This window comes from Lytechinus variegatus, chromosome 18, assembly GCF_018143015.1.
Source record: "Lytechinus variegatus isolate NC3 chromosome 18, Lvar_3.0, whole genome shotgun sequence".
Classification (NCBI taxonomy): domain Eukaryota; kingdom Metazoa; phylum Echinodermata; class Echinoidea; order Temnopleuroida; family Toxopneustidae; genus Lytechinus; species Lytechinus variegatus.
Window position 1 is genome coordinate 11869515 of NC_054757.1, and position 72089 is coordinate 11941603.

Sequence of the window (72089 nt, forward strand, 5' to 3'; positions counted from 1 at the left end):
GAAACCAATAGAAAGATGGAATGGGGTTAAGGATAGTCCGGGGGTTAAGAATAGTATGGGGTTAAAGAAATGCAGTGTGAAAAGCATATGAAAGTGCCAAAGGGGGCTAATTAGCTGCTTGGATTGCGATGAATGGGATCTCGCACAATACTTTCAATAGTGGCGAAGAAACCTCACGCAACACTGTGAAAAGCTCTCACACTTATCAGGCCCAGGTAACACTGATTTGACGTTTTAAAAATCGGAGCTACAAGGTCCCAATTGTCACATGTGTCTGTGATATGTTGTAAAAATGAAGCCCACAATAAATTGCACCCAAAAATCATAAATTAGTTCTTTAAAAAGTGAAAAATAAAGTGACTAGGAACATCATCCCAAGTAGACTACCAAGGCGAGGAGATAAATTAAATTATGATTTCTCATTCCGGATGAATTTGACTGATTTCTTCCTAGATATAAGATAAGATATTTATTCGTCTTTCTGTCTGCACATACATTTATCTTACAAGTGTGATTTCACATTCTACAAATGAAAATCAATTAACCATAAATCATTGTTACAGTAGAGAAAAAAAAAGAAACACAGCAAATAACTAATTACGTATTGAGAGAAAGACAAGGAGAACCCCTGAAAAAGCAAGGCTTGTAAGCCTAGGGTCTCCTTTGTTTCAAGTACATGACTAAATAATATTCAGTGTGTACATGTAATATCCTTAAAAATACAAGAGGAACAAAACAGCTAAGAAAAAAAATAGCAACAACAATAAAACACACACAAAAGAGAAAAACTAAAACTAATCAATGACAAAAAAACACACTAAAAAATAGAATACATTGCTTGAATGTACAATTATGAAGTCTAATAAACTAACAACAGTGTGATATAATTAAGGTATATATGATGGAACAAGAAATAAGTATCGATAACATGGCATGAAAAAAAGAGGAAGATCGTATGTAAAATACTAAAGTAAAAAACAAAACATGACAGAGGTAAAAGATACACAAGAAAAGAATACAATAGGAAAAAAAAAACCACACACATGAGCTGACCCTTTGCAGAAGAATCCAGTTACAGACAAGATACAAGATAAATAAATATTGATATATCATAACATTCTCCAGTCTTATATACATTTTTTTTTATAGGCTCCAAGATTAAAAAATAACATAGTATATAAAAGCATATCTTAACCTAGAGCAACTCACAAATAACAATTAAGAAGATAACCTGGTTGTTTTTTCATCTACATATATATGAGGAATATTGAATACAATCCACATCAAAGGTAAGGATTTTTATAAAAAGAAAAGGACCTTGTAATGCTAACCTGTCTTCAAGTGTCTATAAATGCTGGGCACTTCATTACAATTGGAAAATCAAAAAAAATATGGAATATCATTTTCTTTCTATACTCGCCTATTCTATCAAATACACAAGCAAGAACAGGAAACCTTCAATAACAAGCTTTGCTTTTCAGAAGGTTTCTATTTCATTTCATACATTTAATATAATTGGCTTAACTTTGTTGAAATTTTGAAATGAAATAAATTTGTTATCAATCCATCAATCAAAAAATTATTAAAATTGCAGGATCGAATCAATAGCACTCCTTGCAGAAAATCCAACCCTTTCCAAGGGCCTTCTTGCAGGGAAGGGGGTTACATACATGTACATCAATTACTTTACCCCCCCCCCCTTCATTTTAGATAAGATAAAAAGATACAAGCAAGGTTTAGGAACCAAATATTTCTTTGAATAATGTTTCTACCCCATTTCCATTCCAGTATGGGTTGGGTAGTAAAGAGCTAAAAGGCAAAGGGATGACCATAAAAGGGGATCATCTAACAATTTATGGATGCTCTGTTTAGAGTAGCATAAATACCATTGGCCATGAGCCCACTATTATCTGTCTTCACCAGTAGATAGGGTCATTTATATCTGTTACTGAATGTTTATACATTGGCTTTTGGAGGTAATGCGAAATACTTCACCAAGCCTCACTCATGAGAACATTTGCTTTTTTTTCAATTTTCAGTGCTCCAATTTCATCCTGCCTGCTGACAAATTTATCATTCTTGAGAGTACACAGATGAATAAAGAGCTTGGTTATTACGCTGACCTACTATACAAGGGCTGCCTTTAAAGCTTGTGTATAGTTTTGGTAAATCCACCAAAATGCACCTATCACTATTCGAATTCATTGCTAGCTAATATGAATGGATATGCCCTGTAACAGTTATGATGTGGAGGATATGAAATGAAAATGTGTTTTACAGGATAAATTTTGCGATTTTATATGGAAATTTAACTTGATCGGGTCACCCGATCAAATCAAAATATCTGTGTGTTTTTGTCTTTCAATTAAATCCTATTCCAAATCCTGGAATGGGCTGAAACTTTCAAGACATGTTCTTTATATGTAACTTTTGGATATTCTATCACTAAATTTATAAGATAAGTGCTTGAATGCCCATTTTTTAAATTTAAATCAAGCATCGCCAAGAGAGGGCGCTATATATCCAAGATTTGAATATTTGAAATTTTCTCAGAGAAGTGCAGTTGGAAAAAATATCTAACGGTCTCTACGCTTCAGTAAGACTGTCATATTAGATGATATTCGATTATCAATCACATTATTGACCCTTTACCAAAGCTATACACAGGCTTTAATTGACAGTATTTTTTACACACTAAAAACAAGTTTTATTGGTCTAGTTTCCAGTCCCTTCAGTCCTACCTTATCCCTTCTTATACCCTTTTTAGACAGGCTGAAATTTCCTTAACCCCGTACTATTGGTGGGGCTAAATGGCAATTTAGCCCCACCTATAGTATGGGGTTAAAGGTAAATGCTAGTTTTGGTAACGATATCAAAATGAGTTCGTACAGAATCCAATGAAATGACCACCAAAGTGTCTGTTTGTATAAATAAAACGCATGTGCCAAAGAATTCTGGAAGAAATTGTGTAATTGCTGAGAAATCAGCAAATAAGCACAGGAATCGGGTAGGGTGTCGGGCCCGACGCCCTAAGCAATAATTATACATTGTCCCACGTGGGCTTATCTGTGTTGGGGATCTTCGGTGTGAACATTTTTCAGCATAGATTTCAAAATTTCACAAAGTTCAGTTAATGTAACTGTACCAGATCTAGATCCTCGATGATATACTGACAATTAAGCCTTGTTTTACAGACTTTCTCATGAAATCAGTGTTTACTGCAACTACTGGAATTTCTCTTTAAGCTTAGCCCACTTTCGTTTTACACAGCGTTTTTGCAAAGTGGGCTTACCCCACCTATAGTACGGGATTATTTGGCCCTGCAAAAAAGCAGGGTTACCACCAATTGCGGTGCTAAGAGCAATAGTACGGGGTTAAGATCGCATGTGTAAAACGAAAGTGGGCTAAGCTTAACCCCGTACTATAGGTGGGGCTAAATGGCAATTTGGCCCCACCTATAGTACGGGGTTAAGGAAATTGTAGCGTGTGTAAAAAGTGTACGAGTGAAGTACTTGTACTACGAATGATCGACAAAAACCACTAGTCCGGGGTTAGCGAGTTTCGTGTGTGAAAAGCAAGCATTCCTTATCCGGGGTTAGCAATAACAATTTGGCATGTGTGAAAAGGAAAAAAAATAGTACGGGGTTAAGGATAGTACGGGGTTAGCGATAGTCAGGGGTTAAGAAAATCCTGTGTAAAAAGGGCATATCTCCACTATCCTTGTTCGTTTTTCTACCGATACCCCCCCCCCCCCCCAGAGTCTCATCTCATAAGGGCCATCTCAACCATCCACAGTTTTCAAATTAGCGCACTATTTCTGATCCGGCAATTTAACCTAACCTGAACAATCTCAAGATTATTTGCAATGGAGACGCAATTATCGCCCTAGTTCGTAGGATTAATCTCGAGATTGCAATACCAAGTCAACTTAGGCTTATTTGCACGATAGCGCGCTATTTTACGTATTAACACGCTAATACATAGGTGCAGACGCACTCGGGATTATTTATTCACGGCGTCAGACCATAATGCATCAATGCCTTACTCGAGCAGGAATCGCTCTTCTTGTGATGATGGAGGCAGGGTTTCTTGAATCTCAAGATTAATCGTGAAGAGGGCCGATCGGGCTAAAATCTCAAGATTGAGCAAACTCAGGATGGTGCAACATCGCCTTTTGTGTTCTTTCCCTTCTTTTTTTCTCACTCTTTCTACCTCTCTCTCCCCCCCCCCCTCCTCTCTCTCAATCACACACACCATATGTTTTCAGTATCTAGTGAAAAAAATCTAAATATTTTTGTTTTGTTTCTGACCATTCTACATCTGTTTCCTTGCTTTGGCACAAATTTTGAGGCACAAGAAAAATACAAAAGTGATCTGGATATGGTCCCACAGCAGTAAGAACACGGCTCTGACTGGCTTGTCACCCTTGCATTCTTGTACTGTACACATTGGGTGATATCAGGTGTTATCCCTCAATATCTAACATCGCCTTCCCCTCCTAATTTATCCCAAAACCCAGTGATCAAGAGGGGAGCGGGGAGAAAGAGTTCTTCAAGACTGTTCGGATCAGAGGATATTAAAACGGAAATTCTTCTCCACTCAGAGATCACCATAAATACAAAGTCTCTGTCTCTCCCTTTCTTTTCTCTCTGTCTCTATCTCTCTCACTTACACCCTTCAAATCATTCCATTAATTCAATCCTGTACAATTTTTCTTTTTTACAAAATGGATATCTTTTATTACAGACCAGTAATTTTCTTTCCTTGTGAGGGTTAAGGTACATATTTTTTTACACAATTTCACATATTCTATTTTAAAAAAATATTTTCAACAATTTTCTTCTATGTGAACTTATAATATTGAATTCATGCATCCTTTTCTTTTATCAATCTTAGATTTGGTTGTTGTGTATTTTTGGACAATGCATCAGTGGTTGGATCGCAACAATTTTCCTTCCAAAGGCCAAGTCCACCTGAATTTTATTTTTTGAATGATCTTTTCTGAGTTGTTGGTAGTTATATCAATCACAAATGAAATGCAGCATGGCTGATGATTTCAATTAATGATATCATGATTGGTTTACAACAAATCCATCATCAATATCTATTCAATTAATATTGTCATGAAAACATACATCGACCATATGTGCAAAAATGTTGTACTATGGAATGATACCTTTATGTTCAAAGCACACATCACAACAGAAAATACATATATTATACCATGAATCTTCACAACAAAATATATAAAATTTGACTATTTTAGCTCTGGCAAAAATAAAATTGAAACACCTGGTGGTGGGAAGGGAACATAACAGAAACTGGAAAAGGAGAAAACGATCAAATAAATCATTGTACATGATCATACTGCTTCCTGTAGAGAGTCGCAAGCACTGTACACAGAAATGCATGGGTGGGAATACATAGAAATATTTGGCCAAAAGAATTCAGATTTTCCGGGTCACAGCTTGAACCAATCCTTTGCTGGGAATTTTTTTTCCTTTTTTTTAAATGTAACACGTAACATGAAAAGAACTTGAACGCTCACATAGTTATTGTTTTCATTTCTTCCACAATAGAAGTGTTGTGTTGCTTGAAACTGATATTAAACAAAGAATGCAGTTCAGGGATTGTGATATATTTTGTAAAACTGAATAGATATCTTAATGAAGCCATGAAAAATATTTTGGTAGAAAGTAAAACCCTGTTTTGAAGTACCGTAATAAAAAATATACACACATCACTTTATCTTTTACCGGACTTCAGGGGGAGGAGCTTGATGAATTGAGATACGCCTTAGAATTATCTTGAAAAGAAATGCAAAATGATAAAATGATCAAAGGAACTTCCGAAGAGATGAAAGAAAAGCATTTAGAAGCAAGAACATGTATGTGATGGACAAAATAAAAACATTTTTTTATGTAAACTGTTAACTGTTATTCCACCTGATCCGTAATAATTTATTATTACAATGTAGGCCTAAATACAAGGGAACACCAAGTACATTACTAAAAATATATATCCAAATACAATGTATATCTGTTATGTGAAACATTATGATTAATTTTGTCAATAATGATATTGTTTTCATTCACTATCACTTAAAAGTTGAAAGACAAATGAAGTGCAGACTGGCCGAATCACAAATAAAAACAATGAAGCTATTATTAACAAAACGAAAAATAAGAACATGGAAATTAGTACTTTTTAAGAAAATCATATTAATGATACTATGTCCAACCTGTCTCCATGGTATATTACTACACAGATTGCAACTCTCAAACTGCCGCTCAATAACAGATTCTCCATCACTTCAAAATGAATACGCGATGGGGGGGGGGTTGCAGACGACAGCTGAATGAACATTTGGTAGTACTCAAAAAGCCATCATTTTCTTCAGATTACAGAGAATCTAAACATAGCTAGAGCCTGTTGGCATATTAAAGAGCCGCAGTAGCATAGCTGGAATTCTGCCTGTCACTTCGTTCCAAAACCACCATCCATCATACACTAAAAAACACATCACTCATTCCTGGCAAGAATGTACAGATTCAACCACTAGATGGCAGTATACATATTTTTAAATTGGGAGTCTTCTACCAAGGACCTCCTTACAGGTCCATTCTTGTACTTTCAACCACACCCCTGCCTTAATGGCTTGGTGTTGGAGATCTTTCTGCAACCACCTCAATTTCTAACCTTTTGTAACTCTTTTTCATCCATTAACAAAGTCTTGCATTTGTCATCTTCCTCTATATATGTAATTTAAAAATCACTCCAACACCCCAAAATCAAATTCCAAAATGCAAAATCTATTTAATTCTAATATGGCTGAATTAAAAAAATATATATTTTGAGAGAATTTTAAAACTACATGTATTTCCAAAATATATACCATGTAAAAAACACAGGCTTTATTTTCTTTCCAAATAAGGCAGTAATCAAATTTTACTGATTTACCAACACAACATGATGTTAATTACTTACATGAAGGTATTTAACTTGATTGATGGTGTTGATTATATTGCAAAAATAATAGATCATAACTTGAGTCTGATAATATAAGGGAAAAAACTCGTAAAACTAACCGTATATTTTCCACGCCACAGGGTAAAGCACTTATTTCTTAAATTGTATTGCATGTTTATGTCTTAAAAGATAGATGTGAATTAGAATTACAAAGTTCATGATAGGTATTAGACATAGAAGCATTCATTCTACTAGAGAAAGAAAGAAATAGATCCTTTCAAGAAAGACTTCAATACACAATAGCCGATCTCATTATGAAGACTCATAAATTGAAAATACACTTGCACAATAACAGAATATAAGATATTGCATTCTCATACACGACATATATATGTACATACACATCATAAAACACAATGATCATTTGAAAATGAATCCTTGTAATACAAGAGTATATATATACATACATGTATGTACAAGTATGTGTGGTAACAATACTGAACATAAGTTGAAACAATGAATACACTTTATAAGAAAACAATGAATGAGGTTGACATGGCTTGTCAAAATAAAAATTGCTCATGAATATTATGTACAATGGAGAAAAATACATGTAAGAACAATAAAACTAAGGTTTAGATGTAAATACAAAAGTTGCACACACAGAGATTTTAAAATTAGTTGGAGAGTTCACACAGTACATTTTAGGAAATGAACAGATTTTTAAAAACCAATACATTGCAATGCATTCTCATCGGAAGTTGAACATAGCCAGAGGAGCATTTTAAAAAGGACGTTTTATCCGACAAGTCCCATTTTATTGGACAGTTACCATAGTAAGAGCGCTTCTCAGCCAGTTAAAATCAGGGGGAAGTTGTCAGATCTGACAACATAAACAGACAAAAATGGTCTTATATCCTGGGTATCATAAGGCGTTTTCAAAACGGCTCAAAGTTTGTCCGTTTCAGGTATTCTCTGATCGGGAAATTTGCCCTGATCAACCCCGGTCAGAGAATACAATGTTTTTTTGCCAATGTGATTGCAAGTTACTTGTAATATCCCCCCAAAAAAATACCTGCTAAATAGTAGGTACTTGCCAAAATTATACAATAATTTTCATAGGGATTTTTCCATCGTTGTGGGGATTTTTGAAGTGTGAAAGCAAATTACAGGAACTTTCTCCATCCAGCGATCAGATGAGCATTAGTGCCTTTGCCTCACCTGCTAATCAGACTATTTACTGCGCTTGCTCAGAACTTCGGGAACTTACCCCGAAAGGGTGTGCTTCGGGACGATATGAACGCGGAAAATAATTGTCTGGTACTTTTTAGCCTGAACAAGTTCTCGTAGCTCTACTCTTATATGAGAGCATGTGTAGTTAAAATGATTACTGCCCTCTTTTATTGAAGATTGTAGGGTCTAGTTCTCCTACATCAATCTCATCTGAGTGAATAAGGTATTTACAAGAGAGTATCTCATGAAATAATTAAGTCAGGTCACAAAGAAAGAGAGAAAGAAAAGGAAGGGAGGATGACTGAGGTGGCTTTCACTGTCGATTCCGTTATGGGCCAATCAGATGCAGGGATTTCAATAGCTTATAACAAATAATTGCATCATGATATGTAGTTGATGGATAATCACAAGGCAGCGTTGATTTTTCCTCAAATAGATTTTAGTATTTTCTATTTGCAACGTAGAGATTCCCACTTTCGAAGCTCCATTGGAAATGTTTGATCTATCACAATCCTAAAGTTCATTCTCTAAGCATTTGACTGACATCATCATCTCATACATGTATGTGATTACCGTTATGATGGACAAACACAACATCGCTTTTTGTTTGAAATAAGGGTACTCATTCAAAAAATAATAATATAAAAATAATCATATATCTCAAATAGAAAAGAAAATAGACTGAAAAGCAGAGATATTCCGTCAAACATATCTGATGTATTGTTTCTAAGAGTGTCAAAGCAAGTAAAAAAAAATGCTACTTGGTACTGTAACAGTGGAAATGGAACACTGGAATCAAACTCAATCCTCAAAAACTTCCAATTGATGGAATAACAATGGATGAAAAGCATGCCTTAAAATCACTTCATTGCTGCTTTCTACACCAGGGTCCTGTAACACAAAGTTTAGTGATTGATCATACCCTTAATTGATTTCACATTGTAGGCAATGGAATCAATCGTAGGAAAAAGTTCTGTGATCATTGCTAAATTTTGTGTTACCGGCCCTGGTTTCCCATTGAAGTCCTGAGTTGAAGGCGGCACTGAGGATAAAAATGCCTTGATGAACGCATGGTGATTAAACAGATAACAGATGGATGATACATGCAAACAATTCATTACCTGGATCAATCTCTCACTTGACCAGGGTTAGTATTGCTCCTCGGCTGTTAGCCTCTGCCTCGCGCCAAGCTCCTCCCTTTCATCCCCTGGCCCCGCCCCCAGCTCCCCTGATGGGTGGCTGACTGTCGAGGGTCTAGTCTCTTTCTCCAGGAGTTTTGGGCCGCAGAGCGTGACGAGGATGGCACCAATGGGTGCTGTGATCAGGATGCTCAACACAGCAATGGTCAAGAGCTGAATGAAAATGGGAGGAAGGAAACGATATATTTGAATGAAATGTGGAAAATCTGCAAAAATACATGTACATCTCAATGAAGAACAGGGATGTATGGTAAGATTGTCAGCATTCCTTTTATCAATAGTGAGCAAATATTTTGCAAGACCAATGTAAGATACAAAAGGTATAATCAGATGATAACATTGATATAGTCAAACTGGGAGGGGGTTCTGCTTAATGTTTAATTAACAAAGCTAGCCACGCAAGCAAAAAGCATAGTATATGTATGGATGATGTGATCTGTGCTGTTGCTAGAGTTAAATTGTCTTGTGCTTAGCCTTTTATTTTCAGTATCAGAAATGTGAGGTAGTCGGAGACATTTGAAAGTCACGACTGCATTTATCCCCTCAATAGAACGTAGAATCACCTACGATTACCTATTCATTGTAATTGCTAATAAAATATATGTAGTTGAATTCACCGAAAGATTGGTTATCAAAATGAGTTGAAAGCTACGTAACCCAGGGTGCCATCTGTATGTCAGAACCCCGTTGCATAAAAGATTACTATAATACACAAAGGAATGAAGCCATGATAGTCCATTTAGATAAAATACATGCTTTATCTCAGACATCTTTGTGAAAATGGCTCAATTTTCTGTTACATTCAATTACCTTATCAAAGGATAAAAAAACAATATCATGAATAAAAGAAGAATTTATAAACTATTCAAGAATCCAGGTGCTAGAACTGACACAAAAGCAATGAAAAGCAGTTTGCAGGGTTCCTGTGCAAAAGACAAGTCTGACTAATGGATAGATGCCTATAAAGGGTAAATAATTTCTCACAATCCTCCAGAAGATGACAAGGACACATTTGTTGAACCATCACATTTGGGTGGTCCTTTTCAGGACCAACACATGCCCATGAAAGAGTACATTGTGTACCGTGAAAGCACTACACTTTTCTCCTTCGCCATGGAAACCTTAAAAAATAACATCATTTTCACAATTTGTCTGGCTTACTTGTATTCCTCTGAGTTGGTTTGCTTCATCTGTTTCATCCACTATGCCTTGCTTCATGACTTCATCAAGGGCTAATGGTCCTAATGCAGCCTGAATGGAGAGATGAAAGCAATGAAATACATTTTTTTAGAGCTGAACTGTCTTCTATCTCTAATCAATACTCATATAATGTTAAAGCTGACTGCAGTCCTTACGTGTACATTCAGTCTGTAATCCAATTAATTGGGAAAAGTCTTGTAGATTATTATGTTCTGATTCAGTCATATATGAACAATGCTGAATCATAAATCACCATTGTTGCAACCACTACCAGCACCACAATCATTATCATATTCAGTATCAGTCTCACTGGCGTTTTTAGCTCATAATTATCAGCATCAGTAATATCAGTATCATCACTACCCACCATCAGTATCAATTTTATAATTACAATAATTACAAGCATTATAATAATCACCATCATCATCATCATCACCACCACCACTACCGCCAACATCATCATCATCACCGTCATCATCAGCATCACCGTCATCATCATCATCACCACCTTCCATCATCATCATCACCACCACCACCTTCCACCACCACCATCATCATCACCATCATCATCATCACCGTCATCATCATCATCGTCATCTTCATCATCATCACCATCATCATCATCACCACCTTCCCTCATCATCATCATCCCCATCACCATCATCATCACCGTCATCATCATCACCGTCATCATCCTCATCATCATCATCATCACCATCATCATCACCATCATCATCATCACCACCTTCCATCATCATCATCATCACCATCATCATCATCACCACCACCACTACCGCCAACATCATCATCATCACCGTCATCATCATCATCACCGTCATCATCATCATCACCACCTTCCATCATCATCATCACCACCACCATCTTCCACCACCATCATCATCATCACCGTCATCATCATCATCGTCACCGTCATCACCGTCATCATCATCACCACCTTCCATCATCATCATCACCACCACCATCATCATCACCGTCATCATCATCACCGTCATCATCCTCATCATCATCATCACCATCATCATCATCATCACCACCTTCCATCATCATCATCATCACCATTACTATCAGGAGCAGAAGAAGCGATGTCATTTATGATACAACTAACACTATCTAAATCATTCAAGTCTTTTTACCTGGACAGTAGCCTTTGGGAACCAAGCAAAGATCATGAAGAGCTTCTCTCTTTTGTTGAAGTCAGCTCCAAGAACAGACAGCCAAGTTGCTGCAATACGAATCACTAATCCCAGGATAAGAGTGGCTATTCCAAGACCTGTAGGCGAGCAATCATAATAGCAGTTTGACTTCAACATAAAATTCAGGAAGGCATTTTACAAAGAATGAAGTGTGACTGAAAATTATGTCAAGAAATTAATAAATGAAAGCCATGACAAAAACATTATGGAAAACATTTTTTAAGGGGGGGATGAGAGTTCCAGAGGGTCTTTCAGAATATAAAAGTAAGCCTCATTCTTGAGTGAACATGACAACTCCAAAATCTGTCTTTTCCTTATTCTATGAATCTCAATGTCCTGAAATTCTTCGTCATGGATAAGATCTTTAAATACTATAAAGCAAATTATTCTAACAGATCGCGGGTTGTATTAAAGCTTAGGAAGAGCATTTCAAATTTACAGCAAACCAAAAATTTATTTGGGCAGACTAGTAGGACTTCAGCTGGGCGGTCACATAGGCCTAAATTCACAAAGGTGGTTATAAAACCAACAGTTGAACCCATGATTTATGCAGATTTCTTGTATGAATTATGCTTAATTTACCGCATACTATACTGAAAAGTGTCCAATACTGATGCCCGCTTTTGTCACGATGGGCCAAATTGACACCTGTTGCCATGGTTAAGTACACTTTTTAATTAATGAGTCCACTGTTTTGAAGAATGTACTCATTAATTCAAAACCATGGACCCATTAATAAAATGGCTTACTTAACCTGGCAACAAGCATCAATTTGGCACACTGTGACAAAAGCGTACATCAATATTGGACACCTTTTAGTACATGCGGTGAATTCAGCGCAATTTGTACAGGAAATCTGCAAAAACGATGGGTTAAACCAATGGTTTTCAAAACCACATTTGTGACTTCGGGCAATAATGTCACCAACAGACCCATGTAGACACTCAATAGGAGCCTCTCTTCCGATATGCTCAAATAGAATCAGCTAAAAACAGCAAACTGACGAAATTGAATATCTTAATCAATATCTGAATGTTACCAAAATACACATCAGACAAACAGAAATATTTGGTACTTAAATGCTACCAAAGCCTCGCCTACCTGTATCCATCTTACTCCAGAGTAAACTCCGCTCCTTTAAGACCAAATAGAATTTGTGCAAATGGTCTTCAGGGCCCCGTAACACATACGTTAGCAATAAATTTCCATATGAAATGGCCTATCAAAATCGTCGTTGCATGTGCATTTTACTCAGTGGACTGACCAGGAACCAATCAGAATCGTTCTTTCAAATTTGCGATTAATCGCTGACCTTGTGTTGCGGGGACAAGACTATCGCTAGTTGGCACATCAAACTGTTGTTTGATGTAACATCATACATGTACAATTGTCTAAATTCTAAGCCTTCCAAGGGCTGAATGGGCGATATGAAATAATAATGATATATGTGATTTGTAATGTGCCAAATCCACCCGGCAGAGTGCCCAAGGTGCAATGAAAGAAAAAAAAAGAAAGTACGAAAGAGAAAAGCACAAATATAACAGTAATAGATTCAGGAACAATTAAGAGTAGGAAGCATTGAATATAGACGAGTCTTAAGAAACACCATGAAAATTTGCCTGCGAGCTACATGCATCTCAGGACATATTTGGGAAAATACATTACTTTTTGTGCTGGCAAGCTACCATAATCTTACCCACTGTTTGTCCGTCTAAATACTCAAGGGCAACCTCTGCTCCGATGAGACCAAATAGGATTGGTTCAAACAGCCACCAGACAACACCAATCAGATTTCCAACTGCGACCTATCACATTGAAGAGAAAGGTAGTATTCGAATACAGATGTAGTGATACCATTGGTATATAGATCAGAGTTGGGATCATTCCCACTGGATAGATTTGTGGACGTATCCTCGGCATTGAAACAGAAGGTACAAATGCGTTTCAAAATGCCTTTCTGTTTACTTCTTGTGTTGAACTGTGTTTCTTGTTCAAACAAGGTCTGGATCTAGAACTTTGCATGGTACAACAAATTTTTCAAACCCATATTCAAAGTCCAGTTTGGGTTTATCATCCACCACAGGTACCCTGAAAGGCATTTTGAAACCTCAATTTTATCCCAGGATAGATACAATAAACATGCATGGATGTCACAACACAAAACATTTATGTAGGTACATCACAAAAAAATGATCATTATCAATATTTTTATTCACCTTCTCGTCCTTCCAACCTAGAGCAGCCATGAAAGCAAGGGTGAGACATCCCAGCGCTCCAGCCCCGGGGAAGGATGCTGCGGTGCTACCAAACACGGCAAACAAACCACCACAGAACAGGAACAGAAACCGAAGATTCGTCAGGGTTTTCTGAGAGGGAACAGCAAACAATGAATTGAATGAAGTAAGAAAAGCACAATAAAATCAAAATGCCCGCTGTGAAACAGTCCTATGCATGTCATCATGACTGCTCAATGGCTGATGTCATATCCTCATTTTTATTTTTGCTTCCTTACCTGAAATTTTTATCATTTCATATTTTTTTATCACACATGCGTATAGAAAAAAAACGCTCCAGTATCAAACTAGTTTACAGCAATAACAATCCATTAAAACGTCTGTAAATGTTTTTAACAGGAATCCATGTAGGCCTGAGTCTGAACGGACGGAATACCGGAATCCATCCGATGTGAGAGGTACTGGTTTTGATGTGAGCGGGTTCTGGTTTTGTTTTTTCAGTTCAGGGATTTTGATAAAACAATGTAATACATAACATATAGTGTTACATCTTATTCTTCTGAATATATTAACAGAATTAATGAGTATGTTTTATTCAGGCTTACCAATCATAACCTAGGTTTCTTTGTTACATTTCAGGTGACCACCAAGAAAAAAAGATGAGAAGCTTGGAATGTACCAGAGTAGAACACCAGCAAACAATCCAAAACAAACACCAATAAGAACCTCTGAAGGAACTCACCATGTCTTTGCTTGGAATGAACCAGAGTAGAACACCAGCAAACACTCCAAAACAAACACCAATCACAACATCTGAAGGACTCACCATGTCTTTGCTTGGAATGTACCAGAGTAGAACACCAGCAAACAATCCAAAACAAACACCAATAAGAACCTCTGAAGGAACTCACCATGTCTTTGCTTGGAATGTACCAGAGTAGAACACCAGCAAAAAATCCAAAACAAACATCAATCACAACCTCTGAAGGACTCACCATGTCTTTGCTTGGAATGAACCAGAGTAAAACACCAGCAAACAATCCAAAACAAACACCAATCACAACCTCTGAAGGACTAATGTTGTAAGTTAGAGCAATTACGTGATCGGAGTTCGGTTCGGAAGTTTTGCTCCTAAAATCGGAATCGGTTCGGATCGGAAGATATTCAAAAACAAAAAAATACATTAAAATTTGTATGTGGCCGGCGCCTGGACAAATGCGGCACGCTACACTGATGGCAGAATTTGTTTTGATCTCCGACAAAAGCGGAGGAAGAAGAAGATGAGTTGTTTTGATCTCCGACATAATCGGAAGAAGGAAAATAAGATATCCGACATAATCGGAAGAAGGAAAATAAGATAATGACGTTCCAGCGCGCGACACTACCGCCGATCAACGATAGGCCTCTTCTCTACAACATCGTGGTGATGGCGGAGTCCGTCGTGAACTTTTAGAGGCCGCATTACTTATCGAAAAAGACGCACTATTATCCAAAGTTGTTTACGATGATATTCACCTTTTCTACAACATCGTAGTGATGGCGGAGGTAATCGTAAACTCTTAAAGGTCGCATGACCTCCCGAAAAAGACGCATTATTATCCAGAGTTGTTTACCATGATATTCACCTTCTCTACAACATTGTAGTGATGGCGGAGGTAGGCCCTAATCGTAAACTCTTAAAGGTCGCTTGACCTCCCGAAAAAGACGCATTATTATCCAGAGTTGTTTACCATGATATTCACCTTCTCTACAACATCGTAGTGATAGCGGAGGTAATCGTAAACTCTTAGAGGACGTATAGTCAGATAGTCGTAAATATTACCGCGCATGTCAGCGTGTTCAACTAAATCTTATTTGCCTCCGCTTAAGATCAAAACATATCGTCTTTTCGTTGTTTTTCTTCCTCCATTTTTGTCGGAGATCAAAACAAATTATCACCAATTATCATCGTTTTGTTCTTCCCCGATTATGTCGGAGATCAAAACAAATCATAATCTTCTTCTCCACCTGCCTTTCCGCTAATATCGGAGATAAAAACAAATCATAATTTTCTTCCCCTTTATCTTCTTTTCCTTCCACCGCTTTTGTCTGAGATCAAAACAAATCACCAGCGCATTTTGACGGCAAACATGTCGCCACATGTTTTTTTTTTTTTTGTTATGTTTTGGTTTTTCCGATCCGATTTTTTCCCCAATGGTCAAAAATCGGAGTTCGGAAAAATGTAGGAAAAGGGGGAAAATCGGATCGGATCGGGAATTGGTATGAAAATCGGTTACAGCTTGGAATGTACCAGAGTAGAACACCAGCAAACAATCCAAAACAAACACCAAGACAGAACCTCTGAAGGACTCATGATGTCTTTGCTTGGAATAAACTGAAGTAAAACACCAGCAAACACACCAAAACAAACACCAATCACAACCTCTAATGGACTTAACATGCATTAGAATAGAACACCAGCAAACACTCCAAAACAAACACCAATCACAACTTCTGATGAACTCACCATGTCTTTGCTTGGAATGAACCAGAGTAGAACACCAGCAAATACTCCAAAACAAACACCAATAACAACCTCTAAAGGACCCTGGAAAATCTTCAAAATGAGACTACCTGAAAAAAAAATAGAAAAAGATCGCATTAGTACAAAAACACTTTAAAAATAAAATTTCAGATCATTTATTTGCATTCAGAAAATGTCAGTGAAGAAAACTCTTCATGAAGGATGTACAAATTAGTCATTTTACATTAAGTTGCCCTCAAAAAGCTAGTATACATCATTCCACAATATCTCCCACAAATACACTGCATAGGTAATATTGTTACCCAAATCAGATATCTTGGGCAAACTTTGTAAGGATGTACTTACTTATTACAAAACACCGTTGTGACAGCATCATACATATAATATTGAGCATTGTACAATGCCTACTTAGCTTGTTGTATGCGAGCAAATGGGAGGCTGAATGTTAAACATTCGTACCAATGCACAAAAGACGTACCATTCAAAATGTATCGTTGCACGGCTTTAGGTGATGTCACAATACGATTTAATTCATTGCGCTCAGTAAAATGAAGGTGCAATGCGCGTATAAGCCTGCTGGCTAAATGCTGTCCAAGGTCATGTGCCCTTGTGGGAATTTGCTTTCCGCTTTCAGTATTCTTGCTCCCTTTTCATAGATTACTCTTGTTTTTTTCATATTTTCGCTAAATTCTGATGCGTTATACAACACAAATAGCGAACATTGTTATTCTTGCAATGGTGCAAGATTTCGCATTTGGTGAAAGAAAGAAATGCTTTATTCAACTTGGCTAATGCCCCGTTGAATAGAGTATCTTTCTTTCACCTCATGCGAAATCTCGCACCATCACACTCATGCCTATTCACTATTTGTATAATAATGGTTCAGGAATGGTTAAAAGATGACAAATTTCACAAATTTTACATGCTACTAGAAATCCTTGGATCTGATTGGCTGGGAGCAAAAAAGTCACAGAAAATCACTGACCAAGTTCTTCATGAAATGCTCCCAAGGGGCCTGGTAACACAAAGCTTAGCAATGATCGTAGAACAATTTTTTTTTTACCATTGATCACACTGACTACAAAGTACAAGTAATTATCAAAAGCAAGTGCACGATTAATCGCTAACCTTTGTGTAACAAGCCCCTGGTGAGTATCCATGGCGCGTTGTGGCCCAGTAGATTAGTCTTCTGACTTTGAAACAGAATGTCGTGGGTTCAAATACCAGCCATGGCGTAATTTCCTTTAGCAATGAAATTTATCAATATTGTGCTGCACTCAACCCAGGTGAGGTGAATGGGTATCCGGTGGGAAGAAATTCCTTGAATGCTTGAGCGCCTAGGCAGCCCAGCTAAAGCCGAAGTAATAATAATAGCAGGGCCCGTTGGGAGAACAGTTTTCAGAACTGAAGTGGCTTCCCTGGGTAAATATACCTTTATTATTATTATTATATTATTATCCTTTTACCTGATGAGAAAGATATCCCCATGGCAACTCCGAAAGCACTGATGCACAGGACGTTGTCCAGGCTACAGGAAGCTATGGTGAGGGTCGGGATGCCTTTCCTGGAACCATAGCCTCCCTTCTGCAGGACCAGGAGACATGGAACCACCACAGCAGGAGAAACAGCAGCCAAGACAAACCTGGTAAATGGGTGGAAGTTGGAACACTTAGAAGCAGCAGCGAGGAAGTTGTTTAGCAAAATAACATTCTACTGTCCCCGCAAAGCTGCAGGAATAAAATGCAGTGCTTACTTAAAGAAACCCTCCTACAATTATTATTTATCATTGATCTTGCTATTGTTTTAGGTCACTAATGATATAATCAATATTATCAAATATTATTACTATTGTCATTATCACCAGTTTCAGATGCTTGTTATAAAATATACAAAGATTTCAACTTAAGGCCAAGTAAAAAAAGAAAGTAGTTGATCGTCCGGGTTTCTTGAGAGCGGTAATGAGGGAGGTCCTTACTATTTGCTATCTTACTATTTTTTTTAAAAACAAGGAGGCATTTTCTCGGCCCGTTTTTTTACATCAGTGATGAGGGAGGTCCTTACTATTTACTATTTTTTTTGCTATTTTTATTCAAATGGTTGTCAGGCCATGTCAAGCTCGAAATATGTGATCGATGCATGCTCAATATTAGTAATAAATAAGTAGAAATGTATATATATGCATAATATACATGTATATACATACAATTGATTGGAAATCTATGGAAAATGTATCATGCGATAAAAATCTATTGATGTATTTATACTGATGTATACCGGTAATGTCCCGGTAATGTATTGTTGTAAAACAAAACGTTCATGTCATGTGAATGATTTAAACATTAATTATTCTATATTAATATATATATTGTAACGGTAAAAAATACATGGGGGTGGGGTCATTTTTATTACCATGGAGCCATGTTTAGTTTTCCAGAGCCAATCTCTTTTTTAGCTCTGGGCATGGTTTCGCATCACAGTTTTCCAGCTGCTTGTATATTCATTTACATGTTGTTTAGTACTGTTCAATATTTATTCATTTTTAATTGATATCAAATGTTAAATGATGATTGAATTAATTGTTAATTGTTCACATAATGTTTATTATTTCATGTTTGTAACTGTAGGTGTTGGATCTATTTACTAACTAATTTTTATAATTTTCCATCAAATTGAATAGCTCAAGGAAGAATAAAGTTTATCAAATTTGAACAGAATTGGCACTTCTTGGAATCCCATTAATGATTTTCAATCTTCATAAAGAATAATCCACTTGAAATTATTTTTTGAATATTCAATGCGCGCCTGCTGACGTTAGAAAACTCGCCAGAAAATTCAATTCATTTCACAAATTCACATGTTGCGCCAGCACAGTCAATAATCATCCCGGCACACAAGTCATATGCATTTACCCAACAGAGTCACAACAAGCACAGTCAATCACCGTAACACACATCGAAGTACAGGTGCTATCACTCACCAAAAAACCAGCCGAAATACAAAGTTACGTCATTAAAATTGATTTTTCTGCGCCATATTTCCAAAGCACGCGACGGATTAGTTCAGATTCAGGAAGTGGGGTCCCCGAAAATGCACTAAAAATGAAGAAATCCGTGATCTTCCCCGAGTTTGCAAACTTTATTTTCTCTTCTTCTTCTCGCTAATTTATGATGGTATCTTCAAAATTTCAATAGAAAACCAAATCAGATTTTTTTTCTTTCTTGTACTTACGGCGATATCGGACTTTGCAATTGTTTTTGAAGTTGCGAGAGAGATCCCAAAGCACATGATTTTGTGATTTTATGCTATTCAGCAGCCATAAAAATAGTAAATATCAAGAAAATTGATGCTGCAATGAAAAAGGGAATATTAAAAATGGAACATCACAATTTTTTTTTTTTTTTTCTTTTTTTAGCCAATTTTTGAAAATAGTAAATATCAAAAATTTCCATGCGGCGGTCAAAATAGATGCGCGCGAGGACGATCAACTACTTTCTTTTTTTACTTGGCCTAAGATGATGGGAGTAAAAACAATTGCCAATCTGGGGCCCCGTAACACAAAGGTTAGTGAACAATTGCTGAATGAAATGGCCTATCAAAATCATAGTTGAATGTGCATTTTGCTCAGTTAATTGACTAGGAACCAATCAGAATTGCTCTTTCGAATTAGCAATTAATCCCTATTTGTGTTACAGGTGGGAGTTTCATAAAGCTGTTTGTAAGATACAAATGACTTTACACACGACTGGTGATCTTTTCTTGTGCTATGTGATATCCCTATGTAATTGAGGTATGACCTACGAACAGGTTCCAGCCTTGCTTTAAGTCGTTCGTAACTTTACGATCAGTTTTATGAAACACCCCCAGGACCCTGATGTAGTACACAAGAATCAGTGGGTGTTTCATAAATCTGTTTTTAAGTTAAGAGTGACTTTAAGAATGACTGGTGATTCTTTCTTGTGGTAAATACTAAATGGTATATTCATTGGCAATGGTTTAGTGCGTAAAAAGAATCACGAGTCGTTCTTAAAGTCACTCATAACTTATGAACAGCTTTCAGATTGATTTCACACGGTGACTGATGCAATCAATTTCAAAGATTTGTGTTCCAGGGCACTAGATTAAAATGGTTAAAAGGATTCCAATAGCACATAGCTGACAAAATATCTGGATTGTTGCTGGTCAACATGACCTTGAAACAGGAACCATGAAAGAAAGATCACATTGGCAATCAATTTGGCATTTCCTAGGAGGTACTGGCACATGCAGAGAATGAAATCAAAACACCTAAATTCTGATAGAAAATGGGGAACAAAAAGGTTTCCTCCAAATTTTGTCTCAACATTTTAAGTTCAAGAATATGAAGACTTTAGTTAGTGACAGTTTGGGATGACCTTCCTTTAGTTAGAGTGTAACAGAGATTTCTTGTGTTTTATTCCTTTGATTATATGCCATGATGGGAAAACATAAAGAAAAAAAATACTTGGCTTTAAGAGTTCTAATTCATCCAAACAAGCTCAAATATATGGAAATCCATCATTGTCAAGGTTTTCCTACTGGAAATTTGCATTATATCCTTTGAAGTAAAGAAAAATCTCACAGAATTGTAAAGACAAGATGAATGAATGTATAAGTATACATTATATCTAGAAAACATGAATAAACATGTATTTTGTAAGTTGTCGTTGCTGGCTTTCCAAACTTGAGGTTGATCGGACCATAGTAGGTCCATGATCGGATCAATCCTAACTTTTTGTACGACAGGACCTAAGTTGCTTACCCCAACATGAAAGCCCACTCCCAGGGGAAATCTAGGAAAAAGTGAGAGGCGACAGCTACGATCGTTGCCTCCAAGATAGACGGTACGAAGGAGAGCCTGACGCACACGAAACTAAGCCTTCGAAGAGCCTTTGCGTTGATACCAAGTCCAGCACGCAGGAGGATTACCACAAGGGCGATGCTACGAAGAGCGCTGGCCCATTCGCGGGAGATGTCGTTGGCTATGTCGATCGCTTGGACATTCTTAAGAATGAAACCAGCAGCTAGCATACCTACAGAAATTATGGTGTCAGATGAAAAGTGATATAAGATCAAAGAAACTTTATAAAACAATATTTCTCATTAGCTTTTGTTGATTATGATTGTTTGGTAATTCTTTAGAATAAACCCGCCAGCTAGCATAGCTATGGGAAAATTAAAGGCAATGGACAAGAAGAGCTAAAGTCAAAGAAACTTCATGAACAATTCACACATTACTGATGCGATCATCATCAATATTTCTGTAGTAAGAATAGTTTCAATTTCTTTTTCAAAACTACTTCACTATCTTCTGGTGCTATTCACTGGATTTGAAATGAACCATAATGTGCCATTTTCAATGCATAGCTTGGGCTGGTTTCTCATTATAAAAACAGTTTCAGGTCACAAAGATAAACTAGCATCATAGCTGAAAACTATTAAAACATGGATGTAAATGCATATTTACAGATGATGGATAAAAAGCAGACCTATTTATAATTCAAATCCCCACACCAACATACTCACGGAAATGACAATTTTGGAGGTTAGCTAATAAAAAATCATACATATCGGAGTACAGGTACTGTATTTGAAGGATGATTATGCAAAAACCCAATAAAAATAATATGATTTCTGATTAAAAAACAAAGAAACAAAACTTCCATACTAATGTATGTCTTACTCTTACACTGATGAATCTGGAAAAAAAACAATAGCTCACCAAAGGTTAATATTTTCATTACCATAGCAACGTGAGCTTACCTAAAAGGGCTGGAAGCCTAAGAATTTTGTTCACCAACAGCCCCAGAACAATACTGGTGATAACAAGTACATAGATTCCAAAAAGATTGCCGCCCGGTAACGCTTCAGCCCCTGTTATGGTGAACATTACTGCCCACAGCAGCAACACAAGTATCAGATAAGTCACAGTCCTGCCAACAGTACCATGAGGAGGGCAGAGAAAAGCAAACTTGAATCGTCTCCACCTGGAAGGGTTGTGCGGAAGAGGGTTGTGCTTGGTGGTGCAGGGTCTGAAAGCTATTCTGCAGGAGTATCGGCAGTTGGCGCAACACCCTTTGCTGCCGTCATCAAAGTCTGTGATTGCGCCTTTTGGGTCAGTTGCTATGCCAGGGATAAAGTTCATACTCCCCGCATCATCCATCGAGGCTTGCATCCCGGACCAACCTGGTGGATCATCGTCGCCATCCTGAACAACACGATGGCTGTTCCCGAGGGAGAGCTCCGTCTCCAACGTGTCTTCATCTTCAACAGTGTATGCCCAGGTGTCCAAACGATTGTCCGGCTTCTCAAAGTTTGGATCAATCTGGTCTTGGACCTGGTTGGATGCTTCGGCCTTTGAGAGATTTAGACTGCCTCTTTTACTGAATAGGCCCATTTTGATGGATGTTAGTTACACTCCTCATACAAGCTGGACAGCTGATCCAGAAATCTGGAGATCTGTGCTTTAAATGAGACAAAAGGTTAAAATGTCAAACCTAGTTGCATTAAGCTTTAAATTAAATATGAAATACAGAGAATTACAGATACATACTTTGTGCTTCCTATGGCATTTTGATTGAAAAGATGAAATACAAAGAATTACACAGAATGAAATATATAGGGTATAGAATGCGCACATATATCCACCTTGTTAGGTGCTCGAGCCGCTCCTACATGTACTTTACCCTGGCTAAGCTCCTGATTCTAACGCTCACAACTTCTTGAGGAATTACTTTTTTCCAGTACCCATTTACTTCACCTGGGTTGAGTGCAGCACCTTGCTGAAGGAAAATATGCCACCACTTGGATTTGAACCCATGACCTCTACTTTCCAGGTACAGTATCTTCTGAAGTAATAAACACTGACCACAGGCAACCCCTCCCCTCCCCCCCAGCTGAAGTTCGTCCTATGATTCCATAATATTTGTTTCATAGCAACAGCTCCTGTTGAAACCCTTAAGATAAATACCAGTTGTGGTTACAATCTCAAAATGAGTTCAAACAGAATAAAGTGTTTGTATACAAAGCTCTGGAAGAAAATGTGTAATTCCTGCGAAATGAGCAAATAAGCACGGAATTCCATCAAATATGCTTCTCTGTGTTAGTGATCATCAGCATTATCAATTTTGAGCTAAGATTTCATGATCTTTACAAAGATAAGTTTACATTAGTGTACCAGATCTAGATGTATGATAATAATTTGACAATTAACCCTGATTTAAAAGACTTTCTCAAGAAACAAGTGGAATGCCTCTGGCCGTCTCACCTGCATCACGCGGTTCAATATAGCAGCAGTGCTGACTTTGAATACTACTCTAACTCACACAAGATGTTCAGTGATACATGGTTACTCTTATGTCCACTTTTTATGAACAAGACCAATAAACTTAGAGATATGATGGTTATTCAACAAAAAACCCCAACATAGCCAAAGTTCATTGACCTTACATGACCTTTGACCTTGATCATGTGACCTGAAACTCGCACAGGATGTTCAGTGATACTTGATTACTCTTATGTACAAGTTTCATGAATCAGATCCATAAACTTTCAAAGTTATGATGGTAATTCAACAGATACACCCAATTCGGCCAAAGTTCATTGACCTTTGACCTTGGTCATGTGACCTGAAACGCGCACAGGATGTTCAGTGATATTTGATTACTCATATGTCCAAGTTTAATGAACTAGACTAATAAACTTTCAAAGTTATGATGGTAATTCAACAGATACCCCCGATTCGGCCAAAGTTCATTGACCCTAAATGACCTTTGACCTTAATCATGAGACCTGAAACTTGCACAAAATATTCAGTGATGCTTCATTACTATTATGTCCAAGTTTCATGAATCAGATCCATAAACTTTCAAAGTTATGATGGGAATTCAACAGATATCCCCAATTCGGCCAAAGTTCATTGACCCTAAATGACCTTTGACCTTGGTCATGTGACGTGAAACTCATGCAGGATGTTCAGTGATACTTGATTAACCTTAATATGTCCAAGTTTCATGAACTAGGTCCATATATTTTCTAAGTTATGATGACATTTCAAAAACTTAACCTCAGGTTAAGATTTCGATGTTGATTCCTCCAACATGGTCTAAGTTCATTGACCATAAATGACCTTTGACCTTGGTCATGTGACATGAAACTCTAATAGGATGTTCAGTAATACTTGATTAACCTTATGGCCAAGTTTCATGAACTAGGTCCATATACTTTCTAAGTTATGATGTCATTTCAAAAACTTACCCAAATTCTAGGTACCAGGTACGATCCCCCTGACTGACCTGGAGGGATAGATAGATAGAAGGATCGAGAGCATCCAGAAAAGAGCCTTGAAGATCATAATGGGCTCTCATTATTCAACCTATGAGAGCGCTCTTCTAAACTATGGTATGGCTACCCTGGCTGATCGACGTTATAAACTGTGCAAAGACTTTGTAACTAAACTGGACTATAAATCCTGATTCAGCCACCTCTTTCCAACTGCCCCCGAAAGAGGATCAGCTATGAGGCTCCGAAGGAGGGTGAAGGTACCAGAGATAAGATTTAGGACAAATAGACTTCGGGATAGCCCAGTACCCTACTTGATCAAGCTAATTAATGAATCATGATCACCAATAAGACATTGCCTATTTTGATTTATATATTGTAAATTTGATGTATATATTGTATATTGTATATTTAAGTACCTGTAAAATAATATACATATGACAGTCATTTGATTTGCATTCTGTGATTTGGTCAAGTTATGGAATTAAAAATGAATTTAAATTATGATCAAATAACATCAATAAATAAATCAAATGTCTTAACAATTGAAATTTAAAAAAGAAAATGCAATCTCATTTATATTGTATTATATATCTACCAATGTATTAATTATCTGTATATATATTGTACATAAACATTCAATTAATTTGCATTTTGTAATTTTGTAAATTTTGTAAACTTTGGTCAAGTTTTGAAATTAAAAATGAATTTCCATTATGATAAAGTAGCTTCAATCAATCGAATGCCTTAACAATTAAGATTATATTAATTGCAATCTCATTCTTGTACTATATCTACTTAATAATTATCTCAATCTTAAACAGCTCAATTCACAAACTGATCGATGCATTATTTAGTAGCTAGTCGCAGTTATTGACAAATTTGCAATAGTTTCTCAACTTCTCATTCAAATCATTCCTAGTTAATATTATTTCATTATTGTCGCCATTTCACATTTTGTTCTATACATTCAATTAACTACTTTTCAAAATCAATGTTTATATTATATTTATCAATTAATCTCCTGTTTAAATCAGTTTCAATTCAATTTCTTCTAGTTCACAATTATCCAATTCCAATTATTGATGCATCAAGGATTACAGTTACATTTGCGATTAATGAATTTTAATGAATTTGCATTTTAATCATACTATTAGGTATTTATATTCAACAATACTTGCGTTCATTATTATTCATTTCAATGATATGTATTCAATTTTGATGTATTGATTTATGTTTTTAATTTGTAAACGCATCACAATTCGGCTTGGCCGCCATGATGTATGAGTTTTATCAAATAAACCATTTATCTATCTATCTATCTATCTATCTTAACCTCAGGTTAAGATTTGATGTTGACGCCGCCGCCGTCGGAAAAGCGGCGCCTATAGTCTCACTCTGCTTCACAGGTGAGACAATAATTGTTTGCCGCAACTACTGTCTTTTACCTTTAAGCCAATACATATAAAGCCCAACCCAACATCCTCATAGTTATATGGCACACTAAATATCTTTAGTGTGTACATGTACATGTACAACAAAATATTGAAGTTTCCCCCTAAATAGCACAAAAAATTGTGCCATCAACAATCAGGTGGCAATGCTTACATTCAGCACTTCCTGCATAACTATAGGGACAGAGATTTTTGGTTAAAAAAATGGCCTTTACTATTGAATCAGAAAAAAAATTAATTCTGATGACCCACAGACTCTGTGCACATGAAAAAGTGACCTTTATACTGCATCTACTGGAAAATAAAGTTGTTCCTGCAGTCAAGTTTTCAGGTCTATCTTGTTGTCTTCCTAGCTGGGATAAATTCTAAACTGACACTATTTGTGCTATTTGCAATACCAATGTAATGAAAAGGCCATATTCCATGCATGAACATAATGCCATGCAGACAAGAACTTGTCTAGCTTTGTCTTGAAGCCACTGATTGTTAATGCTGTGACAATGTCAGCCGTTTACATAGAAATCAATAGAAATATTATGCATTGAGTAGCGACTGCACTATTAACACTTTAGAATTCCCTCTAGACCTACATGTACTCGAAGAGATACATGTACAAGCACAAAAAATATTTCAAGAAACAGTAACATGAATAAATCCTCACCTTTCACATAACATTATTTTAGGGTTGAATGAGATTTTATCAATAATTTGGGGAATCTTTGGATATCATTTTGAGCAATCAACGATTTTTGCATATCTGCCATTGTGGATTTGAGGATTATAAGTACTGATCAGTGCTGTTATAATAAAACGATGTTTGATTGTTTAATTATAACAGCACTAACTGGTACACATGAGGCAAAACTATCATTGGAGGAGGCAAAACTATCGTTGGAGAGGGCAAACCCTCATTTCGAACCATGAAAAACCTAAATCATTCCGTGCCAATTATTTAAGTATCTCAACATGTGTTTTTTTTACCTTAATGGGTCCCGAAAGAACTAAACCGCAATTACGCAGTGTGACAATTCCCGCAAACTCGCTCACCAGCGAATGAAGACATGGGGTCCAACTTCATTTCCAACATTTCAGCGATATTGATTTCATTTTTAAAGAATTCATTAAAAAAACGAGAGATTTGTTTTGAAAAGATGGAAAGAGCTTACTTCCGTGTTTACGTCGCCATCTTGATTTCTTTGTCTTCCGCTTGGCGACAGCACGCAAATCCCGCGATTTGCGTGCTGTCGCCAAGCGGAAGACAAAGAAATCAAGATGGCGACGTAAACACGGAAGTAAGCTCTTTCCATCTTTTCAAAACAAATCTCTCGTTTTTTTAATGAATTCTTTAAAAATGAAATCAATATCGCTGAAATGTTGGAAATGAAGTTGGACCCCATCATGTACATGTTTTAGGGCTAGATCCACTCCTAGTACCAATGAGGTCCAAACATTACATGTATGGACCTCATAGGCGACATCAGTGGAATTGCGGGGTTAGAAATCTTTGAGTACAGGATATTTTGATATTATTTCACAAGTTCGTTATTCTTTTTTTGTGAAATATTATAATTAAGGATCGTAAATACATTGTTAGCAACAAAAATAAAATGAAAGACATTAAGGGAAACTTACATTTTGACGACTTTTTCCTGATTTTCTTGGCAGTTGCTCTTCACTTCTGACTCGCGATCGAAGCTGTTATGCAGATCACGTGATACGCTTTCTCGTCAGGTGATCGATTGGTTATTCTTTTCGCCAGACGTTGATAATGATATATTTCATAACGCTAGCATTCATCGCAAATTCAGGTGAAAGCGTTTGGAGGTAACAGCGCAAGCTTTAAATTTTTCAAAAAATAAAGTTTAATTTATTGCATAAGTTTTGCGCCGGACATGAAGGATCATTTGGTCCCATATTGGCGTAATGCATAACAACAGGGGGGGGGGGTGTCCCTACCACTTCAACGACTATAGCCAGAAATTATTATTTTTTTTCTCTCCTAGCTTTTTAACCAAAATACCCCCCCCCCCCCCAAAAAAAAGGGAACTAGTGTTAAAGAGAAAGAGAATTATGATATAGGAACACAAAATACTAGTTTTTTCAGCTTTTATTTATTCGACTTATAATCCCATAATCAAATATTAAATGGGGCTTCCACAGTTTTTTGAGCCTGGGGGCCACTTACATTGATGAGTGGATACCATATGCGCGATCAAAAAAAAATCTTTTTCACTATAGGGCATGTTATGTACGTAACGTGATAAGGGTGTCAAAAACACAAAAATAATGAAAAAGGGGTATATCTATTTCGTTAGGAAAATTACGTGTTTAGGGTCGAATTTGAGGGGATGATAAAACAAGATTAAAATGTTTTATAAAGGATGTCCTTGTTTTCCCCAACACTTCGTGTTTAGAGTCCAATTTGCGCAAGGTGTAGAAGCTAGGTGGGGTCGTAGTAAGCCAAATAAGGTAAAAAAGCCGAAGACCGAAGGACCCGTAACAATAAACATTTCTGTACTTGTTTAGGGGTCATTTCAGGGAATATTTAAAGAGTATCGTTTTGTTTCCAATTCTTGTCAAGGGTACGGTACACGTCAATACTTGTTAAGGGGTGCATTTTCAGAATCAGGAAATTACGTGTTTAGGGTGCTTTTTGAGACCCCATGATCGCACATGGTATCCACTCGTGAATGGAAGTGGCCCCCGGCTTTTAAAGTCAATTCATAAAAATATTCCTCCTTGGAATTTGAGCTTTCTTTCATGAAATATCAATCTTTTTCGTGATTACCAAAAATACTTAAAATGTCATTTTTTTATCTTTGTATAAAGCTTTAGCTCATGCGTTGCGCCTGCAATATTTTAATGTTGAGATACAACTTTATGCTTTTAATGAATTCCTAAAAACACTAAATTCTCAGATCATTTGTCGCAATCGAATGATTGGAAATGAATGATTAATAAGTTTCATGAATAATGTTTAAAATGCGTCCCTCTATCAGTTTTGAATATTTAAAAAAAATGTCAGCTCGTGCTTTTTGCTCGCAATATTTTGATTAGTAAGAAGTTCTTGTATATGCGAGTTTGATAGATAAATAGAGAGAGAGGGGGAGGGTCCCTCAGCTACTTGTCCTCGCTTATTCCATTTTTTTTATTATGCTCGTACGTGTTGTGAGGCTTTTTCTCACCCTTTTTATTGTCTCGGAGCATCCCTCTATTTCTTTGCTACGATGTATAGCCCTTCTTACTTGTTTCAATTCTTTTATGTTCTCATTTCACTGAAAACATAATTATTAAACTGACGTAGAAGACTTTACAACAAAATTTTGATATTGTTTTTTCTTGTTTGTTTGGCTTTCTTTTTTCTTCTCCTCATTTCTTGTTTTTCTTTTTGTTTCCCTTTCCTTATTTTCTCTTATTTCATTTCATGAGGCATCCGCCAACTTATATACAACAACAAACATATTTAGAGGACGATATCTAGTGAGGGGGCGTGGTGGTATGCCCCTCTAAAAAAGGAGGAAAATAGGAAGGAAAAAAAGAAGGGAAGGGGAAAAAATAAGAAAAAAAGAAAGACGATGATGGCAATGATGATGATGAAAATTATCTTGGTGAAGATGATAGTGGTGGTGATGGTGGCGGTGATGATGATGATGATGATAATGATGGTGGTAGTGGTGATGAAGATGAGAATGAAGTTGGTGACGATGCTATGATGATGACTAGATGTAATTTTGTTATTTTGTCTTTAAAAAAATAATAGTGCACAGGCGAAATCATTTAAAGTTTATTATGAAAATAGCAGAAAAAAATAATTTGAAAAATTGTACCGTTGCGTATCCAGTGGAAAATCCATCCCCCACCAAAAAAGAAAAAAAGTGAGATTTTGTTTTGTTATTTGTGACGGCGTAGGTCTATGCGAGCAGCTATGGGATGGGAAAAAAAGTCAATGAAATGTCAAGAAATACATGATAATGACTTTTATTGTACATTCAGTATATCAGTAGATAACTTCATACTCTTTCCAAAAAAGAAAAAAGTGGGTATATTATGGACCATTAAAAATGGGCATGCAGTTGCTCTGTATATTATATTACATAGAATATATAGAGCAACTGCTCGTGTGTAGCGGTAAGTTATTCACTGGGGACCGTTTCATCAACATTTTTGTCTGACAAGTTGTCAGATCTGACATCTTTTCGTGATTCTGATTGGCTGAGAGGCACTGTTACTATAGTAACTGTCGGATAAAATGGGACTTGTCAGATAAAACGTCCGACAAGTCCTTTCATGAAACGCTCCCCAGATCTACATAATTCATGCGGCGCACGGCACGTGCGCAATGTTTAATAATTTTTGCTGTGAACACAATGAATGTCATCAAAAACATAATCTCACAGATCAAATAATGCCAGCTCGACGCGCAAAATCAGAAAAAAATATATTTTCTGCCCTGATAATTTGGTAACCCTAACCTAACCCAATTTCTAAGTATTTTAAACATAAACAGGATAACTACAGACAATGATTTAAATTAACTTTATATTCTTTTGCGAAAATGAATATGAAGGACAGCTTTTTGATAAAGAACACAGTTTTAGAGTGTTAGAGCGCGATTTATACCTACAACCGCTAAATCCTGTCAGTCGGTATGAAGCAGTGATTCCATCAGCTTACGGTAATAATTTTTGCAACACAGGCGCCAGTCCGAGAAACAGACAGGCATTTGCCGAAACGGACAACATCTCAACCTCTGCTCATTTCTTTTTGCACGGACACATAAAATCTCGACGTAACCAATCAAATTTCTCCCTATTTTCTCCTCCCTTTTATTTTCCATTAATTTTTCTTTCGTTCACTTTTTTCTGTCTTCTTTCCCCAATTTTTTTTACCCATCACATTTCTCCCTATTTTCTCTTCCCTTTTATTTTCCATTAATTTTTCTTTCTTTCACTTTGTTTCTGTCCTCTTTTCCCTTCTATTTTTGTTCTCGTCTCACCGCTTTTCCTCATCCCCCAGCCTCCGACGCCCGTGCAGATTCGCAAACAATATCAAGAGTATGTCTACTTGCAAGGGCGGAAATCTCTCCCCAAAGGTAGGGGGACCAGGGGCTGGAAAATTTGACAAAAAAAAAAAAAGAAGGTTTATCACCCCCTAAAGAAGGTCATCTTAACCAAAAGAAATTTGACAAGCAAACAAGCAAAAAAAGGGGGCATCCCAAAAGTAAGATCGTCTCTTCCAAATGTTTTATTTCGATTTTGAATGAAATGACCAAAAATAGTAGGGGGATATTTCATAATGTGCCCCCTACTATTTTGGGTGAGGGGTACATGTCCCCCGGCCCTGGGATTTGCGCCCATGTGGGTGGGGGTGTTGCGCCTCCCTATCGGGATCATATCACAGCGAGTATACACTCTTCCATATGGAAGAGTGTTTACTCGCTGTGATTTCGATCTCACACATATAAAAAAAATAGAACAGCTAAGCCTTGATCACAGGCCAAAATGCCTAACGATTTCTCCGCGGCATTATTAACTCTCGTAAGGGGCGCTCCATTTATGAATAAAGTTGCATGAACAGCTGTCTATGGTGACAAAATCGTAGGCAGAATTGTTGCCAGAAGCGTGGGAATTTGGCAGAAAATTCAAGAAAAGAACCGGTGAGTATACCCAGTTGTTGTGTATCCGGACGGGTAGTGTGTCCGGACGATCAATTTTAGAATGTCATTTGGAAAAATTTACAAGCGAAGTTTCATCAATTATTAGTACAAAATGTTAGGAAATATTATAAAGAACAAAATAGATAATGATTACAAGTAATATTTTTAGTGTAATCCACAGACAAAAAAGAAGGCTTCAAAGAGATAAAGTGTCCGGACACCCGACCCCCCATCCTACCGATTTAACAGTAATTATATACCGGTACTCATTAACATTTATTGAATCATAAGAATAAAGATTTTTTACGGAAAGAAAGCTTAGTTCTAAGCTAGGGCTGCCCAAATGCGCGTGAGTGGAGTCCCAGTTTCTTAACACAGGTAAGTATTATTGCGGTGTCGCCTAGGCCTAGAGTGGCTAGATCTTTTAGAGGGAAAGTAGAATTCTCGGACTCGGGGGCGAAAGTTTCTGGTTTTGTACCCGTATGTGGGGAAGTACCGTACCTTTAGGAAGGAGTCCCAGGCGTTAGTGGGGAGTGACTCCATACATACTTTCACTCCCCAAAACGCCCCAGGCTAGTCGCTACACAGCATAAACAGGAAAAAGAAAGAAATGTCATACATATCAATGTGTACTGTGTGGGACTATCAATCGTGACTGAGAAAGAAAAAAAAAACAATTCCCTCTCGTCCCGGTTCCTCTTCATTTAGGCCTACCGTATTTATGGCCGACAACTTACAGTAACTCTATAAAGACTATAAACTTACGATTTAAACAATTTTTCAGAATAAATCTCCACGAATTGATCCCTGATGATGATGCAGAGCCAGTGAAACTAGCAGGCGAGGCTAATTTGAGCTTAGTGGTCGAAAAAATCAGGCAGAAAGCTATAAAGCAGGCGCTACACACCGATACCGTATACCGTAGGGCCAGCGGCCACCAGCGCGGCGGCGAGGCCGATCCATACGCCTCTATGGGCCGGCCGATCCGATCAGACCATTGTATTTCTGTGGCCGTGGAATCGTGGATCAGACTGGCGGATCCACGGGGGGGGGGGGGGGGGGGGATTGCACAGCCGGCCCGTGCCTCCCTTTCCCCTTTGAGAAACACAATTAAAATGTGTACTATAAAAACGCCATTAAAACGGAACTGTGCCCCCCCCTTTGAAAGTAAGGGCTTTTTCTTCTATTTTTGCTACTAGTCATGTTTTTTCGGGAATGGAAACTCTCCTTGGTTTTCATCAGGAAAGGAGAACCTTGACCTACTTAACTGGGAACCTATTGTTAAAAAGTTAGAAAATGATACTGCAATAATTATGTATAAAGTTATGACAAAACAAGTGCCTCCGTACATCAGTGAAAAGTTTAAATTTCGAACAACTATTTACAACACGAGACAAAGTAACATGTGTGTTGATGTACCTCGCCCCAAAACTGAATCTGGTAAACGTAGGTTTTTGTATAGAGGTGCTCAGATATGGAATTCACTTACTGAGGATACTCAGAAGTCTTCAAGTATTGGTATTTTCAAGTCTAAATTAGCTAATTAGTAATATAGAATATGTTTTGAACTGAATCATGTCAAAGAAAGTTTATGAAACTGTTTAAATAAAAATGATATGGTGGCATTTTGTTGCAGTAAAATCATTTGAATGGCCTTTCAGATAACATTGAACATTCTATTGATTGTAATTCAGATGAAAACAACAACTCTGTGTATTATGAGAACGGGATGGAATATGTGCACTAACTTTTTACTATTTACTATTCATTAAAAATATTTAATATCCTTATAATATAATATTATATCATTCCTCTCATATATATTTTCACCAGTCAAACCGTTTGTTTTTGTTATTTCATGAAGATTTATTTTATTCTGTTTTACATTACTTTCTATTTATTCATATTATATTATTCATCTCATATATACGTTCATCAGTCAAACCGTCTGTTTTTGTTATTTTTATAAGAATTATTTTATTTTGTTTTAAATTACTTGCAATTTTGTGTTATCATATTATTTTTGAGTTTTTCATACATCTTAGTCTGTATTATACCTCCTCTATTTTAATAATTTAATAAGTTTGTGCATCTCACTTTACTGCATTAATTTGTTTTTATAACTTACATGTTATCATGGTATTAGGCATATTTAAGTAAGCCTTATATATTTATTTCATTCATGACATAAATTATAGTTCTATGCTTTTTATTTATTCATATTTCCTTAGATAATCTTAAATACGTTGCAATTTTGTAGCTTAACGAAATCTATAATTGTATGTTTTCATTTTACATATACACAAATTGATCATACTTTTCATTTTTCCTTTATCATTGTGTCATCGGTAATTCCTATTTTCATTGAGTTCTGTATAATATGTATCTCTATTGTCATGCATGTTTTATGTATTTGTTATTTTGCACGGCCCCTTTGTAAACCAGCCTAGTAGCTGAACAGGGCTTTTACCGTCAATAAATAAATGAATCAAATCAAATCAAATCAAATCAAAATCAAATCTACTTAATTTTTGGCTAAAACCGTTATTTTTTATTTTTGCTTGTCAAAATTTTTCCTTCGCATAATGTACCCCCTCCCTTTTCGAAAAGTCCTGGTTCCGCCCCTGAAACATGATAACATGTTTTTTCTTTTCTATTCTATTTCTCTCCCCTTTTTGTGCACCGTTTATGGGGGGGGGGGCGGCCGCTTCGGCCCCTGCCCCCGGCCCCCCTGGGATCCGCCTATGGTGTATGTTAATAGCTTGGGTCGGTCTAGAGTAGAGGAATTCGTTATGCTTATGGTCGGCCTTCTGCATTGAGCACGTCGATTTAATAGGTCCAGTGGTCAAGCTCAATGGAAAGGTAGGCATATCATTATCAGATCGGGCATGGTCGTCCTTCCTCCATGGTCAGAGGGCGGCATTTCACGTAGAATCTTCACAGTGATTTTCTTGAACAGCCGTGTTACAAGCTACAAATATCCCTTCATCCGATTGGCCGATACCGACTCTGTCCGTGAAAGTCAGCAACATTGTCATGAATGTCGTGAGACGATCCCTGGGATTGAAACCCGGGATTTTTGAATTCGCTACATAGACTTCGAAATTCGTAGTCGTGCAATTTTCTGTTTTTAGCTACCTCTTTTTAATGAGATGTCAGACGGTGGACTCATAGCGAAGTATAGAAGCTCAAAAACCCGGGTTCAAAAGTACAGTTTCTCTATAGGAATCCTCCAAGCTAAGATTAAGAAGACAACATAAAAGATAGACCTGGAAACGTGGCTGCCGAAACAACCGCATTCTTCCCCGGCATAGTAGATGCGGTGGTAGTAAAGGTCTGAAGGTGCAGTGATCAGCGTGATCTGCTTCTCTCTCTTTATCTGTGGATGTGTCGGTAATGTAGTGTATTTTTATCTTAAATAACAATTTTAGAGAAAAGAGGAGAGGGAGAGAGATCGAGCGAGAGGTAGTGAGAGCGAGGAGGGGGGGGGGGGGGGGGGGAGGATTTTCAAGAGTATTGACGAATTGGAATTTCTATTAATCATCGTTTAGGCCTACATGTTGTCGGCATAGTGCATGGTGTATGTACACCAAGGCATAGGCCTATTCTTGAAGCTTATATTTTCCGAAAATCGGATATTCTCCAGGTGTTCATTTCGATATGTTTGTTTACTAGCTGTATCACACTGCATGAATAATTGTGTAATTTTGGACAGTTGCCTTCTTTATCATGTTTATAGATCTGTAGATAAAAGCCCCCTCGGAAAGCGTTTAAAAAGGAGGGGAGGCGGAGCGAAGTTGAAAGTGGGGGGGGGGGGCGGTGGGCTCAAGGAAAAAAGGCTCTTTATCTTTCGAAAAGATCACTATCTCTGTATGCAAAAAAAAAATCGCTGGGGGGGGGGGAGCAACCGTAAAGGGTCATTCCATCTGGATTCACCCAGTGGTTGCGACAGAGCGTCTCAGAATTCGTTGTAATTTGGTACACATAAAATTCCCCATGGACCAAGCACAACACAAAAAAATTAGTCCAATCGGTCCGTCGGTTCTCGCGCTACGGCCCGCCCTTTTCTCCTTGTTTTGACAAAATGGGCGTGACCTTCAACTATCAGTATGTGGGACTAGAGTGAAATTTCATGATATCTTTGGAAGAGTTTTTAAAGGTGAAGAAATAAAATATCATCATTGGTTTTAACATATTTTGTCAATATCATACAAATGATTAACATACACGAAAATCAAGTAAAAAAATATTTGTCCGTGGGTCAAATTCAAGGTCAAAGTAAAGGTCAAGGGTCACGACCTTATAAATCGCTCCAATACATTATTTGATGCATGTTTTGGATTCCTCTCTGAATTTCCTATTAAATGGTACCAGTTTAGTGAAAATTGGTCATTACGTTACGACGCAATGGCCATTGAAAGTTGAAGGTCACGCCCATTTTTGTCAAAACAAGGAGAAAGGGCGCGGGCTGTAGCGCGAGAACCGATGGACCGATTTGACTGATTTTTTTTTGTTTTGTGCGTGGGCCATGGTGAATTTTATGTATACCAATTTACAACGAATTCCGAGAGGGTCGGGTGCAAAATTGCACTTTCATTGGGTGAATTGGCATGGATTGACCCTAAACTTTTGTAATAAAACTCAAAAGCGAGGGAGCGAACGAGCTTATCATTGAGATGCTGTTGCGTTTTGTTGAGTGACATTGATGGATGTTGTGCATAACTTTGGTGAATTTTGTGAAAATCAGCAGTAAAACGATGAGTTTTCAAAATTTCGCAGGGGGGGGGGGTCGAACTGCATCTGCCCCCCCCTCCGCTGCGAACGGCCATGACCTTCAAACAAACTGACTTATATACCCCACTCACATGACTCGTGAAAACAAGGCACGTAGGATTATTTTCACAAGTGTTTTCATTCATTATGCACTTGCAGAAGAAAGCGGAACGGCGCTAAATAAAGAAACCGGGCGCTCCTCGGGCAGAAAAAAAATGGTTTTCCAGGACAACTTATATGAAGAATAAGCACCTATATAAGAACGTAAAGGGACACTCGTTCACACATAAAACAGGTCCTTTTCAGGTAAAAGAGGGCACTGAACACGTTCGTGGGACATTTCCTTAGGTAAAAAAGGGTCATTGACGCAAGCAATGGCACTGATAAGAAGGCAAAAAGGCACTAGTTAACATATTTTGATAATGAGACAATCCAAACCACCAGGACTCATTTTAGCGTCTACATCAGGTCTGTTTGTTTGTTTGTTTTTTTGTAATTGTTACAGTGATTTCTATTTGATTACTGTTCTTTTAATGTTATACAATTATGTAATTCCTGTATGACTGTTGTTTTTGTAATGTTACAAAAATCTAGAAAATCAATAAAATTAGGAAAATATAAAAAAAAACCCCGGCATAAAACGGATCCTACTCAAGTGATAGGGGCACAGGATATGTTTGTGAAGGACACTTTTCTAATTGGGTAAAAAGGGGCACTGATACGAGAAAGGGCTCTTACAACAATGCAAGGGAGCACTTGCTCAGACACAAACGGGTCCTTCTCAGGTTGAAAGGGAGGACCCTTATTATTATTTTTTTTGCTTGTCAAATTTTCCTCGGGGAAATGTCCCCCTTCCTCCTTGGAAAATCCTGGATCCACCCCTGATCCTAATCTTTAAGATAAAAAAATACATTTTCTCTGATCAGCAGCTTAACGCCGATTTGTGTTGTTGGATGGATAAACATGAGAACGGGACATTTTCAAGCACTGCAGAATGTTATGAACATGCTAGATATCACACCAAATAAACAATGCAAAAGCTAACTGAATTTTGGGACATAATGTAGGCCCTATACTAACTTAAAAAACGAGACATTTCATGAATCATGCAACTGTGAAGTTCACGGTTGCATGATTCAACATTATCTCCGTATTAACATTACATCTCATTACACAAAATATTGTGAGCGCAAATCCCTAGCTGAAGCAATTCGGCTTTAGTCTACAACTGTAGACTCACATCTGCAGTGTGTGTAGCACAGCTGATTTAAGGAGTCTGCATAGCAGACTAGGTCTACTGGATCTGAAATGGCTCGCTACGCTCGCCCTTTCAGGCTGATTTACTTCGCAAACCAGCAGCAGTGTGCTTCGCGCGCTGAGTTCCCACCTCACGAGCCATTCAGAGTCTGCATATCAGACTAATTCGGCTTATTGGTCTGGTTTGTTGACTTGGAAACAATTGAAGAACTTTTATTGTATGACATATTAATTGTCATGTTGGACTTCTAGGAAGAACAGAGCCATTTATCAATGGCTCTGAATGGAGTGATCGGTCCGGGTTATTTTAAGTGTTAGTCTTATTTTGTACAATGTATTTTTATATGATTTTAATAAATTAAGCCAAGCCAAATGAATACAGGATACATTGTGCATTTGACCTTCCTAAGAATAAGTTTTAATCCAATTCTTCATACCAGTCAAAGTTATGCTTTCAAAGTGTAAAGTTATGCTGAAAACTCATCTCATTAAATCTTAAATTGATCATATCGTATGTTTATTGGCCCATTTGATGCTATTTGATGCTATTTCTTTATTCATGATCTGGTGAGAAAAGTTGTAAATAGTAATGTTATAGTTTTTATAGATTTTGTAAAATATCTACTTCATATTTCCTTTCTCTTAACCGCTTAGAGGCAATTGGCGAATTTGCGGTATATAAAATTGATATTATTATATATCTTTCTTCATATCGCAATGTCCCACTCAGGCTACTCTCTGCTTAATAAGTTGCTGTCATACATGCATGCTTTTGTTGTTTGTTTTAAAGGGGGGAGTGAACTGTGGGTCGTCTGTCATTGACTGTGTGTTATAAATACATAGTCCTAAATATACGTGTTCAGATATCTTGTAATACTACAGATAATAAATTGACCTATAATTGTATTGTATAGAGAAACTAAAATGTTTTGAGAGGAAAAGTAACTGTTTTGCTAGTTGGTAACAGAATTATTGCGGTATAAATGTATTAAGTATTTGATTAGCATGTTATCATTCAAGTGGGTCTTCATTACTAGACTAGACTAGCATAATGGGTCAGGAAACATGCCAAGTATGAGTAGTTGAGGACTCGAGATGGCGCTATTGGTTCGTATCTGCTTTAATCTTTGCCAATTAATTTAATTCTTTACCTTTCTGACCTAATCTTCTCTCTGTATTCTTTATGTTATCTCCTTTTAATCACCCTTCTACTTCTTTACTCACCTTTTCTATGTTTGTCTCCCGGCTATGACCATCTGTCTATCCTTCCCCATCTCCTTTTTTCTTATACTTTCGATTCATGAATGTACAATGTTGTTGATTTGAATAAAAATAGAAACATCCAACGAGCATAGTACTGAAAATTTCATCAAAAACGGATTTACAATAAGAAAGTTATAAAGTTTCGCATAATGTTAATTCCACATGTTCGGGGAGGAATGAATCTTTGTTTCACTTGACAATGAGGTGAAAATTAGACTATTCAGTATTTCATATAATAAGTTACAAAAGAAATTGTGAGTGAACGATGTAATCAGTCTCCTCCTTTACATACCGACGAGGATGTGCAACTGTTTTGTGAAATTATTTTAATACTATATGGGTCAGTCAAGTTGGCCATTGTTGACGGATCAGTAAAAGATTAAAAAAAATGTATAAAAAACAAACAAAAGAAATAGTGAGTGAGACACATCGACTTTCTCATTTCATGTCACTAAATTGTTTATATAATTATTTTGTGAAAAAAAAGCGCACTTTTAAAATGCCATAAGTTCTTTCTTATTTTACATCCGATTTTCATCAAATTTTCAGCATTATGATAGTTTGATTTTTCTCTATTTATTCAAATCAACACTTTTCTGGGATGGACTTGACCTATAATATTCATGATGTTCAACAGAATCGTTGTATCAAATGATTTTCATTTTCAACAATTTATTTCATTGTATTATATTAATAGAAGTAATTGTATCTTATTTATATGGTTTCATATTTGCATTTTATGTATATACCATTTTGTTATTTTAAATTGTACACATTTTGTTTATTCAGCATTTGGCTGCGGGCATGTTTTGATAAACCATTATTGAATTGAATTAAAAGTTAGGCCTATGCAAAACTTATTTGCCTCTCGGTGTCTACATATTAGCAATAATCATTGAGAATAAGCGATGTGTCTTTGTGGAATAATTGAATATTTCAACAGTGTTAAACTTGTCCTACTTCTGTGACCAGAATTTGTCGAGGTTTGAGTTTAAAAAAGTACAACGACGGACTTTCTGCAACATAGAATGAAAGGCTGTTCGTCTCTATATCAACTCTTTTGGAAAATGAACACCGTCTTAGATTGGACTTTACATTTTTTTAAACTAGCAGCCTCTAGTTATGGTGACTGATGGGAGTTTTGAAAAATATGAATTATTGAAGGTCATTCTATTCTATGCAGTTTCTTGTAGACTTGTAGCATGTCACTTCGATGTCTTCTGTGTGCTAGCGGTAGGCAGGTTCAAGTATTCCAACCGTCGCTCATACTCTTATTGCTTAAGTACTAAGTAGTTTAGCCAGGGGCGAATTCAGCTTTCGCCAATAGGGGGGGGGGGGCGAAAAAAAATCACCCATATTTTCCCCGATCGGTCGCTCAAAGTCGATTTTTGTTTATTTCTTTGAAGGGGTAAGTCCCAACAGTCACTTCTTAGATGTATTCTTACAAAACATAAAATTATTTCATGTAAGCCCTAATTGAAAAGTTAGTTATTTGGGGGAAAAACTTCATGTATATTTTCCCTGAAAATTGAACATTCTGACCAATGTTTGTGATTGTGAGCAAGATGTGTTTGTAACTTAATAATTACTGCGAGCGCAAATCGCGAGAAGGAAAAGATTAATATACGTCTGGCCTGATCAAAAAGGGATTGCATTGCCATTGTGACGTGAAAACTGGACATTCTAACCACTTTTTGTAATCATCAAAATAAACTTAAAACTGAATTTTCATTGTTATTTGTTGCAATATCGTAAAAATAATAAGGATGCGTAATTATTCATCTTATCTTAATCATGAGAGGATGAGAAAAATAATGATACTCAGATATGAAACTGGATAATTTAAGTACGATTTGAATGAAGAAAAGGCTGCATATCTCAATAAACATACATGTGTGTGCGTTTTTTTTTTAAGATTTAGACCTAGAGATGCCTTTCATGTTCAACGATTTGTTTGCATCTTACATCATAATTAACAACGGGGATTATTTCTTCCGTAGTGGATAACTTTGCACTTTTTGACGTTAAAGGGTTGTTGCCAATTTTCTTTTTTACCATGTCAGAAGGTTAGCTAGTTCACCTGAGAGAATGGCACCATCCTCGCTATTAACTAGCGAGTAGATTGTCATCTGCAAACAGTTTAACTTTGCATTTGTCTGTCGGCCTGAATAACGTCAAATATATTATTAACATACACTGATAAAAAAAGCAGAAGATTTTACAAAAGAAAAACAAATTCTACAATTCTACAGAACAGGTCTGTTTTTAGAAAATGGGAAAACAGTTTATTACAATACATTAAAGTTTGTAAGGTTACATACACCAAATAACAATTTTCTTTAATTTTACACAAATACATGTAAGATTACACAGTATACAGTAAGATTACAGGTGTTCTCAAGACTCTGCTGCAGGAATTGTTTTTTTTAGTAGAAATTTTCTCACAGTGTAGAGAAGGAAGAGGGTTGGCCCGAGAATGCTGTCCTGTGCTAGACTACTTGTAACATTTGATTCTGTAGATACTACACCTTTGGCCACAACTTGTTGCCTTCCTCCACTGAGAAAAGACGGTATCCAGAATAATATGTTGCCTCTGATACCATATGCTTTAACCTTTTCCAACAGTGTGATATGTGGCACACTGTCAAATGCTTTAATATAGTCAAGGTATATACAATCTACACTTCGTCCGCTATCATGCCAAGTTTAGACAAGACCTGTCTTTCCTAAGGCCGAATTCGCCATCCGAAAAACAAGTTCTATCATGTCTACTATCGCATCTCTGAGGAAAGATTCCATCATCTTGCATATCGTGCTGTTTAAACTCACTTGACAATAGTTACTAGGCTTTTCTTGTCTCATTTCTTAAACGGAGGAGGCGTCACACATGCCATCTTCAAAAAAATGAAAATTAAAAGTGAATCCTTTCTCCATTGACAAGTCAAACAATTTTGTCAAAGGTTTGCAATATAGTTTACCAACTCCTTCAAAATACCATTATGCTCATTCTCTGGTCCAGGGGATTTGGTCTGATGATTTCTGATCAAGCTTCTTGATAAATTTCTTTGAATAAATTTCGACTGTTTTATCTTAATTTTTGTCAATTTTGTACACTGGTCAGTCTTCTAACCACTGAATATGTGCACGTTCGCTTCACTAGATAAAATTTGGTAAACTTATTTCACGTATAAACAGCGATTGAAAAAAAAACAATTCGTGATAAGCCTTAACTATTATCACCAAATCTAACATAGATTTATGTACCCTCTTATACATAGCCCTTAAGTAGAGAGAAGGGGGGGGGGGGAATTTTATCTTAATATTTTGCTATCATCATCCCTGCTTGGACCAAATTAATGCCAATAATACAAGATTAGAAATAACTTGGTGACTTTAAAAAAATTACAAAGCAGAATTCATAGTTTATGTATTACTTTGTAATAGACAGTCAAAATGAACTCCAAATATTTTACATAACTCACAATGTGAACCAGTTTGTTACGACAGTCTGCCTTCGCGGTTTGGGGATGGAGTGGGATGGTCGCATCTTTGGGTGAAGGGGGGGGGGGGGGGTCAAATTGGCGAATCCTTTCGAGATAGCGGGGGGGGGGGTGCCTTTTCACGAAATGCTCTGCTGAATAGTCTCCTCTACAAGTTGTTTATGTGTATGTGAAATGTTCTTTTGGGGAGGGGTTATAAAATTGTCATGAACTTCATCATTTCAATAAGAATAATCATTAAAATAACAAAAATGCAAGTTTTCCTTTTCCCATCGTATTAGTAGATAATGTCACGTGAATGAAGAACCTACTGGGCTTGTCCCTTAAGCCTTAACTTTAGTTTTAGTAAATCACTTTAAAATGCGTGCCACTATTTTAAACTCGTTAGTAGATTGCATGAATGAACATGCCCCCGCAGCGATATTGCTTTGAAGGTTTTAAAACTAAAAACTAAAAAGCTTTTTTATTGCTATTATCTTTCTCTGTGGCTTCTTGATGTCGCAAGATAAATGGTCAGGGGCCCGTTGCAGAAAGAGTTGCAATCAAACGCAACTCTAAAAATCATGCGCAACTTGATTTTCAACCAATCAACAGCGCGCATTCGGGACTTGCGCTTGATATTTTGACTTGCGTTTAATTGCAACTCTTTCTGCAACAGGCCCCAGAGTTTTTTTTTTAGGAAAATTAAAATATCACCCAATGAAGGCACTCCGTATATCGATTAGATTATTTAAATTGGCAACGAGCTATCTGCTGTCGAAAAAGTAAAACGTCTAATATAATATATACTAGAGTGTAATTCACCCTTTACCGAAGGTAAAGACACTCTTTTAAGTGGTTTGAAATAATATAAGCACAAAAACACGAAGTTTCTTCACAATTGGACAAGGAATAAAAGTTGTGACGTCAAGTTTCTGTCTTATTTCGGTTTGGACCTATGCATGTCTGTAGCAAGGTGACTATGTAATCTGTCCACTCATTCGTTTGAATTTTATGATATGAAATTAAATTTAACCAGATTTTATTCCCCAAGAATTTTAAAGCAGAATAGCCTACTACTACTTTGATAAATTATGTAAGTTCAGTATTGCTGAAATGTAAGCTGTAACAAGGGGACCTTTTGAAATATCAAATAATTATGATTTTATCTGATGACACAAGATAACGGAAAATACGGAAATTACATCATCGTCACACCTATTGCATACTCGTGGTGGCATTGAACATACCTATTTTCACCAATTATTTTTCAATTCAATAATATTATTTTACATTATGTTGAAATTTTCTCATTTTTTACTTTGTATGACCATGTAATGATCAGATAATACAAGATTGCCTTCTTTAACCTAGAGGCCATCTGATAGTATAAGATTTTGTATACTTTAGTATGTGTAAGATAATTGTTAATTGTTAGTGAACGAAACTCCTAATCAGATTACCTTTTTTTATTTTCGGTATTTTTACAAATGTAGTTAGTGTTTGTCTGGGAGATGGTGTCCTACGAATGATGAGCCTACCGGTGAGCCCCTTAAATTGTTAGTGAACGGGACAGCCAGTCATTACTTTTTTTTATTTTAAGGTACTTGTATGAATGTAGTTAATATTTATCTGGGAGATGGTATCCTGCTAATGATGAGCCTACCGGGCCAGCCCCTTGAATTGTGGTGAACGGAACTCGTAGTCAGATTTCCTTGTTAGGTACTTGTATGAATGTATTTGATATTTGTCTGGGAGATGGTGTGTGTATTTTTGAGTTTTTGACAGACGTGTATCAATCAGGTATGATTATTTACGTCTAGGATCGACCTTAACGTCATCATCCGAAAGACGTGATCAGGGCTCGAACCTCGAACCTCTGCATCAATAAAACTTCCCCACATCTTGGATTACAGGCGCACGCCACAACACCAAGTTGATTTGAAAAAAGAAGAAAATCCAACAAGCAAAACACAAAAAATTCATTGAAATCGGATGTATTCTATTATATGAAATATGAATATTCTAATTTTCTCCTCCTTGTCAAGTGAAAAACTTTTATTTTTCCCTGAACAAGTGGAATTCCTACTATTTTAACAGTTTATGGTTAAGTTAAGTTGGTCCTTATTGTAAAATCTGTAAAATCTGTAAAAATTGAAATATTGTATTATTTAAACAATAAAAAACAAAAGAAATAGTGAGTAATGGACATCATCGACTCTCTCATTTGCATATTTTGCTGAGTTGTGCATTTAACTGTTTTGTGAAAAATAAGCAAAACTTAAAAATGTCATAACTTATTTTACGTCCGATTTCGATGAAATTTGCAGCGTTGTGTTTGTATGATTTTTCTCTATCAATTCAAATCGACAATTTTCTGGGGGTAGACTTGACCTTTAAATTGTCAGCGTAAGGCATGCCCAGTCAGATTTCCTTTGTTAGGTACTTGTATGAATGTAGTTAAAGGGAAATGAAACCTTTGGAACAAATAGGTTTGTGTAGAAACTGAAAAATCCAAGAATAAGAACAAATAAAGTTTGTGAAAAATCGGACAAATAATTAGAAAGTTATGAGCATTTGAATATTGCAATCACTAATGCTATGGAGATCCTCCAATCGGCAATGCGACAAGGATGTGTGATGTCACTGATGAACAACTTTCCCTTTGGTGGACTATAAAATACCCTCAAAATGTCTCTTTTCGTTTTTTCTCGTGATGATACAAACTCTTTATCCATGATGTATTCTGTAAAAATATGTATTACATGCCCTCATGTAGAAAGAACACATGATCTATTAATAGAGGTGATAAGAGAGGCAATTCAAGTGAAATATATACTTAAGTAATGGGGAGAGTTGTTCACAAGAGACATCACACATCTTTGTCGCATTGCCAATTTGCTATCTCCATAGCATTAGTGATCGCAATATTCAAATGCTCATGTCTTTCTCATTATTTGTCCGATTTTTCACAAACTTTTGTTGATCTGCTTCTTTGATTTTTCTGTTTTCACACAAGCTATCTTATCTTGTTCGAATGGTTTCATTCTCCTTAAATAATTATCTGGGAGATGGTGTACTGTGAATGATGAGCCTACTAGGCCAGTCCCTTAAATTGTAGGTGAACAGAACGCCCAGTCATTACCTTTTTTAATGTTAGACACTTCTATGAATGTAGTTAATATTTGTCTGGGAGATGGTTTTCTGTGAATGAGCCTACCGGGCCAGTCCCTTAAATTGTAGGTGAACGGAACGCCCAATCATTCATTTTTTTAATTTTAGGTACTTGTATGAATGTAGTTAATATTTGTCTGGGAGATGATGTCCTGTGAATGATGAGCCTACTAGGCCAGTCCCTTAAATTGTAGGTGAACAAAACGCCCAGTCATTACCTTTTTAAATGTTAGGCACTTGTATGAATGTAGTTAATATTTGTCTGGGAGATGGTTTTCTGTGAATGAGCCTACCGGGCCAGTCCCTTAAATTGTAGGTGAACGGAACGCCCAATCATTCATTTTTTTTTAATTTTAGGTACTTGTATGAATGTAGGAAATATTTATCTGGTAGATGGGATCCTGTGAAGAACTAGCCCACCGGGCCAGTCCCTAAATTGTAGGTGAACGGAACGCACAGTCAATTCGTTTTTAGGTAATTGTATGAATATAGTTAATATTTGTCTGGGAGATGGTGTCCTGTGAATAATGAGCCTACAGGGCCAGTCCCTTAAATTGTAGGTGAACTGAACGCCCAGTCACATTTCCTATGCTTAGGTACTTGTACAAATGTAGTAAACATTTGTCTGGGAGATGGTGTCCTGTGAATGATGAGCCTACCGGGCCAGTCCCTTGAATTGTAGGTGAACGGAAGGCCCAGTCATTACTTTTTATTTTAAGGTACTTGTTTTAATGTAGTTAATATTTGTCTGGGAGATGGTGTCCTGTGAATGATGAGCCTACCGGGCAGTCCCTTAAATTGTAGGTGAACAGAACGCCCAGTCATTACTTTTTTTATTTTAAGGTACTTGTTTTAATGTAGTTAATATTTGTCTGGGAGATGGTGTCCTGTGAATGATGAGCCTACCGGGCTAGTCCCTTAAATTGTAGGTGAACAGAACGCCCAGTCATTACTTCTTCATTTTAAGGTACTTGTATGAATGTAGTTAATATTTGTCTGGGAGATGGTATCCTGTGAATAATGAGCCTACCGGGCGAGTCCCTTAAATTGTAGGTGAACGGAACGCCCAGTCAATTCCTTTTTTAGGTTATTGTATGAATGTAGTTATTTTTTTCTGGGAGATGGTGTCCTGTGAATGTTGAGCCTACCGGGCAAGCCCTTTAGATTGTAGGTGAACACAAAGCACAGTCAGACTACCTTTTTTTAGGTACTTGTATGAATGTAGTTAATATTTGTCTGGGAGATGGTATCCTGTGGATAATGAGCCTACCGGGCGAGTCCCTTAAATTGTAGGTGAACGGAACGCCCAGTCAATTCCTTTTTTAGGTTATTGTATGAATGTAGTTATTTTTTTCTGGGAGATGGTGTCCTGTGAATAATGAGCCTACCGGGCCAGTCCTATAAACTGTAGGTGAACGGAACGCCCAGTCATACTTTTTTTTTAAATTTTAAGGTACTTGTATGAATGTAGTTAATATTTGTCTGGGAGATGGTATCCTGTGAATGTTGAGCCTACCGGGCCAGTCCTATAAACTGTAGGTGAACGGAACGCCCAGTCATACTTTTTTTTTAAATTTTAAGGTACTTGTATGAATGTAGTTAATATTTGTCTGGAGATGGTATCCTGTGAATAATGAGCCTACCGGGCGAGTCCCTTAAATTGTAGGTGAACGGAACGCCCAGTCAATTCCTTTTTTAGGTTATTGTATGAATGTAGTTATTTTTTTCTGGGAGATGGTGTCCTGTGAATGTTGAGCCTACCGGGCAAGCCCTTTAGATTGTAGGTGAACACAAAGCACAGTCAGACTACCTTTTTTTAGGTACTTGTATGAATGTAGTTAATATTTGTCTGGGAGATGGTATCCTGTGGATAATGAGCCTACCGGGCGAGTCCCTTAAATTGTAGGTGAACGGAACGCCCAGTCAATTCCTTTTTTAGGTTATTGTATGAATGTAGTTATTTTTTTCTGGGAGATGGTGTCCTGTGAATAATGAGCCTACCGGGCCAGTCCTATAAACTGTAGGTGAACGGAACGCCCAGTCATACTTTTTTTTAAATTTTAAGGTACTTGTATGAATGTAGTTAATATTTGTCTGGGAGATGGTATCCTGTGAATGTTGAGCCTACCGGGCCAGTCCTATAAACTGTAGGTGAACGGAACGCCCAGTCATACTTTTTTTTAAATTTTAAGGTACTTGTATGAATGTAGTTAATATTTGTCTGGAGATGGTATCCTGTGAATAATGAGCCTACCGGGCGAGTCCCTTAAATTGTAGGTGAACGGAACGCCCAGTCAATTCCTTTTTTAGGTTATTGTATGAATGTAGTTATTTTTTTCTGGGAGATGGTGTCCTGTGAATGTTGAGCCTACCGGGCAAGCCCTTTAGATTGTAGGTGAACACAAAGCACAGTCAGACTACCTTTTTTTAGGTACTTGTATGAATGTAGTTAATATTTGTCTGGGAGATGGTATCCTGTGGATAATGAGCCTACCGGGCGAGTCCCTTAAATTGTAGGTGAACGGAACGCCCAGTCAATTCCTTTTTTAGGTTATTGTATGAATGTAGTTATTTTTTTCTGGGAGATGGTGTCCTGTGAATAATGAGCCTACCGGGCCAGTCCTATAAACTGTAGGTGAACGGAACGCCCAGTCATACTTTTTTTTTAAATTTTAAGGTACTTGTATGAATGTAGTTAATATTTGTCTGGGAGATGGTATCCTGTGAATGTTGAGCCTACCGGGCCAGTCCTATAAACTGTAGGTGAACGGAACGCCCAGTCATACTTTTTTTTAAAATTTTAAGGTACTTGTATGAATGTAGTTAATATTTGTCTGGGAGATGGTATCCTGTGAATGTTGAGCCTACCGGGCAAGCCCCTTAGATTGTAGGTGAACAGAAAGCACAGTCAGACTTCCTTTTTTTAGGTGCTTGTATGAATGTAGATAATATTTCTCTCGGAGGTGGTGTCCTGTGAATGATGAGCCTACCGGGCCAGTCCCTTAAATTGTAGGTGAACGGAACGCCCAGTCATTACTTCTTCATTTTAAGGTACTTGTATGAATGTAGTTAATATTTGTCTGGGAGATGGTGTCCTGTGAATGATGAGCCTACCGGGCCAGTCCCTTAAATTGTGAACGGAACGCCCAGTCATTACTTTTTTTTTATTTTAAGGTAGTGTTTTAATGTAGTTAATATTTGTCTGGGAGATGGTGTCCTGTGAATGATGAGCCTACCGGGCTAGTCCCTTAAATTGTAGGTGAACGGAACGCCCAGTCATTACTTCTTCATTTTAAGGTACTTGTATGAATGTAGTTAATATTTGTCTGGGAGATGGTGTCCTGTGAATGATGAGCCTACCGGGCCAGTCCCTTAAATTGTGAACGGAACGCCCAGTCATTACTTTTTTTTTATTTTAAGGTACTTGTATTAATATAGTTAATATTTGTCTGGAGATGGTGTCCTGTGAATGATGAGCCTACCGGGCAAGTCCCTTAAATTGTAGGTGAACGGAACGCCCAGTCAATTCCTTTTTTTTAGGTTATTGTATCAATGTAGTTATTTTTTTCTGGGAGATGGTGTCCTGTGAATGTTGAGCCTACCGGGCAAGCCCCTTAGATTGTAGGTGAACAGAAAGCACAGTCAGACTTCCTGTTTTTAGGTGCTTGTATGAATGTAGATAATATTTCTCTCTGAGGTGGTGTCCTGTGAATGATGAACCTACCGGGCCAGTCCCTTAAATTGTAGTGAACGGAACGCCCAGTCATTACTTTTTTTGTCTCACCTGCGAAGCAGAGTGAGACTATAGGCGCCGCTTTTCCGACGGCGACGGCGGCGGCGGCGGCGGCGTCAACATCAAATCTTAACCTGAGGTTAAGTTTTTGAAATGACATCATAACTTAGAAAGTATATGGGCCTAGTTAATAAAACTTGGCCATAAGGTTAATCAAGTATTACTGAACATCCTATTAGAGTTTCATGTCACATGACCAAGGTCAAAGGTCATTTAGGGTCAATGAACTTAGACCATGTTGGAGGAATCAACATCGAAATCTTAACCTGAGGTTAAGTTTTTGAAATGTCATCATAACTTAGAAAATATATGGACCTAGTTCATGAAACTTGGACATAAGGTTAATCAAGTATCACTGAACATCCTGCATGAGTTTTACGTCACATGACCAAGGTCAAAGGTCATTTAGGGTCAATGAACTTTGGCCAAATTGGGGATATCTGTTGAATTCCCATCATAACTTTGAATTGAAAGTTTATGGATCTGATTCATGAAACTTGGACATAATAGTAATCAAGCATCACTGAACCTTTTGTGCAAGTTTCAGGTCACATGATCAAGGTCAAAGGTCATTTAGGGTCAATGAACTTTGGCCGAATTGGGGATATCTGTTGAATTCCCATCATAACTTTGAAAGTTTATGGATCTGATTCATGAAACTTGGACATAATAGTAATCAAGCATCACTGAACATTTTGTGCAAGTTTCAGGTCTCATGATTAAGGTCAAAGGTCATTTAGCAGGGATTCGATTTTAAGGCGCGCGAGAGCGATCGCGCACTACATGCGCGCCTTAATCCATTTTTGGTAGCGCGATTAATAGCGCGCCTCGCGATCGTTGACCTGCGCGGAAATGCCTAAAGTCGCCCTCGAAATCACCCAAAATCATGCTTATTGCCGAGTGAATAACAACTCAATATGCTCGAGCTCCGCTTGCCTTTTAAAAATAATCCAAAAACTAACACTCAAAGTCATGAATAATCCTTAAAAATAGCGCGAGTAGCGCAGTTTCGAATGCCGACGTTGCGTTATTTTTTCTGTACCACATATTTCCATACACATGGTACCAACTACGGAAAAAAAAATCAATGCAACGGTCGGGAAACAGTTGCATGTATAGGGGTCCATTATGACTACCACCATGTGCAATTTCGAATGCACATGTTTCCTCTACAGATATCACGATTCTGTGATTCAATAATTCGAATTACACACGAAATAAATCCCTGAGACTTGAAACCGAGCATTGGTGAGTTGTCATTCGGCTTTGCTTTTCAAAACGGCTTAGGCCTATTAACTTCCAAAATAAGTTACCTTATTTATTAATTATGACTAAAAAATCATTTATTTTCTTTTCTAGGGGATGAGGTATTATATCAGACAATAAATCATCAAAGCTCCATCTATTTTACAAGGCTGGCTGGCGGCAGGCTCACGCATTGGCGCTTTTACTAGCTAGCCAGTTAGAGCTCTGTCTCTGCCAGAGCTCTGGGGGACAATTCACTCAGTAAAGGCCTCAATGATGGTGATTTTCTGTTTCAGACAGAGTTTACATTTCATGAATATTATTCAAAACTGCCAATAAAGTTTGATGATTTCTTCATTGTCATGTATATTTAAGTTCTTAATGAATACATTCTCACCAAATTTAGACTCCCCAATAGAGAAATGAAATTTTCATGGAGATCTGCGTTTTCAAAGAACTTCAGGAAAAGTTAGGGGATGTGGGCCTTTATTACATGTACATGGCTGAGTACAAGGTATTGTACTGGAATAGATGGAGTAGAAATTAGATATTGAATTCATTTACTAGTATATCCAAGTCCAACTCACAGTCACACACACACACACACTCACCCACACACACCCACATCCACCCACACACACCCACATCCAAGATTCTAAGCATGAAAAATAACTTTAAAAATCATACAATATTGAACAAAAAGTAATAATTCATTAACAAGTGAACAGGTATATCCAAGTCACACACACACGCACTCACCCACACACACCCACATCCAAGATTCTAAGCATGAAAAATAACTTTAAAAATCATACAATATTGAACAAAAAGTAATAATTCATTAATAAGTGAACAGGTATATCCAAGTCCAACTCACAGTCACACACGCACTCACCCACACACACCCACATCCAAGATTCTAAGCATGAAAAATAACTTTAAAAATCATACAATATTGAACAAAAAGTAATAATTCATTAATAAGTGAACAGGTATTCCTCAAAATACAAAAAAGTAGCATTTAAAAAGAGCCCCCGAAATGCAAAAGTAGCCCCCGAAATTTGCCCAAAAAAATTAAAATGGAGCCCCTGAAAAAAAAATTGTTTGTTACTTAACTTTAAGCCAAAGTCAAACCTAACTCAAACAGGTTTTGATAACATACAATCTAATTACAAAACATTGTAAAACGATTACAAATACTTCCTTTGGTTGTTGATTGTAACTTTATAGTACATACATTTCCTCCATCTGTTTTGTTAATTGGACAAAAAGCTCCCCTTGTATGTTGAAGAAGAGCTTTTTGCAGTGCTCCTCTACCGCTCTCCTTAAAAGATCTAGGAGAGCTATTTATTGCTCCCCTCATAATTATAAAACTGAGTCCCTGATTTAGGGTCAATGAACTTTGGCCGAATCGGGGGTATCTGTTGAATTACCATCATAACTTTGAAAGTTTATTGGTCTAGTTCCTTAAACTTGGACATTAGAGTAATCAAGTATCACTGAACATCCTGTGCGTGTTTCAGGTCACATGTCCAAGGTCAAAGGTCAATGAACTTTAGCCGAATTGGGTGTATCTGTTGATTTACCATCATAACTTTGAAAGTTTATGGATCTGATTCATGAAACTTGTACATAAGAGTAATGAAGTATCACTGAACATCCTGCTCGAGTTTCAGGTCACATGATCAAGGTCAAAGGTCATGTAAGGTCAATGAACTTGGGCCATGTTGGGGTTTTTTGTTGAATAACCATCATATCTCTGTAAGTTTATTGGTCTAGTTCATAAAAAGAGGACGTAAGAGTAACCATGTATCACTGAACATCTTGTGCGAGTTAGAGTAGTTTTCAAAGTCAGCACTGCTGCTATATTGAACCGCGTGATGCAGGTGAGACGGCCAGAGGCATTCCACTTGTTTAATTTAAGGTACTTGTATGAATGTAGTTAATATTTGTCTGGGAGGTGGTGTCCTGTGAATAATGAGCCTACCGGGCCAGTCCCTTAAACTGTAGGTGAACGTAACGCCCAGTCATACTTTTTTTTAAAATTTTAGGTACTTGTATGAATGTAGTTAATATTTGTCTGGGAGATGGTGTCCTGTGAATGATGAGCCTACCAGGCAAGTTCCTTAAATTGTAGGTGAACGGAACGCCCAGTCATACTTTTTTAAAATTTTAGGTACTTGTATGAATGTAGTTAATATTTGTCTGGGAGATGGTGTCCTGTGAATGATGAGGCTTCTGGGCCAGTCCCTTAAATTGTAGATGAACGGAACGCCCAGTCATTACTTCTTCATTTTAAGGTACTTGTATGAATGTAGTTATTATTTGTCTGGGAGATGGTATCCTGTGAATAATGAGCCTACCGGGCGAGTCCATTAAATTGTAGGTGAACGGAACGCCCAGTCATTACTTTTTTATTTTAAGGTACTTGTTTTAATGTAGTTAATATTTGTCTGGGAGATGGTGTCCTGTGAATGATGAGCCTACCTGGCCAGTCCCTGAAAATGTAGGTGAATGGAACGCCCAGTCACATTTCTTTTGCTTAGGTACTTGTTTTAATGTAGTTAATATTTGTCTGGGAGATGGTGTCCTGTGAATGATGAGCCTACTGGGCCAGTCCCTTAAATTGTAGGTGAACGGAGCGCCCAGTCATACTTTTTTAAATTATAGGTTCTTGTATTAAGGTAGTTAATATATTTGTCAGCGAGATAGTGTCCTGTGAATGATGAGCCTACCGGGCCAGTCCCTTAAATTGTAGGTGAACGGAACACCAAGTCACATTTCGTTTGCTGAGGTACTTGTACCATTGTAGTTAACATTTGTCTTGGAGATAGTGTCCGTTGAATGATGAGCCTACCGGGCCAGTCCCTTAAATTGTAGGTGAACGGAACACCCAGTCATTACTTTTTCTATTTTAAGGTACTTGTATGAATGTAGTTAATATTTGTCAGGGAGATGGTGTCCGGTGCATGATGAGCCTACCGGGCCAGTCCCTTAAATTGTAGTGAACGGAACGCCCAGTCATTACTTTTTTTTATTTTAAGGTACTTGTATGAATGTAGTTAATATTTGTCTGAGAGATGGTGTCCTGTGAATGATGAGCCTAACTGGCCAGTCCCTTAAATTGTAGGTTAACGGAACGCCTGGTCATTACTTTTTTATTTTAAGGTACTTGTATGAATGTAGTTAATATTTGTCTGGGAGATGGGATCCTGTAAAGAACTAGCCTACCGGGCCAGTCCCTAAATTGTAGGTGAACGGAACGCACAGTCAATTCGTTTTTAGGTTATTGTATGAATGTGGTTATTTTTTTTCTGGGAGATGGTGTCCTGTGAATGATGAGCCTACCGGGCCAGTCCCTTAAATTGTAGGTGAACGGAACGCCCAGTCATTACTTTTTTTATTTTAAGGTACTTGTTTTTATTTAGTTAATATTTGTCTGGGAGATGGTGTCCTGTGAATGATGAGCCTACCGGGCCAGTCCCTTGAATTGTAGGTGAACGGAACGCCCAGTGATTACTTTTTATTTTAAGGTACTTGTTTTAATGTAGTTAATATTTGTCTGGGAGATGGTGTCCTGTGAATGATGAGCCTACCGGGCCAGTCCCTTGAATTGTAGGTGAACGGAACGCCCAGTCATTACTTTTTATTTTAAGGTACTTGTTTTAATGTAGTTAATATTTGTCTGGGAGATGGTGTCCTGTGAATGATGAGCCTACCGGGCCAGTCCCTTAAATTGTAGGTGAACGGAACGCCCAGTCATTACTTTTTTATTTTAAGGTACTTGTTTTAATGTAGTTAATATTTGTCTGGGAGATGGTGTCCTGTGAATGATGAGCCTACCGGGCCAGTCCCTTAAATTGTAGGTTAACGGAACGCCCAGTCATTACTTTTTTATTTTAAGGTACTTGTATGAATGTAGTTAATATTTGTCTGGGAGATGGTGTCCTGTGAATGATGAGCCTACCGGGCCAGTCCCTTAAACTGTAGGTGAACGGAACGCCCAGTCATACTTTTTTAAAATTTTAGGTACTTGTATGAATGTAGTTAATATTTGTCTGGGATATGGTGTCCTGTGAATGATGAGCCTACCAGGCCAGTCCCTTAAATTGTAGGTGAACGGAACGCCCAGTCAATTCCCTTTTTAGGTAATTGTATGAATGTAGTTAATATTTGTCTGGGAGATGGTGTCCTGTGAATAATGAGCTTACCGGGCCAGTCCCTGAAAATGTAGGTGAATGGAACGCCCAGTCACATTTCTTTTGCTTAGGTACTTGTTCGAATGTAGTTAACATTTGTCTGGGAGATGGTGTCCTGTGAATGATGAGCCTACTGGGCCAGTCCCTTAAATTGTAGGTGAACGGAGCGCCCAGTCATACTTTTTTAAATTATAGGTTTTTGTATTAATGTAGTTAATATATTTGTCAGCGAGATGGTGTCCTGTGAATGATGAGCCTACCGGGCCAGTCCCTTAAATTGTAGGTGAACGGAACACCAAGTCACATTTCGTTTGCTGAGGTACTTGTACCATTGTAGTTAACATTTGTCTTGGAGATAGTGTCCGTTGAATGATGAGCCTACCGGGCCAGTCCCTTAAATTGTAGGTGAACGGAACACCCAGTCATTACTTTTTCTATTTTAAGGTACTTGTATGAATGTAGTTAATATTTGTCAGGGAGATGGTGTCCGGTGCATGATGAGCCTACCGGGCCAGTCCCTTAAATTGTAGTGAACGGAACGCCCAGTCATTACTTTTTTTTATTTTAAGGTACTTGTATGAATGTAGTTAATATTTGTCTGAGAGATGGTGTCCTGTGAATGATGAGCCTAACTGGCCAGTCCCTTAAACTGTAGGTTAACGGAATGCCTGGTCATTACTTTTTTATTTTAAAGTACTTGTATGAATGTAGTTAATATTTGTCTGGGAGATGGGATCCTGTAAAGAACTAGCCTACCGGGCCAGTCCCTAAATTGTAGGTGAACGGAACGCACAGTCAATTCGTTTTTAGGTTATTGTATGAATGTGGTTATTTTTTTTCTGGGAGATGGTGTCCTGTGAATGATGAGCCTACCGGGCCAGTCCCTTAAATTGTAGGTGAACGGAACGCCCAGTCATTACTTTTTTTATTTTAAGGTACTTGTTTTTATGTAGTTAATATTTGTCTGGGAGATGGTGTCCTGTGAATGATGAGCCTACCGGGCCAGTCCCTTGAATTGTAGGTGAACGGAACGCCCAGTCATTACTTTTTATTTTAAGGTACTTGTTTTAATGTAGTTAATATTTGTCTGGGAGATGGTGTCCTGTGAATGATGAGCCTACCGGGCCAGTCCCTTAAATTGTAGGTGAACGGAACGCCCAGTCATTATTTTTTTAATTTTAAGGTACTTGTATGAATATAGTTAATATTTGTCTGGGAGATGGTGTCCTGTGAATCATGAGCCTACCGGGCAAGTCCCTTAAATTGTAGGTGAACGGAACGCCCAGTCAATTCCTTTTTTAGGTTATTGTATCAATGTAGTTATTTTTTTTCTGGGAGATGGTGTCCTGTGAATGTTGAGCCTACCGGGCAAGCCCCTTAGATTGTAGGTGAACAGAAAGCACAGTCAGACTTCCTTTTTTTAGGTGCTTGTATGAATGTAGATAATATTTCTCTCTGAGGTGGTGTCCTGTGAATGATGAACCTACCGGGCCAGTCCCTTAAATTGTAGTGAACGGAACGCCCAGTCATTACTTTTTTTTAATTTAAGGTACTTGTGTGAATGTAGTTAATATTTGTCTGGGAGATGGTGTCCTGTGAATAATGAGCCTACCGGGCCAGTCCCTTAAACTGTAGGTGAACGGAACGCCCAGTCATTACTTTTTTATTTTAAGGTACTTGTTTTTATGTAGTTAATATTTGTCTGGGAGATGGTGTCCTGTGAATGATGAGCCTACCGGGCTAGTCCCTTAAATTGTAGGTGAACGGAACGCCCAGTCATTACTTCTTCATTTTAAGGTACTTGTATGAATGTAGTTAATATTTGTCTGGGAGATGGTATCCTGTGAATGTTGAGCCTACCGGGCAAGCCCCTTAGATTGTAGGTGAACAGAAAGCACAGTCAGACTTCCTTTTTTTTAGGTGCTTGTATGAATGTAGATAATATTTCTCTCGGAGGTGGTGTCCTGTGAATGATGAGCCTACCGGGCCAGTCCCTTAAATTGTGAATGGAACGCCCAGTCATTACTTTTTTTATTTTAAGGTACTTGTATGAATATAGTTAATATTTGTCTGGGAGATGGTGTCCTGTGAATGATGAGCCTACCGGGCCAGTCCCTTAAATTGTAGGTGAACGGAACGCCCAGTCATTACTTTTTTATTTTAAGGTACTTGTTTTTATGTAGTTAATATTTGTCTGGGAGATGGTGTCCTGTGAATGATGAGCCTACCGGGCTAGTCCCTTAAATTGTAGGTGAACGGAACGCCCAGTCATTACTTCTTCATTTTAAGGTACTTGTATGAATGTAGTTAATATTTGTCTGGGAGATGGTATCTTGTGAATGTTGAGCCTACCGGGCAAGCCCCTTAGATTGTAGGTGAATAGAAAGCACAGTCAGACTTCCTTTTTTAGGTGCTTGTATGAATGTAGATAATATTTCTCTCGGAGGTGGTGTCCTGTGAATGATGAGCCTACCGGGCCAGTCCCTTAAATTGTGAACGGAACGCCCAGTCATTACTTTTTTTTATTTTAAGGTACTTGTATGAATGTAGTTAATATTTGTCTGGGAGATGGTGTCCTGTGAATGATGAGCCTACCGGGCCAGTCCCTTAAATTGTAGGTGAACGGAACGCCCAGTCATTACTTTTCTTATTTTAAGGTACTTGTTTTTATGTAGTTAATATTTGTCTGGGAGATGGTGTCCTGTGAATGATGAGCCTACCGGGCCAGTCCCTTGAATTGTAGGTGAACGGAACGCCCAGTCATTACTTTTTATTTTAAGGTACTTGTTTTAATGTAGTTAATATTTGTCTGGGAGATGGTGTCCTGTGAATGATGAGCCTACCGGGCCAGTCCCTTAAATTGTAGGTGAACGGAACGCCCAGTCATTATTTTTTTAATTTTAAGGTACTTGTATGAATATAGTTAATATTTGTCTGGGAGATGGTGTCCTGTGAATCATGAGCCTACCGGGCAAGTCCCTTAAATTGTAGGTGAACGGAACGCCCAGTCAATTCCTTTTTTAGGTTATTGTATCAATGTAGTTATTTTTTTTCTGGGAGATGGTGTCCTGTGAATGTTGAGCCTACCGGGCAAGCCCCTTAGATTGTAGGTGAACAGAAAGCACAGTCAGACTTCCTTTTTTAGGTGCTTGTATGAATGTAGATAATATTTCTCTCTGAGGTGGTGTCTTGTGAATGATGAACCTACCGGGCCAGTCCCTTAAATTGTAGTGAACGGAACGCCCAGTCATTACTTTTTTTAATTTAAGGTACTTGTGTGAATGTAGTTGATATTTGTCTGGGAGATGGTGTCCTGTGAATAATGAGCCTACCGGGCCAGTCCCTTAAACTGTAGGTGAACGGAACGCCCAGTCATACTTTTTTTTAAAATTTTAGTTACTTGTATGAATGTAGTTAATGTTTGTCTGGGAGATGGTGTCCTGTGAATGATGAGCCTACCGGGCCAGTTCCTTAAATTGTAGGTGAACGGAACGCTCAGTCATTACTTTTTTTATTTTAAGGTACTTGTATGAATATAGTTAATATTTGTCTGGGAGATGGTGTCCTGTGAATGATGAGCCTACCGGGCAAGTCCCTTAAATTGTAGGTGAACGGAACGCCCAGTCAATTCCTTTTCTAGGTTATTGTATCAATGTAGTTATTTTTTTTCTGGGAGATGGTGTCCTGTGAATGTTGAGCCTACCGGGCAAGCCCCTTAGATTGTAGGTGAACAGAAAGCACAGTCAGACTTCCTTTTTTTAGGTGCTTGTATGAATGTAGATAATATTTCTCTCTGAGGTGGTGTCCTGTGAATGATGAACCTACCGGGCCAGTCCCTTAAATTGTAGTGAACGGAACGCCCAGTCATCACTTTTTTTAATTTAAGGTACTTGTGTGAATGTAGTTGATATTTGTCTGGGAGATGGTGTCCTGTGAATAATGAGCCTACCGGGCCAGTCCCTTAAACTGTAGGTGAACGGAACGCCCAGTCATACTTTTTTTAAAATTTTAGTTACTTGTATGAATGTAGTTAATGTTTGTCTGGGAGATGGTGTCCTGTGAATGATGAGCCTACCGGGCCAGTTCCTTAAATTGTAGGTGAACGGAACGCTCAGTCATACTTTTTTAAAAATGTAGGTACTTGTATGAATGTAGTTAATATTTGTCTGGGAGATGGAGTCCTGTGAATGATGAGGCTTCCGGGCCAGTTTCTTAAATTATAGATGAACGGAACGCCCAGTCATTACTTCTTCATTTTAAGGTATTTGTATGAATGTAGTTAATATTTGTCTGGGAGATGGTATCCTGTGAATAATGAGCCTACCGGGCGAGTCCCTTAAATTGTAGGTGAACGGAACGCCCAGTCATTACTTTTTTTATTTGAAGGTACTTGTTTTAATGTAGTTAATATTTGTCTGGGAGATGGTGTCCTGTGAATGATGAGCCTACCGGGCTAGTCCCTTAAATTGTAGGTGAACGGAACACCCAGTCATTACTTCTTCATTTTAAGGTACTTGTATGAATGTAGTTAATATTTGTCTGGGAGATGGTATCCTGTGAATAATGAGCCTACTGGGGAAGTCCCTTAAATTGTAGGTGAACGGAACGCCCAGTCAATTCCTTTTTTAGGTTATTGTATGAATGTAGTTATTTTTTCTGGGAGATGGTGTCCTGTGAATGTTGAGCCTACCGCGCCAGTCCCTTAAATTGTAGGTGAACGGAACGCCCAGTCATTATTTTTTTAGGTTATTGTATGAATGTAGTTAATATTTGTCTGGGAGATGGTGTTCTGTGAATGATGAGCCTACCGGGCCAGTCCTTTAAATTGTAGGTGATCGGAACACCCAGTCATAACTTTTTTTTATCTCACTTGCAGAGCAGAGTGAGACTATAGGCGCCGATTTTCCGACGGCGACGGCAACGGTGGTGGCGTCGTCAACATTAAATCTTAACCTAAGTTTTTCAAATGAGATCATAACTTAGAAAATATATGGACCTAGTTCATGAAACTTGGGCGTAATGTTAATATAGTATTACTGAACATCCTATTAGAGTTTCATGTCACATGACAAAGGTCAAAGGTCATTTAGGGTCAATGAACCTAGACCATGTTGGGGAATCAACATCAAAATCTTGACCTGATGTTCATTGTTTGAAATGTTATCATAACTTAGAAAAATATATGGACCTAGTTCATTAAACTTGGACATAAGGTTAATCAAGTATCACCAAAGATCCTGCATGAGTTTCACTTCACATGACCAAGGTCAAAGGTCATTTAGGGTCAATGAACTTTGGCCAATTTGGGGGTATCTGTTGCATTACCATCATAACTTTAAAAGTTTTTGGATCTGATTCATGAAACTTAGACATAATAGTCATCAAGTATCACCGAACTTTCTGTGCAAGTTCCAGGTCACTTGATGAAGGTCGAAGGTCATTTGGACATAAGGTTAATCAAGTATCACCAAAGATCCTGCATGAGTTTCACGTCACATGACCAAGGTCAAAGGTCATTTAGCGAAAATGAACATCACGTCACATGACTGAATTGGGGGTATTAGTTGAATTACCATCATAACTTTGAAAGTATGTTGGTCTATTTTATTAAACTTGGACATAAGAGTAATCAAGTATCACTGAACATCCTGTTTGCATTTTAGGTCACATGACCAAGTTCATAGGTCAATGAACTATGTCCATAATGGGGGTATCTATTGAATTACCATCATAACTGTGCATGTTTATTGATCTGACTTTTGAAACTTGGACAGAGTAATCAAGTATCACTGAATATCCTGTGCAAGTTTCAGGCCACACGATCAAGGTCAAAGGTCATGTGAGGTCAATGAACTTTGGCCACATTTGGGGTATTTGTTGAATTACCTTCCTATTTCTGTAATTGTATTGGTCTAGTTCATAAAACGTGGAAATAAGAGTAACCAAGTATCACTAAACATCTTGTGCGGGTTATAGTAGTTTTCAAAGTCAGCACTGCTGCTATGTTGAATCGCGTGATGCAGGTGAGACGGCCAGAGGCATTTCACTTTTTTTTAATTTTAGGTACTTGTGTCTATTTTCATATTTTAGTCGAATGTCAAATGAACGGTCAAATGATTTTTGACGACTTGTAGGAATGTTATTAATTGGAGGTGAAAGTGACAGAAGGAAAGAAGGTTATGGATGGTGGCATCTGATCTGCTGGCAGAGTCCTAAACGGACTTAGTTGAATGAAAATTTTATCAAAACGTTGTTCTTCACACAAGACTTGCAAAAATATATCTTGCTGTTTCAATTTCAGCGGCCTTCACAAGGACATTAGGCTGTATATTTTGAATAATTTCCTCAAGTGAAGCGTTTTCACAACTAACTAGTGTCGGTGCATTTACCGGTGAAATAAGCCAATAATTTTGAGGAGGCCAGACATTGCTTTTTGGCGGAAATTCTAAATAGATATAAGCGAGCAAAAATGTTGACCCTTTTGAATACAGAAATCTAGTTTGGGATATATCTTAACATAATAGGACGTTAAATGGAGGCCCAGGATAGAGCAGAGTCACCACCTTTTCACGTTAAGAACCCACAGAAGTATTCGAATAAGAGTAGGGGAAACCACGGTGTAGTGGTCTACCTGCATTCCCCCCCCCATCAGTTATGTTGGGAGGAGAGACCTGCGGGTCACAGTTCTGTGTGTGCGCCCTTCTCGGCGACCCAGATTGGCTGGCTCCTCCAAAAACGTTTATTTGAATGTCTTCGACAGATATATGGCGCTGTCCAAATGCTGTGCATCATCATTTTTTTTTCTTCATCGGGAAACTTGTATGTATGGCCCCAAGCCCCAACAACACGTTTCAGAGCATTTGGGAGCATACAAAATTATGCTCAATTTATTAGTTTTCTAGGGATTTCATTCATCATTGCAGTGTTCGTTACTGAAATACGAAAGAGAAACAGAGTGGATGATTTGTCTGGACCATGTACAAAGTGATTTATACATTGGACATTTGCATACAACTTAATTTAATGTTCTTATCGCTTGCTTTCTCATCCTTAAATATAGCCCTGTCAAGAATATCTTCTTTCTTCTTTTAATCTATAAAATGGAATGACAAATCGAGATTAGTTAAATAACATGCAAATTGTGTGACCTCTCTTGCGTAATCTGTCATACCACGTCCATGGTATTACCGCCGTTAATAGACGATGTTAACCCCGATCTGAACTGATTTAGAAGGGTTATTTTAATAGTTTTTATTGGGCCTTCCAGATAAACAATACAAGCAATTTAAGAATAAAAAAATAAATAAGAAACAAAAAAGTATACACATTAGTTTACATTAGAAAAAGTACAGCTATTCAACAGATAATAAGTGAAAAACTTGTAAAATCAGTCAGTTTGTCTCTTCTAAGTATTCCTCATTTCCTGTAGTTTTTCGAATCATTCTTATTTAATGTTGGTGAATTATAAACTGTCCACAACAAGAAAGTCCCCCCAAAAATGACTCTTCAAAAAAATAATTGGCCAAACTATTTGGCCAATTTGCATTGACATGCACTGTTACTAAGGTAACTGCGGAGCAGCGGTGGGGAGTGATAACAATGTGTTGAGTTAAAATAATTTTTTTTGGCACCTCCCCTGTCCCCAAACAAGACTTTTTAATGATGGTACATAAAACGTGTAGATGATATTACCATAATTGAAATTTTTGGTGATAATGGTTAAGGACTAATACGGTTTTATTTTCCAATGGCTGTTGTAACGACATTGTGATATAAGCAACCGGAGTTGGGTTGGTCATTCATATGAATGTGCGAGCGAATAAATTATTCGGTAGATAGGAGACTGAATTGTGTCCAATTACTCTTTATTGGGTTGTGAAAGTATGGGAGAGACTGAACTCCATGGTGAGCGAGCGTATTGGGCGAGCTTTGAAAAGTAAATTCAGTCGTTCAAAATCTTGTGCATGATTACAGAGGGAAAGGGGTCAAAAACGAAATGAAAATTCAGAAGAAAAATGAAAAGAAATGTAAAGTTGTTATTATACCAAAAGGGGCAACTGATTAAGCAGTCGAAATTTGTTTAATTAAAACTCGTCCTCTCACTGGTAGAAAATGAACTGAGAATGGAGAAAAAAATGTATGCGGTATTGAATATCAGAATTTAGGATGACTCTTACGAAATTAAATATAGGCTATCACAGAACGTAAAAATAGCATAGTAATGCAAACGAAAACGAAAAGATTGCAGAAGTAAAGATTTTGAATAATCGTTTAAAAATTACATTTAGAGATGATGTAGCATTCGAATTTCTGAACAAGATTTAATTCACATTTGAAATTTTAATGATTAGTTTGCTGTGTTAATGCCATTCGAATTCTCTTGTAAAAATGATTGTTAGTTATGAGAAATATTGCTATCTTAATGTTTCATCAAAGGTATATCATTTTCTCATTTTATATTTAACTATTAATCAAATATTCACACTAGTCAATAATTTAACATGTTTATGATTGGTGTATGATCAAAGTTGAAACCATATTCAAAAGTCAATGAAATCGTACAATTCATAAATTGTCTCGTTATAACCCTCGTGATGCAGTGGATATAACCTCTGCTTTTACATAAGGCAAACGTAGAAATTTGTCATGGCCAAAAATTGAGCGCTGGGGCCCGTTGCATAAAACTTCTTACCTGAGAAAACTCAGGTTGTTTTTACCGGAGTTTTTGCCCTGTGTTAAAGTCAATGGCAGAAATCAGACTAACCTTAGTTTTCAGTTTTTACCAGAGTTTTCTCAGGTAAAAAGTTTTATGCAACAGGCCCCTGGAGCGGAGAATCCAGCACACGAGTAATTTTGGCAATCTTTAAATCTGAAAAATTCGGCCAATTTATGCAGATTTAAGCGACATTTACAGATGAATGCACGCATTGAAAGTTCGTAGTAATAATTTGATATTTTTATAGAAGAAAAATCGTTTCCTGTTTGAAAAGTTGGGAAATGATTGTACTTGCCATGCCCCCTCTCCGAAAAGTGGGACGGGGATATACTCCCCATCCCCAGGATTTGCGCTATTTTGAATAAGCGCCCTTTTTAGAGAACACAACTTTAACGGAAATTATTTTCAATTAAAAACGTAAGGCAATTGGTCGTTTCGGTATACATAGTTATTGTGAGATATAAAAAAATGCTCCTACTGTGGAAATATTAATTATTGTTGGTTATGTTATTTTTACACAAAAACGGCTATTACCTTGTTAAGCCCCGTATGGCAGGCGCCAGTTCTTGAAGACCCACATTTCATGTTAAATCCCAGTTCCCAAGCACCCCCTTATGCAGAGTACAATCTCAAGCCTCTAATTTCATAAACAACTTTATTTCTTATTGGTATGGTTTCAGACTTGAGGGCCGCACACACCTATAGGCATTATACCCTCTCCAAATACAAAACGAAACATGATAATTAAAATGAAGACGTCTCTCTTACCTGTTCGTCAAAGGGGCCAATAGGTATGCTTTCAGACACCGAGTATCGAGGTAACGATCAAACTTCGTCCAAAAACCCGAGTCCCAATTAGTTTTGCTGAAACCAACTCATGGGAGAGTTAGAGCATACATTATTTTCAAAGTCATGTTGGGTACACTGTTACTGTTCTTCGAATCATGAGCTTAAGCATGTTAAGTAAATGAGATAACAACATTTGGGATTTCTGATTCGGGGCTCAATCGACTCAGTGTAGATTATTAGCTTAGTTTGATACTTATCTTTTAATCATGACGGGCGCATCCTGGATATTTCGCTTTATTTCTCATGGTTCCGGGTACACGTTGCAACAATACACCCCCCATTCTGTCTCGTGATACAGTCACACCAACGAAACTGACTCCTGGGTCCCGTAACACAAAGGATAGCGATTGATTGCACGCTTGATTTTCACGATTGATTGCATTGACTACAATGTACAATCAATCGTATAAATCAAGCGTACGATCAATCGCTATCCTTTGTGTACGGAGCCCTGGGCTCCATAACACAAAGATTAGCGATCAATCGCTAAATGAACTGACCAATCAATATCAATGTTACACGCGCTTATGGTTTAAAATGCTGACCAGGGACTAATCAGTGCGCTTCTTTCATGTTTGCAATCCATCGCAAACCTTTGTGTTACGGAGCCCAGGGTTCCGTACACAAAGGATAGCGATTGATCGTACGCTTGAATTTTATGATTGATTGTACATTGTAGGCAATGCAATCAATCGTGAAAAATGTTCTAGGATTATTGTTAAGTTTTGTGTTACGGACCCCTGATCTACTAAATCTATATTGTTATCGTCAATCGGTTTCGAGTTGGTGTTGTTGGTGTATTTAAAGGACAAGTCCACCCTGACAAAATGTTTATTTGAATAAAAAAGAGAAAAATCAAACAAGCATAACACTGAAAATTTCATCAAAATCGGATGTGAAATAAGAAAGTTATGACATTTTTATATTTCGCTTAATTTCACAAGTTGTATGCACACCCCTGTCTGTATACATGCAAATGGGGGAATTGATGACACTATTCACTATTTCTTTTGTATCTTATTATATAAAATATCCTAATTTTCTCCTCATTGTCCTGTGAAACAAAGTTTTCATTTTATGGTTCAGTCAAGTTTGTCCTTATTTTCAAATTTGTAAAAATTGAAATATTGTTTAAGTCAAACAAAAAACAAAAGAAATAGTGAGTGAGGGACATGATCGATTCTCTCATTTGCATGTGACTATATTGCGACTAATTTTGTGAAAAATACTAGTAAGCGAAACTTCAAAATGTCAAAACTTTCTTTTTTTACATCCGTTTTTGATAAAATTTTCAGAATTATGTTTGTCTGATTTTTCTCTTTTTATTCAAATAAACATTTTGTTGGGGTGGACTTGTCCTTCAAATCAGCATTTTTCTGAGGTGGACTTGACCATTAAGTGTCAACTTTTTAGTTTCTTTGTTATGCTACAGTCACCCAAATAAAACCAATGGGCTATTAGTACGGTTTGCTTTTGTGAATGGTAGAGTCGGTTTCGTTGGTGCTGCTGCAGCATGATCTTAATTATAGGACTATGTAGATTTTATCCGGAATGACAACAATTTTTTTTATCTTGTGTCGTTTAATGTGATATTTGAAATTCTTTCAAACAGAGTGGCCCGTATTCTGAAGTCAGGTTTAACTTAAACTCTAGTTTAAAGTTGTAGTTTAAGTATGGGAAGCCAAAGGTATCAAAATTTGTTATCAAGTTGTATGTTTCTTGTGTTTACTATGCTCCTTCCTGATTCATCGATGTTGAAGACAATCATCTATTTATACTTCCAAGACAATCATGAATGATTCGAAAGCCAAGTGAGCTGAAGTATGATATCTCTACTCTTAGTGATTTATGTAACAAATGGCTTCCCATACTTAAACCCCAGCTTTAAACCTGGGTTTAAGTTAAACTTGCCATCAGATATGAGTTTCCTTTCCTTCACCCCTTCTTCTCTCTCCCTCTATCCTCTGCCGACCCCCTTCTCTATTCTCCCCCTCCCAAATCACTATTCATTATGACGCTACTTTTCTACATCTTGCCCTCTTTCGCAATAACTTGGATCCTCCTCTCTCACTTCCCCACTTCCTGGAACAAATGCTATTCAAATTTTGACTTCGTTTATTCAACAAAAAAGGAAGGAGCTACCGCTTCTTAAGATTTTGTAAGTAGTGACAAAATAGAAAAAATTAAAGGATTTGTAATAATTAAGAGATGGAATACAATGTACCTACATAATCCACCTATAATTCAATGGAGAAAATGACGTCATCTTTAGGTCACCCCCCCCTCTCATAAACATATCCCGGCGCCGCCCCTGATCATGGGTCCGTTGCAGAAAGAGTTGCGTTTAAACACAAGCCAAAAAATCAATCGCAAGTCCCAAATGCGCGCTGCTGTTTGGTTGAAAATCAAGTTGCACATGATTTTTTAGAGTTGCGATTGACAACTCTTTCTGCAACGGGCCCCATATCATTATAAAATTGAAATCCATGAAAAAAGTAAATGGAAAGTAATCGGATGGTTAGAAATATTAATTGTCGAATTGTATTATGTGATTCTATGGTAGGGCCAACATTCCGTCTGTCAATTCCTCTCCTCTCCTCACTCACGTGATAATGAAATTATTCGGTTCTATTATGATTTGAATATTTACAGCGTTAGTTTTTATTGGCTCACAATAATAGGCTATATAACAATGGTTGAAATAAGTTTTTGTATTTCACAGATGGAAATCAGACAGCGTATTATGAAGAGATTACATAAAATCGATGGATATGTCGTTAAAAACATGAAATGATTATGTTATGTGAAACATGTAAAATATGATTGTGCAAAATAACCTGTACTCTCAGAGTAAAGGCATTTTCGTTGACGAAAAACAATTTCTGTCCGATTTGTCAAACTGAATTGATAACATTCATTAAGTTTAAATTATAAACAAACAACAAATAAAATTTATCCCAAAGAACGGTGGGTAAAAAAATGCATTCTGATTTTATACAACGTTCTCTCTTTAAATCGACAGATCTGCTACAAATCTAACCCGTCTGTGAGAAAGTATTTGATCATCTTAGTGAGATTTGAGATATTCTAGATTTATTAATTTTTCGTTCTTAAAATGCAATAAAGTACATTCATATATAAAAATACATTATAAAAATATCACAACAAGTTCAATTCCAATTATAATATACATGATATAGAAAAGAAATTCTGATGAAAGGATATTGAGGTGAATAAAAGTGACTCTTGGTAAAAAATAAATGAAATGGAACGGATGGGCTCGCTAAGGAAAATCCCATGCTTGTATGAAAGACAAAACTTGAGACTTGGATTGGATATATGCATTTTAAATATTAATCAGTTTATAATAACGGATAGAGACGGAAGACGACACCCACAAAAACTAACACTATAAATATCAAAAGTTAAAACAAATGAAGTTCATAAATAAGTTATAATATAATATAAAAATAAATATAATATACGCGGGAAAGAAACATACCAGCGCAGGCAACGAATAGTAGAACAAACATATTTAGAAATTTATTATCAAACTATACATTTTGTTTTATTCATTCACTTTAAATCCCCCTTCCTCATCTTGCCAATATGGTAAGCAATAAAATGTCAAACTAAAATATTTCACATGACACAGAACAAATACCGAACATAACCCTGATGTAGTCTTACCATGGAGCTATACTTGCCAGAAATCCATTTCCAAACGACAAAAAAACTATATGGTTCAGTCAAGTTGGTCCTTGTTAAAGGGGAATCCAGCCTTGGCCATAAAATGTTGTGTTGGCCAAGAGAAAATAGATTAAACAGAATGGTGAAAGTTTGAAAGAAATCGGACAAGCAATAAGAAAGTTATAGCTGCTTTAAAATTGAGATCACTAATACTATGTAGATTTCAAATTGGCAACTGGGTAAGTAAATTATGACAAGGGGCAAGGACAACTGTCCCATAGTCCATGTACTTTATTATCAGGGATTTGTGGTTTTCTCCTAAGTACCAATTCCCCTGGGGAAGTAATCTAAATTTAACCCAGGTAGTATGTTGTTTTATGTCCTCATGAAAGAAAAATTCAATTTGAAATAAAACATTGGGACAAAATGACATTTTAGCCATAATATGTATTGGAGTACATGGAAGATTAGTCCTTGCCTTACATCACTATGACATCACATGTGCGGCCAATTTGAAGTCTCCATGGGTATAGTGATTACCAATATTTACAACTTTTAAAAATTCATAACTTTCTTGTTGTTTGTCCGATATTGTTCAAACTTTCACCTATCAACTTGTCTGACATTTCTTTTCCTTATAAAAACAAGTTTTTATTTGGGTTGGATTCCCCTTTAAATTGGTAAAAAATGAAACATTGTATAATTCAAACAATAAAAAAGAAAAGAAACAAGTGGAATGCCTCTGGCCGTCTCACCTGCACCACGCGGTTCAATATAGCAGCAGTGCTGACTTTGAATACTACTCTAACTCGCACAAGATGTTCAGTGATACATGGTTACTCTTATGTCCACTTTTTATGAACTAGACCAATAAACTTACAGAGATATGATGGTTATTCAACAAAAAAACCCAACATGGCCAAAGTTCATTGACCTTACATGACCTGTGACCTTGATCATGTGACCTGAAACTCGCACAGGATGTTCAGTGATACTTGATTACTCTTATGTACAAGTTTCATGAATCAGATCCATAAACTTTCAAAGTTATGATGGTAATTCAACAGATACACCCAGTTTGGCCAAAGTTCATTGACATTTGACCTTGGTCATGTGACCTGAAATGCGCACAGGATGTTCAGAGATACTTGATTACTATAATATCCAAGTTTAATGAACTAGACCAATAAACTTTCAAAGTTATGATGGTAATTCAACAGATACCCCCAATTCGGCCAAAGTTCATTGACCCTAAATGACCTTTGACCTTAATCATGAGACCTGAAACTTGCACAAAATGTTCAGTGATGCTTGATTACTATTATGTCCAAGTTTCATGAATCAGATCCATAAACTTTCAAAGTTATGATGGGAATTCAACAGATATCCGCAATTCGGCCAAAGTTCATTGACCCTAAATGACCTTTGACCTTGGACATGTGACGTGAAACTCATGCAGGATGTTCAGTGATACTTGATTAACCTTATGTCCAAGTTTCATGAACTAGGTCCATATATTTTCTAAGTTATGATGACATTTCAAAAACTTAACCTCAGGTTAAGATTTCGATGTTGATCCCTCCAACATGGTCTAAGTTCATTGACCCTAAATGACCTTTGACCTTGGTCATGTGACATGAAACTCTAATAGGATGTCCAGTAATACTTGATTAACCTTATGGCCAAGTTTTATTAACTAGGTCCATATACTTTCTAAGTTATGACGTCATTTCAAAAACTTAACCTCAGGTTAAGATTTGATGTTGACGCCGCCGCCGCCGTCGGAAAAGCGGCGCCTATAGTCTCACTCTGCTTCGCAGGTGAGACAAAAATTAGTGATGGACATCGTCGACTGACTCATTTGCATGTCACTGAGTTGTGCATATCACTGTTTTGTGAAAAATAAGCGAAACTTTAAAATGCCGTAAATTTCTTATTTTACATCAGATTTTGATGAAATTTTCAGTGTTTCGCTTGTTAGATTTTTCTCTTTTTATTCGAATCAACTTTTTGTTGTCCTTTAATTACACGAGTTGAATGGCACAAAAATCATTACACTGTAAACTCTTTTTAAGCACGTTGTTTAAGCCCGTCACTCTAACAACTACTGTTTAAACTCTTTAAGAATCGGTTTATTTTTTTAAACAACTTAATCTTTTAAACAAGTTGTTTAAAATGTGTAATCAATAACAAAACAAAGTTTAAACAACTTGTTATTAGAGTGACAGGTTTAAACAATGCTATTTATTTTACTGTGTGTTTTTCAGATTCACGAAATAATTACAAATAGTGGTCTTTTAATAGTCGAGTTTCAATGATGAAATTATCTTATGTGTATAAATTTTTTTTCGATTCGTGTTAAAATTTCTGTGTATATACACATCACTAAATGTAAACAAATTCAGAAATGTGTTGGATTCTTATTTCAGATACACAATGAATAATCGCATAAAAAGCAATAGTTCATGTGATACACACAAGTGAGATACTCTTTATTACAGCGATACCTTGATGAAATATAACTTCTTGTAACATGCAAAGGCGAGTAGGCCCGGAGAGAGGGAAACCAAGTAACACCAATTCCAACCCAGTGTCATATCAAGTGCATTAAACTCGACACTCTCCTTCAGGTTCAGACCATCAAGATCATAGAGCGTGATCACCACCTTCCTATTCTTACAATCAACACTCGCTACATACACCCTGTCCTGCTCATCCACGGCAGCATACAGGTAGACATCCTTTGGAGCTTGTAGAGACTCACCAGCATTCCCATCCCTGTCAGAGACCGTCACCACGCTTGGCTTGATGAAAATACATGAACTGGTGACGATCAAACCCGACCTGGTGGATGATACCTGCCTCGTCACGTGCTTTGTTGGAACAGTGTGTTTGAGAGTGGATCCAGTCGGGTCATAGATGTAGACTTTGTTGCCACTGTTGGTAATGAGGATCTCATTTGATGGACTTATGTTCAATCTGAGATAACCAGTCCCACTCACGTTGATTGTTGCTTTCCTGGAGCCCTTGGGAGAATACACGTGTGCTTCTGTAGAACCAGTTGAGAAACATAATGCACTGTTTTGTTGAATCACAATATCGGTACAACCTGCGTCATGTGGTATGTTTGTATACCGCTCCTTTCCACCAGCTGTATCAATGATATCAATACCTCGTGCATTATTCCCATAATATACAATGGCCACACTGGCATGAGTGTAAGCTGCCATTCCAATCATTCCTCCCCGTAGATCTATACACTTCATGATTTCTAACTTGGGATCTGATCCCAAAATGCCCCCGAGGTCAAGACAAGAGGCATCTGCAGGATTGAATCTCTTCTCCTGTGCTTTCTTTGCAATAACTTCCGCAGGAGTGCGATCGGTAACCTCTTTAAGCATGGCATCTAGCTCATCACAGAGTAAATTATGAGCAGAAAGACTATCTGTCTCAAGATGACCCAGTCTGTCATTATCTACCAATGTAATCGAACTACAAATGCTCTTGATCCTCTGTCGATCCTTGGACTTTAAGATGTTGAGATCATCCTCGAAACTTCGCTTCAATTCATTTATTTGCTCGATGAGATCTTGAAGATTTCCTTCCAGCTCCTTGACCTTGATGCTGTAAGCCTGCCTGACATCATCTAGTAGTTTCTGCATGGCAGTGTGTA

The 72089-nt window shown here is 37.3% G+C and overlaps 2 protein-coding genes across 2 annotated transcripts in view; both read right to left on the reverse strand.

Annotated features, from left to right (window-relative positions):
• Positions 1 to 8913: 8913 nt before the first annotated feature.
• Positions 8914 to 32963, reverse strand: LOC121431664 (sodium/hydrogen exchanger 9B2-like). Its single transcript, XM_041629309.1, has 10 exons — positions 32744 to 32963; positions 22352 to 23047; positions 21351 to 21621; positions 18040 to 18215; positions 16556 to 16662; positions 14032 to 14181; positions 13512 to 13620; positions 11756 to 11892; positions 10563 to 10652; positions 8914 to 9554 (listed from the first exon to the last, which is right to left on the reverse strand). The coding sequence occupies exons 2-10, from the start codon at positions 22983 to 22985 to the stop codon at positions 9351 to 9353; spliced, it is 1878 nt and encodes a 625-aa protein (XP_041485243.1). The 5' UTR covers positions 22986 to 23047; positions 32744 to 32963; the 3' UTR covers positions 8914 to 9350.
• A 37646-nt stretch (positions 32964 to 70609) lies between these two features.
• Positions 70610 to 72089, reverse strand: part of LOC121431930 (E3 ubiquitin-protein ligase TRIM33-like) — a 4173-nt gene continuing 2693 nt past the window's right edge. Inside the window, exon 2 of the mRNA XM_041629707.1 lies at positions 70610 to 72089. This exon is cut by the window's right edge and continues 85 nt beyond it. Within this exon, the coding sequence (XP_041485641.1) occupies positions 70912 to 72089 (1178 nt within the window). The 3' untranslated portion in view covers positions 70610 to 70911.

Bases quoted from the DNA above. Each gene is read 5' to 3' on its own strand.
- LOC121431664 (XM_041629309.1), bottom strand. From the start codon at position 22,985: ATGGGCCTATTCAGTAAAAGAGGCAGTCTAAATCTCTCAAAGGCCGAA. The intron at 14,182-16,555 runs GTGAGTTCATCA...GTTCCCTCTCAG, and splicing joins TCATTCCAAGCAAAGACATG to AAAACCCTGACGAATCTTCG. The intron at 11,893-13,511 runs GTAAGATTATGG...GCTCGCCTACAG, and splicing joins TTTAGACGGACAAACAGTGG to GTCTTGGAATAGCCACTCTT.